Raw genomic sequence first — 62,384 nt, 5'->3', positions numbered from 1 at the left:
TGCACTTTTTTGCAGGTAAAAAACCATGCATTTGTTATTTATTTTATTGCAGAAGCCTGGAAAGCATTGCACCAGCGATAAGCAGATCACTGGTGCCATGCAGGACTCCTGCAGACCTGTCAATATATCCGCTTGCCCGTACTACATCCCGTACGAGCAAGGCAATACATTCTGACAGGAAGAATCAATGAACTACTACAGTGCTCACAGTAGTATGAGCACAGAGAACGACTTGAGCACTACAAGCCGACAGCCACAGAATACTGTGCGGGGCTCCGCTCACTTAGCCACCTTTATTAAAATTTTAACAGCTAGCGGGAGGAGAAGATCCCCCACTAGCTGTCAAAGGGGGGAGCGGGGGCGGGTCCTTTCATAACATGTAACGCCCTGAATATGGACTTATCCTTTAAAAGTTTTCTTTTCAGTTTGTGTTGCTGTTCTCTCAACTTCTTGTTGGGATGAGAACACACAATGACTTCCCAATGCCCTGCCCATGGGTCCAATGAGTACTTGCAACCCCCTTTTCTAATGCACATGCAGTGGTGTATCCACAGTATGGCACAAATGTACCCCACCTTCAAGTGGTGCAGCCACCCATACCATACCATGGAAACAGATGACACCGATCCAGGGTGGGCAGCATCCAGAGCCACCTCCAGCATTGATAAGAGAATGTAAGGCACCCTGCTTCTGCCCAGCTCTGCTGCACCTCCATTCAGCAGTTTCACTGCATGCAGGAGGGGCCCAGGCCCAAGGGTACCCAGTCAGGGTGAGACCATACACACAGTCCTTGATGTTGTAATTTATCTTCTATATTGTATATATGTTAGCAGTATTGGATAAAGACAGTTTCTATAATCACTGGTATTAGGCAGTAGAGCAGTTGATATTTGTACAATGTCACCAGGCTTGGCCCTTTATTACTGGAGGATGGCTTCTGCTGGAGGCTCATAGGTTTGCAGTGTGCTGGGTCAATACTCTGTTGCTGCTGAGAAGAGCCACACTTTACTGATTCAGATGCTGGAATGTCTCCTCTGCACAGGCGTCCCTGAGTTGACCCAACTTACCTGGAACCTCTCTTATTTATTATTTATTTTAGGTACTTATATAGTGCCGTCAATTTACGCAGCACTTTACGTATATATATATTGTACATTCACATCAGTCCCTAACCCTCAAGGGGTGTACAATCTAAGGTCCCTAACTTACATTCATACATACACATACTAGGGACAATTTAGACAGAATCCAATGAACCTACCAGCATATCTGTGGAGTGTGGGAGGAAACTGGAGTACCCAGGGGAAACCCACGCAGGCACAGGGAGAACATGCAAACTCCAGGCAGGTGGAGCCGTGGCTGGGATTCGAATCAGCGACCCTAGTACTGCCAGGCAGAAGTGCTAACCATTTAGCCACTGTGCTGCCCTTTGTGTTATTCACTTTCACTAACAAGCAGGTTCTCTGTCCATGACCTACCACTCACTCCAGGCACACCAAATTGCTGCTATTTTATAAGGTCCCACACCAAGATGGCCACTGAAGGTCACCAGAGGTTGCCGTGTCCAATCAGATACTGGTTCCTCCGAGACACTGACCGAGTCCACGAGGGCACGTTTCCCCTAACAGACTCCACTGCATCTATAAAATGCCAGAATGCCACCTACTGGACGGAGGAAAACCTGCACCTGCCTACACACTCTAGAGTGAAGTTTCCAAAGTGGGACTCTGATGGAAGTGGAACCTAACTGTAACAGGGGAATCTGATGGAAGAAGAACTTTGATGTAAAAGAGGACTTTGATAGAAAAGAGAAGTTGTATTGTATCAGTGGATTGGTGGATGGCACCACCATACAATCATTGTAAAATATGGATCTTCACTAGCACACCTTGGTGTAACGATTATGCACAATAGAAACATGGAAGCTGTACGCAACATACATCTTGTTAAGGTCTCAGCCATTTTGTTTTTCATAAACAATCATCTTTCACCCCTCCTCCCTCCTAGAATTTGTAGCTGTAAGTTGTAATGGACTTCAAAAGAGCCTCTTAAATAAAACACAAATAGAGGCCAGCTCCAGAGCTGTAACCCTCTAATTAGTCTTGGCAGGATGTCTATTTTGCAAAGACACTATCCTCTGCCCTATCGTAAAACAATAACTCAGTCAGCCGTCACACATGACCTGTTAGGCCATTAGAGCTCTAGCAATGCAGAGCGTGCTATAAAATGTCTCTATTCCACATGTAACAATTAATAAAATTCAACAGGAACTGGGCGCATTAATATTAGGTATATATTTGGATAGATCATTTCATGCTGAGCCAAACAAGGTCATACATGACTACGTTAACACATAGGAAAGGGGAGAAAGCAGTCTTTTCCCTCCTGGGTGACAAAGGTACACTGTGTTTGGTATCCCTGGGTTTGAAATAGAATTCTGAATATTAATCTGCCAGTTACTAGAATACCACCTGCACATACTGGAAGTTATTAATATTAGTATGAAATTGTAGTTGGGACTCGGTCATAAATTTGGTGACCTTCTAGAACCCATCCCCTAAACTGGATGTTTGGTCATTTGTTCTCAGGAAAAACCCCTTTAATATCATAAAAAAGGACTGACAGGCCTGGAGAAGGGAGCTCTCATTTAACATCAATCAAGAAACATCTAACAGACTTGAGAGCCAAGGCAACATTTTTTCTCGGACAATTGGACTGCTAAACCAGGACTTTGCAATTATTCTCCCTTCTTAACTCCTTTCTTTTATTTCTCTGTTGCTTTATTGTTCTCTTTATATCTTTGTAACATCTTTTTCTGTATATATTTTAATTGCACCCTTTTGACCTTTTTAGTAATAAACCCTTTTTTTGAAAAGTGTTAAAACTGTTTCTAAAGCTTTTAATACAAACTAAAGAATCCCGGTCTCTTGAAGAGTGCTACTCTATGTAATAATCCTCTGAATATCCCTGTTTGTGGTGACAGTGTGTGTTGCAGATGATTATGCTAATATCATAGTGTTATTGCTAGGATTTGTGAGTTTCCTCCTTCTCTGTAAAAAGGTGGTGGTGGCAGTATGAAGGGTTAACTGCGTAAATAACCTAACCCAGTAACAATCGCTCTCAGGCTGCTGGCAAATAGACTGTGGTCCCGCAAGCTGGAAAATCTGTGTGCAGGGTGCAGCTTAGAGTTGCATTGTTATGCAAGTGACAGCGCAGTGTGAGATTGGCTAGTCCTTTGTCACGAGTTGGTGAGAAAGACAGGGGTCGGGCACTGCGTTCCGTCACACTTGGTATAGTGATAATCTTGTCTTTTATTCTCATAAAGTAACAGGCATCACAAGCTGATGTTTCAGGATCTCACTGGATTCCTTTTTCAAGGGACTCTGATGCAAAGGGGCACTCTGATGGAAAGAGGCACTGCTGTAAAAGGGGGCTCTAGCAGAAGGGGATCTCTAATGTAAAGGGGATCTCTGATAGAAGTAGGAAACTCATGGAGGGGACTCTGATGTAAAGGGGGGCTCTAGTCATAATGTGTGTGAGTCTGGGTGTTCCAGCGACCCTAGTGTGTGTGTGTCAGTAGGCTGGAGGCTTGTACATGAATATGAGCCATTATTTGTTATTTACGTTTCACTTGCACTTTTGATTATGTAAAATATGGGTATTAGATATTTGGACATGGGAGCAGTGCCTTTCATAGATGATTACACATCTGTGCACATGCACTCATTATATTCATTGAGTTTCTGCTGGTCTCTCCTCTTTCATATAACCTTATTAGAGAGCCAGCAGAAAAGTGAATGAAATATGTTTTTGTTTGATTTTGTACTGTTACTACAACATTTAGAAAAAAAAAACAAAAAAACAACACTTTATTGTATTTGTCAAATACATGTAGGTGGGGAGGTGGGCAGATCTTAAATGCATCTCTGGCCACTCTGTGCCATCCGTGTATGTTGGCACACAGAATGGCTTCACATTGCTGTGTAGTCCCATTGGAGAAGCACACACAGTGAGGTGGCTCCATAGAGAGTGAGATCTTAAAGGGAGTCACCACAGAAATAGATGTAATCATAAGGAAAATAAATAAAGAATCTAATACCAAAAGTAAGACAGTGGGGGAAAGGCTCTGTGATATGCACTTTAGTGAAAATAGATTAATAACACTTTAAATAGTACAGGAGATGTTCTGTTCTGAAGTGCTTCTTTGCTCAGCCTCCAGGCAATGGACATTCAAGTTTTTACATATTCTTAGCTAACAGTAAATGAGCTTTAAAGAAACATTATTACTTGCCCATGCAAACAGTGTATTTGCAAGGCCACTTCCCCTACACACATGCTCATTTTGACAGTGCTTCCCTGCCAGTTCATCCGGGTATGGGAGAGCATATGACCATCACCCTTGTGCAATAGTGGTCAAGCTTAACAGCCAATCAAAAGGCCAAAACAATGTCACATGTCTGAAGTGTTCAATGCTTCATTGTGCAGTTAGTTCCATTGTTGTCATTTGGGACACCACTACCTATCTGACATTCTTGTGGATGCTGTGCTCACAGATGTCATGTTGGGAGCAGCGGTTGTGTCCATACAGCCACTGCATCCCAATTGACAGCAATAGGGACACCCTCACAGGGATGCACAGGACACCTGTGTATCCCCATGCATGTGAATATGGCCCTCACACAGGACATGGATGCATTTGCCCCGTGTGAACAAGGCCTAAAAGTTGGTAAGCCTTCTGAGTTTAATACTGCTTTATTCTTCGGTCACAGCAAACCTGACTTTCAAATCAATGCGATTGCATGATTTCAAAGTTAGATGTCAGTGCAACTTGGAAGACATCTGTGCAACTTCATGCACAGATATTTATGCAAGTTGCACCTGAACTTGTAAAAATTAGTGCGTGAAATACTTTCAAAATCAGTGCAACTCTGACGGAGTTGGAATTGCACCGATATGATTCAATAAATGTGATTCTTGTGAGATACTATGGTGTATGGATATGCAGCACTAGCGTGATTGTAATATCACCCCGTGGAAATTTACTAGGACTGTCATTTGTTTGTAATATATTTTATTAATTCATTTATGTTCATTCATTATACTGATAGTGGACCGTGACACCACAGTGTTTTTTTTTTTTTTGCACCAATATGATTGCTTCCATTGTGGACAATAGGGTGCAAATTGTCATGCGGTTTGAAACGATCAAATCGCATGAGAAGTTGCACCAGTGTGACCAGGGGCTTAAAGTTTATAACATTTATAGGTAGTTGAAGATAATAGTATCTACTGAGTTGTTGCCATGAACCATTTATTGTTTTTTTTTTTATGTACTTTATATTTAGTGGTAGATATATTATAAGTACCTGAAATAAATAAAATAATTATATTTTGTATTGAACATGTGTATTTGTATGATTAAATTAGATTTGCTGTATAGGGATTGTTATAGATTTTTTGGGTACACTATATGCATGGTATTAAACCCTGGAATATGCTCCAAGCACTCTGCAACTATACCCTTCATTTCAGTGCAGCATGCTTTGTTCGCCTATGTTAGTCCCTCCCGTACCCCGTCCCCAATCCCAGGCTCATCAACTTTTAGATGTTTCCACGTATGCCTATTACACATGCGCCCTGCTTTTGAATTGCCTCTGGCTGGTCCGGTGCTATTTACCCACACAGGCCGGGTTTTGACACTTGTGTCTGGATTTCTGTCCACCTGAAATCTGGACACTACATACGTCCAGTCAAAACCGCCAGGTAAAGCTGTCCATGGTATGGAGCCAGTGCGGGAACCCAGTGGGGTAGATGCACAAACCAAGTGAGGATTTATTCCTGTCGGCTACGCCTGCCTATGCTGTTGGGGAGCGGACAGCGCCAGCAGGAGATGCCAAAAGAGGAGGTTCAAGGCCACCCTGTGCAAAACATTTGCTCAGAGCAGGTAAGTGTGAAATGTTTGTTATTTAAAAAGAAAAAAACATTTAAGCATTACAATTACTCTAAGAGAAGTAGGAGTTTTCGTTACACCTTTTGTAAGCATTTTGGAAAAATACAGTCAAAACAGTGCAATAAGTGAAGTCATTAAATGGTTAGCACTTACGCCTGGTAGAAGGGTCGATGTTTCAAATCCCAACTATGGCACCACCTGCCTAGACTTTGCATGTTCTGCCTGTGCCTGCGTGGGTTTCCTCCGGGTACTCCGGTTTCCTCCCACACTCCAAAGACATGCTGGTAGGTTAGTTGGCTCCTGTCTAAATTGGCCCTAGTATGTGTATGTATGAATGTGAGTTAGGGACCTTAGATTGTACACCCCTTGAGGGTTAGGTACTGATGTGAATGTACAATATATATGTAAAGCTCTGCGGAAATTAACGGCTCTACACAAGTACCTGAAATAAATAAATAAAATAAATTAAGCTATTGCAGAGCATTCTAAGTTTTTTCTATTCCTACCAATTCATGACGACCTCCCCAAAATCTTCACCTCTGTTCACTGAGAAGAAAGCTGACCCAGGAAGCAGAAAAGCTAAATCAAAAATTAACAGTGACGGTACCGAATAATACAAGTCTATTACAATAGTGGCTGGCTAAAATGACAGTCTTTGGCAGGTAAACCAAATACATTGATACTTACACTGTGTGATTAGCCATTTGACCACAGTTCCACTTTAATTATATACATACATTTGTGTGTTCAGCCATCCCTGACCTGATCAATCACTATTTTTGGTAGAAATGATATTTCTCCATGGCAAATAATTTACTAGCAGGTGTAGTAGAGTAATAGAAATCCAACAGACGCAACAGTCATGACATGCCTGCTGCTGATTCTGTGCAATTGAATCACTAATTGAAAGGGGCATGTTCAAAATAATAGCAGTGTGGAGTTTTATTAGTGAGATCATTCATTCTTTGAAAAACAAGTGGCAATTATTGCCCTTATTTAAGGAAGGAAGGTAGCAAATGTTGTACATGCTGGTTACAGTGCATTTCGCTCTGAAATTCTGAGGAAAATGGGTCATTCCAGACATTGGTCAGAAGAACAGCGTACCTTGATCAAAAAGTTGATTGGAGAGGTGAAAACATAAAAAACTGCAGAAATGGCAACCAAAACCAGAAAGACGTGGAAGAAAGCAAAAAATTACCATTCGAATGGATAAAAGAATAGCCAAAATGGCAAGGACCAACAATCAGCTCCAGGAAGATCAAAGAAGGTCTAAAGTTACCTGTGAGTACTGTTACAATTAGAAGACGCCTATGTGAAGCCAAGCTATCTGTAAGAAGCCCCCGCAAAGTCCCACTGTTGAAAAAAGACGTGCTGAAGAGGTTACAATTTGCCAAAGAGCACATTGACTGGCCTAAAGAGAAACGGTGCAACATTTTGTGGACTGATGAAAGTAAGATTGTTCTTTTTGGGTCTAGTGGCCGGAGACAGTTTGTCAGACGACCCCCAAACACTGAATTCAAGCCACAGTACACTGTGAAGACAGTGAAGCATGGTTGCACAAGCATCATGATATGGGGATGTTTCTCATACTACGGTGTTGGGCCTATTTATCGCATACCAGGGATCATGGATCAGTTTGAATACATCAGAATACTTGAAGAGGTCATGCTGCCTTATGCTGAAGAGGAAATGCCCTTGAACTGGGTGTGTGTTCCAACAAAATGACGACCCCAAACACACCAGTAAACATGCAACATCTTGGTTCCAGACCAACAAGATTGACGTTATGGAGTGGCCAGCCCAATGCCCAGATCTTAATCCAATAGAAAACTTGTGGGGTGACATAAAAAATGCAGTTTCTGAGGCAAAACCAAGAAATAGAGAAGAACTGTGGAATGTAGTCCAATCATCCTGGGCTGGAATACCTGTTCACAGGTGCCAGAAGTTGGTTGACTCCATGCAACACAGATGTACAGCAGTTCTCAGAAACAGTGCTTATACAACTAAATATTAAGTGATTCAAAGGAAAGCAAAATCTTCAAACATTTTTCAGTTTATATAGTGAACGTTTGAGTTTGTAAAGAAGGATACTAACACTGCTATTTTTTTGAACAGTCTAATATTCATTTTTCTTCAAATTTTTTTAGAGGAACAACACAAATTTGATCTATTTTTCTTCATGTTTTGATTTGGAATAGAATGTGTAGTGTTCCCAATGCATTTCTGTGTATGGAAATAAAAGCTATTAGAAGGATTTTGAGCTTTATTCACTTTTTTCAACACACTGCTATTATTTTGAACACAACTGTATATAAATGAGCCATACTGTATGTGTTTATTAAAGCCTGCAGAGCTGCTCGAGCGGGAAAAATCCAACAAGCTGGCTGTACAGTCAATCAGTATATGGACTTCTTTACAACCAACCCATACATGAATCAAAATTTGGCCAGTCTCTGCTAAACCAGCCAAATTTCGATCCATGTTTGGCTGGCTTAAGCAAAAGCAAACACTGACACACAGCAGCTCAATGAGTGTAGTGTGCAGCAGCAACTCTGGTAGCCAATGTACAATGGTGGAGAGAAGTGCAGTGGTTGTGCAAGATTATTGCTGCTCAAGTCTGTCTGATATGGGCCTATATAGGTAGAGTTGGGGACTGGAAGAACCCCAACTCCAAAAGTGTCAGAATTCTATGCCTTTTTTTTAAAGCTTACCGCTAAACAATGAAAAAGCATTGGCCAAATAGAAATTTTAAAAAAAGCGTATATCCAACCTGACTGTTAATACCAAGCAGCTGGCACAAATAAGTAGTATACAACCTAATATGTGAGAGTGAAAATGCAGTGCTAGGCAAATATGAAACTAAAAGGATAGTAATAATAATATACAGTGTTCAAAAATAAAAGTCCATCAAACCAAATAAAAAAAAATGTATTATAAATGTCCATCCACCAACATATAGAGGTGCTCTTGATTGTAGAAAAAACTATTTTGATTAAATGTGCCACCACCATCTCCCAGTGAAATTCAAACTCACCAGAGATGTTGGCTGCCACTACAGGAGCATGAAATATACAAATTTGGTGCTAGGGCGGCAGCAGGCAACTATGTAAAAGTCCATGCAGTCCATTAAACGTCCATGTGGGAGAGCATTAGCATTCACAATAGAAGTACAAGAGCAAGAAGCGGCATTAGCGGCAGCACCCTTAGAGCAAAGCTGGACTTTGTATGTAAAAGAGGAAGACAATTTATTGGCAAAACAGACAATTGGCAACTCACAGGAAGGAAGACTAAAAAAAGCATGTCACGGACGTGGTCCCGACCCCCAGGAGGCAGCAGAGGGCAAGCGATCTCCACGTATCCAAGATAGGCAGGAAGGATATCCTGGAGAAGCCGGCCTACGCAGGAATCCAGCGTGGACTGTAATATGGCACGGAGGCGGACGTGACATCAGCAAAGGAGTGTGATGTCGTAGGTGGGCAGTAATGCGTTTTGAAGCACAGCTTCTTCCTCAGACCTGATTGGCCAGAGAAGGTAGCCATCTAAATAGGGCATAAAGGGGCGAGAACAGAAGCAGAGGACATGGCTACGCTAAAAGGGGACACACTTTAAAGGAACTAATAGAGGCCATAATACAAATGATCGCTGCTGGCACATAGAAACAATGGAAAATAGATAAGTTAAAATATCAAGGATGCAAAAATACAAAATAAACAAGTCACAGAGCAGAATAATAAAATAGAAGACATAATTATATGAATAAACAGTGGTGTATCAGGCTTATGTAATCGATATTTCCAGGATATGATAAGTCTGAATGCATATAAACAGTAGATGTAATTGATCACATATAGAGAATTGTGTAATAGGATTAAAAAGATGTACACATATGCCAACATTATATATAAATAACATAAAAAATTATATAAAAAAACCTGTACTTATACATACATAAACAAGTGTGAGACTCTCGGATACATGAAGATTGCTAGCCCTCTGTTGCCTCCCGGGAGTCCGGACCACGTTCGTGACATGCTTTTTTTAATCTTCCTTCCTGTGAGTTGCCAATTGTCTGTTTTGCCAATAAATTGTCATTTTAATGCCGCACTTAGTCCAGCGCCCCTCTTCCTCTTTCACTAAAGGAGCATACACGCTCTTATAATCATGCAGAAACGCAAGTATCTTGTCATAGATAGATGAATATATTCCATTTCTTCTGCCCGGACACTGGTCAAAAATAAAGCTCACTAGGAGTGAAAAGTGTACTTCCAATAGTGTAGTATTTATTGTATAATGGGTAAATGCATAAAATCAAATGACCAATGAATGGAATGGTCATTTGATTTGATGCATTTATTTACCCATTATACAATAAATATTACACTATTGGAAGTACACTTTTCGCTCCTAGTGAGCTTTATTTTTTACCAGTGTCTGGGCAGAAAAATGGCATATATTCATTGATATCCATGACAAGATACATGCGTTTCTGCTCGATTATAAGAGCGTGTATGTGCCTATAGTTGCAGCCAGCATCTCTGGCGAGTTTGAATTTCACTGGGAGACGGTGGTGGCACATTTAATCAAAATAGTTTTTTCTACAATCAAGAGCACCTGTATATGTTGGTGGATGGATATTTATAGAACACTTTTTTCCCATTTGGTTTGATGGACTTTTATTTTTGAACATTGTATATCATTACTATCATATTAGTTTCATATTTGTCAAGCACTGCACTTTTCACTCTTCATGAAAAAGCATTACTGAAGAAATGGGAAACATGAATCTTGCTGTATTGCTACAAGATATCACATTTTGAACCTGAATGGTCTTAAAAAAAAAAAAAAAAAAAAATGCATAAAATATATATATACCCACACTTCCCTAGATTCCTGCTTGGTACTAATCTTAGAAACATGCAATTACAAATGACAAAGCTTTAACACAAGAATATGTAGATTTATTTTCGTCACGTGGCTGCAATTTTCAAATTTGATAGGGCTCAACTGAAAATAACTATCATTGAAAAGAAGTATCCATTTCCTAGTGTGGTATATTTGGGAGCCTGGTCTCTGGGTGGGTTTTGCATTTTCATATATTGAATGTGAAATCCATCTCACACAATCAAAAAGCTGTTAACATAGGCCCTAGAGGCTCATTCACAGTAGCTTTGCTTTCTAAAGAGCAATCCGCATTTATTGCACTTGGTTGTGGGACACTTGCAGAATGGCCCCATCCACTTGAAATACAGGGGGTAAAATTCCTGTTGCAGCATGTGTACACCCCCTGGCTGATACCTCTGAAGTTAGAGGGGGTAGCAGTTGAGGGGTGGTACAAGCGAGGCTCGACCGTGGGGTTTTACTGCCCTCCCGCCGCTAGTGTAAACAAGCACTACATTTTTTTCTAGCAGTAATTTAGTATGAATACAGATTCCACTGTATGAAATACAGATGGCCAATAGGGCAGCACTAACAAATCTGTAGAAAAAAATAACTTGAAAATTAAATGTATGTAAGCATTACAATAATTAATCAGCACTCACTGAATATAAATGATTGTATCAATTTAATTATTTTGAAAAATAACCAATTTGCTTGAATCAGTTTTTACAAAAGAAAATTTACAGGATACAATTTGTTAACCCTAATAATAAACTGTTTTCCTTTTTTGGTCTGTTTAATGTACTATTTGAATAATTTTGTTATAACTATTGGATACATGCAAACATTCCTGTTGAGCTCGTCAGAAACTCAGAGCTGTCCTGTGTCCTCTCCACACTCCCCATGTTATTTCAAAGAGGCATAGGGGTTGATTTACTAAAGGCAAATAGTCTGTGTGCTTGCTCTAGATCTGAGGGAAAGCTCTAAAATTAGGGGAAACTCTGCTGATTTCTATCCTCCAATCATGTGAAAGCAAAAATGCTGTTTTTTTTTTTTTTATTTCCTTGCGTGTGATAGGGTACTCTTTGCAAAGTGAAGCTTTACCTCAGGAGTCTCCATTCTAAACATAGGGCCAGTTTACTTTCCATCAGACTTTCGGGGGGGCTGGACTGTGGCCATTGGGAGCAGAAATTGTCCCGGCATCAGTGGGAATGAACAACGCATCTTTGGTAGAGGGGGAGGAATAGTGCCCCTTCATTGGTGTAAGTGGGAGGAATAGTGCTCAGTTGTGTCAGTGGGAGGAATAGTGCCCCACCATTGGTGTCAATTTGAGGAATAGTGTCTTATTGTTGGTGTCATTGGGGGGAAATAGTGCCCCATCATTGGTGTCAGTGGGTGGAATAGTGTCCTATTGTTGGTGTCAGTTTGAGGAAGAGTGCCCTACTGTTGGTGTCATTGAGGGGGGAAATAGTGCCCAATTGTTGGTGGCAGAAATAGTGCCCCATATTTGGTGTCAGTGAGAGGAATAGTGTCCTATTGTTGGTGTCAGTGGGGGAAAATGGTGCCCCATCAACGGTGTCAGTGGGAGGAATAGTGCCCCATTGTGTGTGTCAATGGGAGAAATAGTGCCTCATTGTTGACGTCAGTAGCAGTAATTATGTCCCATTGTTGTTGGGAGGAAAGGAAGTGTCTTGTATCAGTAGGAGGAAAAGTGCGAGGGCTGGATAAAGGCAAGCAAAGGGCCACATTTGGCCCCGGGGCCACAGTTGAAAACACTGCTTTACCACATTTACTAAGCTCTGGAGCACATGCACGTGCAGTGCAAAGTAGATTTGTCTTTAGCCAATCAACCCCTATGTATGTTGTAGATATCGGAATGGTTGAACAGTTTGGCAAAACTGGGCAGGATTGACACTATTCAGTCCACAGCAAGACTAATTAGCTGAGGGCATTCCTGGCACATCAGCAGGTATTTTTCAGTAGGTGCAGAGTCTATAAAGAGACAAAACAAGTGGAAATGTTTATGGATTGCAGAGAAGTATTGCATGGTTTTTATTTTTGCCTCAATATTCAGTTTAAGGATTACTTGGGGACTGCAATCAAGAAAAAAAGCGCTAAGACTTTCTGAAGGCTCATGATGACAGAAAATGTCATTTGGCTTAATGAACAATCAACTAATTTTAAAAGGATATTGGATTTTGTAAACGTGGATATAAATGGATGCTGAGAGCGTGAACCATTCACAAACTTCTCAAATCACCAGGCAGCTCTCAGTAAAAGCTCTGCATTGGTTCTCAGCTCCTCCCACCTCCCTGCTGCTTCTGGATTCTCTGGTTCATTTCATATTAAAAGACAATAGACAATTCACAAAGTTAACATACGAGGACAAGGATCCTTGATTTTAAAGAATTATACATTTTTAACTAGTTACTTTAGTCCAGCTTGGACCCGTGTAACCTTGTATGAACCATACCTGGCCAATGTCCCTGAAAGCTGGAAATCACTGAAGCAGACACCACCACTGCAGGGATCTCTACTTGCATTATGATGCTGTGCTGAGCAGCCAGCCTGATGCAATGTGAAGACAGGAGGTCAGCCGCTCCACACGGCACTATTCAGAGAATGCTTTGACCGCCACTCGATCTCATATTATCAAATTACATAGTGACAACAGAGATGTGATCGAGAACTGATGATTGAACCTTACAACTATCAAGCAAAATCGTCTTCCTTGCATGTAGGCATATTGATCAAATGGTTTATCCACTATAGATCAATTATTCCTAATAGGAGAGGGTGATGGGAAAATAAATCAATCATTTATCGAAGTGTATATGGGCCACCATGAAGTAAAGATCCTTGTCTTTGTGTTAAAGCTGTATGAATGGAGCCTGTAAAGGGAGAAATTAGCCTTTTTTGGCTTCATGAATAGATACTTCATCCTCTTTTAGCACTTTGTTTTAAAACGTTGTGAATTGAACCTATAGTCACCAAAGATAAGGATCTTAATTTGGGCAATGTGGCTGTACACTTCAAATCTTATTGGATTTAGCGAAAAATAACCCACTTTTTAAAAATAAAGATCCTTATATCCTAGTATTGTGAATTGATACAATACAGGTTCAATTTACAAAGCTAACACATAAAAAGGTAAGGATCTTTATTTATTTTTTTTAGTCCAATAGGATGTGAACATTACAGTTCCATGGCTCAAATAAGGACCCTGGATGCTTGTGTTAAAGTGATAGGGGTCAACAAAACCAAAGAACTACCCTGCAAAGAAACAACTTTAAAAATACCAGTTCATCTGCCCATCTTGTACAGCATGAAGATTTACCACAAGGGACCACCGATAGATATGCATAATTGGTTTCCTCCAAAGATTTGTTCTTTGGTGATTTTGCTGACCCCCTGACAGTCATTTTTCTTTGCGTGAATGGTCTTCTGCAGGCTCCAATCTGCAGCTTTCTAGCTTCCCCAAACAGGCAGCCACTAGATCATTCTGCTGGTCTTCTATGGGACATCCCTGACACTCAGGTAAAGGGAACTAGAGGATGATGAGACCAGAAAGTGCTATACAAGGGAGAGCAGCTGTCGATGTAGACGTCATAAGTGAATGTATAAAATATCATGTCATTTGCACTCTTTATTTTTCCCTGTGAGATGCAGCAGTACTCACATTGCTGCTGACAATCTACAGATCAAGTAAAGTGTCAAAATATAGCTGGGGAGGGACTCAACACTGCATAGGTTTGAGCAGTGTCCATGTGGTAGGTTATCCAGGATCCTCAGGAAGGAAGGCCTGCCTTATATAATGTGCTGTATTTAAGAAACCTCCATGGAATATTTTTTTTTTGTCCACAATGGTGCACCCAGAAAACAAAGTGGCCTGTGGCTAGCATTCTATAGAATTTTCTGTTTTATTTTCAACAGTCCAAGTCACACAAAATGTAATCAAATGCTGTTTCCCAATCTGCCACTTCTCTGTTCTACAGCTGGATGAGTGTTTGTGCAGCTACCATTAGTCAGATCTGACCTTGCAGTGCTGCAATTCTGTTCTTAAAGCTGAGTTCTGGGCACAAATACTTCTATTTAAAAAACAAAGTCCAGGTTTCTGTTACTATAGTTTGTCTGGGGCAGCTTAGCCCAAACAGACTATTTCCATTACCAAGTTATTCAGAATACCCACTCCTTTCAAACAGACATTTAATCACAGCTTGCATCAGGGCTTAGGGCTTTTGAGAGGAGTACTGAGGCAAGGTGCTTTCATGTTTTCAGAAACTGTGTACAGAAAGTAGCCTTTGTCCCCTTTCACAAGCTATGATCTGCCTGAATTGCACAGACACACTGGGGTTTATTTACTAAAGCTGGAGAGTGCAAAATCAGACTCCCTTCTGCATAGAAACCAATCAGCTTCCAGGTTTCATTGCCAAAGCTTCATTGAACAAGCTGAGGTTAGAAGCTAATTGGTTTCTATGCAGAAGGGAGTCTGATTTTGGACTCTCCAGCTTTAGTAAATAAACCCCACTACGTCTTCTGGACTATGTCTCATAGGCTAGGCCTTTTGGCCAAGAGTTGGGGCAATTTTTATTACCAGGCCGCAAGGTCTAGCCATTGCAATGCACTGGCACTTATTTAGCATATTTTTATTTTCTCTCAACATGTGTCACCTGCACTTCTGTCTGCAGTCCTTTATTCACTCAGGATGGAGGGTGTGGGTCCTTGGGCATTCCCCTGAAGTCTAGTGGTCATCAGGTTGCTGCCTCTCCTGCCTTCAGGGGGCCTCTCTTTAGGAGAGCCCCTTGCCTAGTACTCAGTGATTGGCTTCAGCTGACCATGAGGAGAGGGATCTGCTAGGGCTTTTGGCTAGGTGGACCTGAATGTACTTTACCGCCGTCAGGAGCCTTGTGCCCCAGAGGGTCAGGGAGGGGTCCTACTTCTTTGGGATGTAGACCAGATACACACCCTAAATGCAATTTTTGCATGTGTTCATGTGAACTGCCTTGGTTTACTTACTGGCGTTTCATTTTTGCACACCCAATTTTAAGAAAAAATGTCATAACCATGCTGATTCGGGGAGGAAAGGATTTACCAAAGGTGGCAAAATATAAGCAGATTAAACTTCAGTGTTAAAGCAAACTTGCACAAAGCAAAATGCTTGTTTAACTTCCTATATATCCAGCATATTCTTTCCTTTGGTCCACTGCTGCTCTATTCATAATCCAGTACTCTCAGGTATGGAGGAAGAAGCGACTAATTCCATGTGACAAATGCCTTCATGTGCCCTCAGCCAGTCAGCAATGCCACTTGAGTAGCCCACAACCCATGTAAGCGACAAAGCAACTCGTAGCTTTCGCAGGGCTTTCCTTCTCTCCTGAGAGCTGAAGTGAACAGAGTGGAAGCAAAAGGAAGGCCAGTGTATACTGCTGGGAAGGTCTGCATTAAAAAGTGAACCTGTTTGGCTCTGCATTCCAAATAAAAAAAAAATTAATATATTGCAGCTCACAGGCCCTTAAGTGGAAGCTGCATTTGTTTTTCAGGCTTCTTTTCTTCATAATTTTCACCTGGCGATCCTGGGCTGACACTTCCTGCCCCTCCGTGACTACATTTACTCACGCCACTGTAACTAATGTGAGAGACATGGCGGCCATCCAGGCCAAACGTCATACAGATCTGACTTTGTCCATCACTATTTATGGGAACAGAAAGTTTAGTATTTAAACAGAAGAAACACAGTATATTGTTTTATGCTTCCAGTTCAACTTACAGGACGGGACATGGAAAATGCATTTCCTACAAGATCAGGAGGAATTTCTGCACTTGCCAAAAATGCACTCAGCCTGGAAAAAACAAAAGCAATGCAGTTGCCATATCGATGGACAGTTATGCTGCAGTATAATAAATTGATTTTCTTGGATTTAGTTATCCTTAAAGTCTCTGACGAATGGGACATGCAGGTAAATACCATTCAAATATTCAGTTTCCTACGTTCAATCTCACTGACTGAACCTTTTTAATATCCACTTCTAAACGGGATATAAATCAAGTGATACAATCATTCCATAGTTGATTTTAAAATTTCACCTCACTGTCAGAGCTAAAACTTACACACTAAAACAGGAAAAAAAATAAAAAAACAGGACATGAAAATTTCAACATTAAACTTTCAGACTTTATCACTGGATAGCTGATGTACAAAACTGGGCCAATCTTTTTGGAACCTGTATGCTGGAATTGAACAGACTGTATACAGCAGATGACAGGCCCACATCTCATCACAGATCCAGTACAGAGAACATAGCTCTTTCCCTGACAGCCTTTAAAGAGGAGCTTGAGGAAATTCATTGGATTAAAGCAGATGTTGGAAATGAAGACGCCCGGCTGATTCAAGCACCAGAGGCTGCAGTGAACATAGTACAGGGTCTCTTTTTAGTTTGCTGTCATGGAAAATACACAACCACTCATCTCATGTTCTAAAAAAAAAAAGAAAAAAAAAAAAAAAGAAAAAGAAAAAAAATATATATATATAATAATAAACCCATGAGCCAACTGATATATCACTTTGCACAACTGTAGCACAAATAGAAATGACCCGAGCGTGGTGCTGAGCGAGTCTGTCTCCTCCTAGCAGTTCATTTGCTCTTTCCCGACTATTGCTAGTTTGGTCTCAGATTCTTCTTCTTGATGCCTCTAGTGAATCTCATCATTCCTGGGCTATGCTTCTCAGTACATACTTGACTGTGTAGGCGAAGGCTGCAAATCCCACTATGACAAAGACATTGGCCAGGGCGCCCCCTAAAAGTCCATGGTTACGATTTGGCTGTTGTAGACCAGGGTGATTTGCTGCTGCCAAGGGGGCATGGCCGTTCAAGAGTGGAGCTCCGTTCTGACCAAAGTGGGCTTCTGTGTCTGGCACTACATCTGGGAGCGGAAGGGACTGTGGCCGGTTGGTTAGTTCTTCTTGTGCCCGCTGCTTCTTCTTTATTTCCTAACAAAGCACGAAAAACTGTCACACAGGCAAAACAAAATGGAGAAATAACCACACAATGCAAGAAAAGCTGTTATGGCCAGTACCCAGAGCATTTATTTTTTAAACCAAAGAATTGGCATAGTTTTTTTTTTTTTGGTGCACAACTGTTGGTTTTTTGATGTCGGGGCTCAAGAAACAGATGAATATGCTGTATAGGTTAGTTTAGTGTTAAAGATTAGATAGGTTAATATTAGGGTCAAGAGCTTAAGGTTAAATGTTATATTTAAAGTTACTGCAAATGCAAGTTAGTCTGTGTTCATAGATAAAAAGGTTTTGTATATGGTAATAATTTTTTTTGAAGTCACTATGTTGCATTGCACAAAAAAGTATCAGTTTTAGGTATTGGAGCATTTGCAAGAGTACAAGTACTGCACAAATGTTTAGTATTGGCACCGATTCCAGTATCAGTACCATGCAATCCTAGAAAAGCACACAGGAAAAACACGGATGGCAGCTCTAATTCCTCCAACTGTATCGAAAACAGTATTCCTGAAGTTCCACTTTAAGTGTTAGTGGGATTGAGGCATTAAAAGGATCTCTAAACTCAAGAACAAACACTAAATAAATTGCACATTACAAGTCCTTATCCAGTTATGATCATTGGGCTTACTACACATACCCAAAAAAAAAAAAATAATAAGTACACAGGGTGTATATAAACGTATTACTTATTGCCCTGAAAACCCTCACATTTGCCAGCAATTCCACACTGTTATAATAGGGAGTTGCTCTGTAGCCGAGAAGCAGCTACTGTCAAAAACCAAAAATAAACAGCCTGACACTGTTAAGACATGAGATACAGCAATACAAAGATCTGAAGTAACATTGTTCTGTTAGTATTTACCCTGTTTCATTCATCTGCAGTACAGGCTTCAATCTGAATATGAATATTTATTTATTTTTTTATTTAAAAAAAAGCTTGTTTCTATTTACCTTCTTATTAACCCTGAGTTTATCCTAATCATCCCTATTTAACTCTTTCCTCTCCTGCAAGTTTAAGTAGGAAAGGCTAACAAGTATGGTTTAAAATGCTGCCCTTTATTAGGTCTTCGATTTCCAGCAGATACCAGGACGCTGGGTACAAATTATTGACCATGTGGTACAAAGTTCCAGCTCTCTTGTATAAAATGTCCTTCCCAGTTACCTCTACGTGTTAGAGATGTAATCAGGTTGAGTGGCATACTACTTCACATTTTCTGGGAATGTCTGTTGTTACAACCCTACTGGGAAGGCCCAATAAAACTGACAGCCAGTCTCACGGGCATCTCTTTGAGAGACAACCCCACAGCTTTTCTTTTACATTTCTATTTGCTTCCCAAAACACAACACTACCTCCTAATCATTCTGGTAAATGCAGCAAGAGCATCAAGAGCATGTATACCTCTGAAATGAAAAAGTCAACAGACCCTTTCACCGCTGACCAGCAAATCTATGTGGTTAATGAAAATAAACACATGGAAGCCCTTCCAGCTTCACTAATTTTTTTAAAAAGCAATTCCATAACACCTGGTTTTATTAAAATGGCTTTTCATTTTCTCAGTGCAGCTCTCATCTCTTCAATGAGTTCAGACTGCTCTTGTCCTTTTTCAAGGCCTCTGCAGAAAGAAGACTTCCACCTTGCTGCCCAAGCCCCTGAACCCCCCAGTGGAGTGGGGGCGGGGTTACCCCTTCCTTTCCACTTCGCTCTTCTGCTCCCGTTTATAGTCTATAGCAGTGGTCTTCTGTGTCCGTGTGGCCAAAAGTGGCCCTTTGCTTGCCTTTATCTGGCCATTGAGGCATTCCTGCCATTGACACAAACAATGGGGCATAATTCCTGCCAATGACAACAATGGGGCATTTTACTTTCCACTGACAGCAACAATGGGGAAAAATTCCTTCCACTGACACCAATGCTCCCACTGGTACCAACTATTTCTCCCCCTAATACCAAAGATCAAGCATTGTTTAGTCCCACTGAGCACAGCTGCCCGCCCCCCACCTAATGTCTGAAGGACGGTAAACTGGTCCTTTCTTTGGAAAGTTTGGAGACCCCTGGTCTACAGGATACCCCTTCCCGAGAGTTATAGTAATTGCAAAAACAAAAGGTGGTCCCCATGTAACACAAATTTGAAATGCCTACAATTCAAGCAGATACCAGGATAACAAAGATAACTACTACATACATACTGTATATTTAGAGGTTTTAAATAGAGCTCCTTTGCTAAAGCCTATAAAGGCTGTTTAGACAAGAATAGTTCTTTAAGGCTCACAGATCAAATCTGAAACCATCCTAACAGCCAAGCCAGATGTTTACCATCTACTTACAAGGAGTCTTAGGATGTTTGATGTGAGTATGATAAAGTATCAGGTCACTGATCCAACATGTTACTTACCTCAACTACTTCTGGAAACAGCTCACAAAAAACTTTATCCTTTAAGTTAAACGCTAAACTTTGTGCTGCAAGTTGTCGTTTCTGTGAAGACAAAGATAAAAAATTTATCTTGCAAATCTAAGCATTTTCTGTGCCCAATTTTATCTATTGTTAAAAATTCATTCAAGATGGTTCATACAAAGATTTGTAAAGTAGTTCCCAAAAGAGTAGTCCATTACCAAAAAAGAGTAGTGGATGCATGGAATAGACTTCCAAAAGAGGTAGTGAGTCTCTCAACAGTAAGTGGATTCAATCAAGCTTGGGACAAACATAGGTCTAAAAATAATTAAAAAAAAAAAAAAAAAAAAGAAGGACGACACACACTTTATTTACATAGAAAACTAATGGCAGAAAAAAAAACCAAAGTGGTCCAGGGAGTCTGCCCATTTGTTCAGTTTTTTTTTTGTTTTTTTTTAAATACATGTGAGCCAATCATACAAACAGGAAATTACATTTCTAGGGATGTTCTGTATTCAAAGAGAGCATGTAATGCCTCCAGGTTGCCATAATGCTTTAAAATTTACAGAAAATTAGAGGCTGCAGACTGAAAAAGGAAAAGTCATTTTTAATAACAGTAAAAATACAACATGGCTTGTGTAGCAATTCATAAAGTAGGTCAGCTTGGAGGAGAACCTTCTTCCCTCAGCCAGAACACCGAAGATGGGTTGTGTATGGGTCTTCCAGCATTACAATGACCCAAAAAACATACACGGGCAAGGCAACAAAGGAGTGGCTCAAAGGGAAGCACATTAAAAAGTCATGGAGTAGCCTAGCCAGTCTCCAGACCTTAATCCTATAGAAAATTTATGGAGGGAGTTGAAGCTCGAGTTGCCAAGCGACAGCCAAGAAACCTTAAGGATTTGGAGAAGATCTGTAAAATAGAGTGGGTCCCTCCTGAGATATATGCAAACCTGGTAACCAACTACAAGAAACGTCTTACCTCTGTGCTTGCCATCAAGGGATTCTGCACCAAAGTACTAAGTCATGTTTTGCTAGGGGATCAATGCTTATTTTACTCACTGAACTGCAACTCAACTTACGACATTTTCTATCGTCTGTTTTGTCTGGATTTTTGGTTGATATTCTGACTCTTATTTAAAATACACTTATGATAAAAATGATAGACTCTTCATTTCTTTGAAGCGTGCAAGTTTACAAAGGCTGCAGGGGATCAAATTATTTTCCCCACTGTATATCAGGGACTTGCGTATAAAAAAAAAATCAGTACTAAAGCTGGCTCTCTGTTACCACCTGATTGTACAATTTCCTTTCCCAACAACTGTTTAGAGATAGGGCCTTGCATAGTACAAAACTAAAATTAAATATCCCCACAGCCAAGCTTTCAAACTCCTTCTGTACTTTACTATAAACACAAGAATACAGCTATTTGTTACAGGGAAAAAACAGTTCTCAATACTGACCTATTGATAGGACTGTAAATGGGCTCTTGAAACCACCTTAAAAGCACAGTCTGATTAGAAGCCAAAAGCAACCCTCCTACCAGTTGCTTTCTGAGGATTCGCCAAGCCCATGGAGCAGCATTCATAATGTGTAAAAGCACCATGGACATTATTTCAGCAGAACATAGCTATACAGTTAGTATTGTCGGAAAAAAAAAAAAAAAAAAAAGGACTCATGTCAGTCAAGTTCAAACTTAGAGTTTGGGTCTTTAGGAGGGCAAAAGAACCCCCTACACACAGCAAATGCTGCCAAATTTTGCCATACAGAAGCAGAAACAAAAATTGCTTTCTAATCCCTTCTAGGGACAGTCAGATTTCCATTATCCATATATTCTTAGATTATTCCATATTAATGATAACTCTGGATACTATTATACGTACAATATTTTATTTCAAACTTCAATATTGATTTTGCCATTACAACCACATGTGGCAAACCATCTTACAAGTTAAAGCTAAACTACAGGCCAGAATAAAATACACACCCACACAAAAAAATGAAATAAAAAAATCAGCAATTCATGCATTAATACATCAATAAAACATTTTGTTCCACATGCAAGCAGTAAAAGCATGTGATTTAGTATCAGCATTGTACAGCCCCTGTAAAGCAGAGCTCAAAGAGAGAGAGAGAAGCAGCACAAGGAGTCGATCAGCTATGCTGCAGTGCAAGAAAATGCTATTCAGAACAGAAAGCATGTTGACAAAGAGAGGAGCTCTTCCGTGTGCAGTTTCTCCTTTCACTGTCTAGTCACAGGCTGGGGGAGGGACAAACACCTGTAAGTTTCACTTCGCTGCAGCAGTGAAAAATAAGGTCTCCTTACCTGCCAAGCAGGAATTTAGTCATCAAGAAGTCTGACAACCAGCAGAAACAACCTGCTCTTTAGGATGACTTTGCAGTCCTACGAAGCAAGCCTTTTCAGGTAGTAGTGGGTCTTTACCCTGCCTAGCTTCTACAAGTGTCACTGCAAGCAACTGGTGGAATGACCGTCATGCTTCAAGGGGTGTTCCAGAAAAGCAAATTACACTTCTCCAACCTAAGAACTACAATTCCGTTTCTTGGAGTAGAGATTCTCTTTATTTTAACTCTGTAATCACACACACTTACAGTAAAGTCTGAGGTCTCTATGCTGCCCAGGGTGGGTCCTTTCTCCACCATGAAGCTGAGTAGACCTGTGAGGATTGTTGATACTGACCACGCTGGATTCCATGTGTCTGGGTGGAAGTCTGTGATCGAAAGGCAGAGTCTGCAGAAGGCAAGAGAAAAAAAAAAAAAAAAAACATCAGGATGCCGACATGACAATTAAATGTTAATGCTAAAACTATTGTGATTTTTGCACTCTAAAACAGGGAAAACATTGTATTTATTTTGGTTTGGCCTGGAACAGAAATGCGAACTAGATTTGACTATTGAATAATGATACAACTGAGCAATTTCCTCAGATCCTAATGCTTTCCAGAGCACCACTAACTTTTTTTTTTTTAATTTAATAACCATACAGTAACATGTGGAAAAGGTACAATCCAATTTAAAAAAAAAAATTGTGATGCTGTGTAAAATCTACATAAAAATATAAATAGAAAACATCAAATATCTAAAACTAAGATACTGTACCATTTTAAGAAAAAAAAAAAGAATTTGGAAATTGGCAGAAACATCTCAAAAAAGTTGGAACAGGGTAACAAAAAGCTGGTAAAGCAAGTGGTACTGACAAGGAAACGCTGAGTATAAAAAGAGAGTCTTAGAGACTCAGAGCTCCTTGGACGTAAAGGTGGGCATAGGTTTACCAATCAGTTTGACAATTCTTAGATGCAGTTTTTCACAAACAATTTCAGAATAAAGCTTTTCAACGTAAAACTGCAAAGACTTAAAATATATTATCTACAGTACATAATATCAAAAGATTCAGAGAAATGTCTGTGCACAAGGCAAAAGGCCTTGTGGGTCCTCAGATGACACTGCAATAAAAGCAGGCATGATTCTGTGATGAACATCACTGCTTGGTGCTCAGGAATACTTCCAAAAATCACTGCCACCAAACCCAGTTTGCTGTCCCATCCAAAAATGCAAGATAAAGCATTGTCATACAAAGAAGAAGCCATATCTGAACATGATCCAAAAATGCTGCCATCTTCTCTGGACCAAAGCTTATTTAAAATGGTCTGCTGCAAAGTAGAAAACTGTATCAGGACAAACTAAAATATGAAATTTTTTGGCAACAATTGGCATTGTACCCTCCAGACTAAAGAGAAAAAGGGACCTTCCGGCTTGTTATGAGCACTCAGTTCAAAAGTCTGCATCTCTGATGGTATGGGGGTGCATTAGTGGGTATGAAATGGGCAGCTTGCACATCTGAAGAAACACCATCAATGCTGAAAGATATCTAGGTTTTAGAGCAGCATACTCTCCATCCACACATCTTTTTCAGGGAAGGCCTTGCATAATTCAGAAGCCCAATGCTAAACAGCGTACTGCATCTATGACAACAGCATGGCTTTGTAGTAGAGGAGTCCAGGTGCTTAACTGGCCTGCCTGTGTCCAGACCTTTCACTAACTGAAAATATTTGGTACATCTTGAAATGAAAAATACAACAAAGAGGACCCAAAACTGCTGAGCAGTCCTATATCAGGCAAGAATGGGACAACATATCTCCAAAACTCCAGCAACTGGTCTCCTCAGTACCCACACATTTACAGAGTGTTGTTAATAGAAGAGGGGATGCTACATTGTGATAAATATGACCCTGTTCCAACCTTTGTGTTGCAGCCAATTTCAAAATGTCCTTAATTTTTTCTTAAAATGGAACATTTTCTGAGTTTAAATATTTAGACATTTATTTTCTATTGTGAATAAAATAATGAGTTTGAGATTTGCAAATCATTGCACTCTGCTTTTATGTAGCTCAGCAATTTTCAACGGGGTGCCACGGCACCATGACATAAAACTGCCTCCAACCTGTAACAGTCTGATCAGGGAGCGATCCAGTGTTAACAGAAGAAGGACAGAAAGGCGCTTCTAAGTGCAGGATGCCAGTAGTTTATTAGAAGTAGTATGTGATAAGGAGAAAGTGGGAACTGTCTGCAGCGAATCCATCACCCCTTGCAGGGTGAGCTAGTGAATACCAGAGGATTCATAAAAGTCTACACCTCTACTACTCTTGAAGGCTGCTTGGTGGCTCTACAATACCAAAAATGCATTTATTTAAAATTGACCTTAATGTCACAGGCTCCTGTTTGGCGACCAGTGTGGAATATAAAGGCATTCCTAGTGCTGATATTAAGAATGTGTCATAGTCCTACCAATCACGCCAACCACAGTTGAGTGCACCGATCACCCAGTCATACACGTATACCTGCCTCCCATGGCCAGGCAAGCCATGTGACTCTTTAATTCAATATTATGTGACATATCCCTATCCATTCAGACATTTGAACTGCAATAGTAGAATGCTCTCAGTTGGGCACACGGTCTCCTGACATCAAGCAGCAGGGGATTTTAGAACACAACATTCTCCTCGACAAGCAGGCAGCCTGTATTAGTATGTCATTTATTATCATATCTTTTCTACAGCGTAATGCTTAGTAGAGACATTGGTTCTTCATAAATGGTTATATTTAGGGTTTTCCACAATCCTTTAAATTGCACTGTAAAAAACACTAAGTTTTGAATAGAGAACAGCAGGGATAAAACATTTGCCAGTTTAGTTTTTGCTGTGTCCCATTTGTGAGGTTTGACTTCACTTCCTGTATCAGAGATGCAACAGGGAGTGAGAGAAAAGCTTTATAAACTGAGTAATCTCCCTCCTAAACAGCTGGCATATGCAAGACTTTCCCCTCACCTCTTTTTCTGGCAACAGCTGTAATTTGTTTTGATTCTCACTTTCTGTCCCAGTGACAGAGGTCAATGGACAATCAGAAAGGAGAATCTGTACAGTGGAGTCACAGATAGAAATTAAAATCTGATAGGTTTGCAATTTCAATCCTTCTCTACTCCAAAAAAATTAAAAAAAATTAAAAAAAAAAAAAAAAGGAGCTTTGGCAATACATACATTTTAATATCCTATTTTATATTGAGCTCTTCTATGACCGAGTTTATCTGAACTCATCCCCTAATGATATGATGTTGAAAAAGGATTCCTACCGTGTGTTACATTTAAACCGTCCATTAGGAGTGATCATATAAATACTAGGTGGTTTGAAGGGGAATTCTCTTGGAAATATTAGCTTCCCATGATAGTAACCACCTGTGAAAGAGAGAATATGTACTATAAATAGAAAATAACATCTTGGCTGCGCAATGGAAGAAACGCTCTGAAAAAGACAAAGAGATCAAAAAGGACATTAAAGAGCACTTATCCTAGACCAAATCAGAGAACAAAAATTAATCGCTTCCACATCTGCCCTGACCAAGAATTCTTTCTGCAACTGACAGTTAATTCATTGTATTCCAGATTTATTTAGACGCATAGTCCACCTTTAGGAAAAATGTAACAAATGAACCATTATTTTTTTTTTTTCGCATTTAGACCTGCAGAGAATTGCTACTACAATCAGTGTGATTTGAGTACAATGCACAGGCTCTTGCATTGTTCACCCACAGCTCTGTACAGCAAATTGCCATTACCACCTTGCTGCTGGAATTGTCTGCTGAGCCCTTGTGCTGCGGTTGTAGATAGTATTGTAGTATTTTCATTGGCAATCCCTGTGTATGGATGTCATAGCTGTGTGGGAAGAATGAAGAAACAAAAGCACGGAAATTCTGGTAGGGATGAATGGCATTGTGATTCTGGGTATGGTATATGCTACCAAGCTTCATATTACACTTTTATTATGAGTATAATATGAAATATTGTGATATGACTAATGTAAATGTACAATATATATGTAAAGTGCTGCGTAAATTGACGGCACTATACAAGCAATAACAATAATAAATAATATGGTCCTAAAGGTTGACTTTAATTCAGATCCTGCTCCAACAGTAATTCAAGGAAAGTTGTTATAAGAGAATATGACTTGCTGTCGCTATGCCATCAGTACGCTAAGACAATGCACCAAAACAGGAGATAAAGTCTGACTTTTCATTTGAATTTGCTGCATGCTTGTGTTCTAGATCTCTGAATAAAAAGTATTCCAGACAAAATACAGCCAGACAACTAGAATTTTCAAAAGGAGGCCAGAAATTACCAATTTCCCCCTCATGAAAGATGTGCTTTGTCTTCCTCTCCTGCAAACCCCTAATCTGTATAAGGCACATATAGAAGAGTCAGTATTTTTCATTGAACCAGCAGCTTGAAAAAAAAAAAAAAAAGAAAAAAAAAAAAACTAACTCAATTCCCCAAACCACACACTATGTCGATGGGGAAGTTCTCCCCACTGAGCTATTGTATTCTGACAGTGGATGCCTTCCCCACTGTCAGAATACATGGATCAACAGGGAGGATTTCCCTGAAGCGCTGATTGAGCAGGGAGAATCCAACAGGGTAATTGCACAGAAATCAATTGGTAAATCGACGCCTAACATAGCTAGGATAAGGTTAAGATACCCACCTGCAGTTGTTGCTGTTTTTTTCCCCTATTTTTATGGGGTTTTTTTACTTTGTAAGATGTCAATTGTTACTGCATTGGTTATCCCCAGCAATGGGCTCTCATATGTGTGATCTGACTGTTCTTTTATATGAGATGTATGACACTACATGTATTCCTCCGAATGTTTGGATTTAAAAAAAAAAACAAACAAAAAAAAAAAAAAAACACCACAACATCTATAAGCCTCCCTGCCCCTAAATGGATCAAAGCTTGGATGGTTCCTGCTGAACAAGCCACATTTTAATATATATATGGCCAACTTTAAACACGCCAACCCAACTTATTGTTTGGAGCACTCTCCTAATCCCAGGAGAGAGGGGGACTAGATCTGACCAAGGCAGATAAGAGCTGAATAGTAATTTTTACTATGATGATGCAGAATGAAAGCCAACAAATGCCCATCAACCACTATAGTGGTATACTTCACATTATGGCTTTGCAACAAATATAAAACATTACAATCTTCATCTCACCTTCATAAGGGGTCATCTCGGGTCCTCGAACCACATAGTGCCTGAAAAAATAAATAGAAATATTGAAACCAAGGGCTTACTTTTGTCAATTCTTTATCTTATACATTTGTTGTTCTAGTACAGTTAAGATGTTTAATGGAATTTTCTGTTATAGAGTAATGTGAACATAACAATATAGACTCTTCAACCTAACCATCTTTTGCCTTAACACAATGGATACAGTCTTCCACTCACTCTGATGGGAATACATTAGACCTTGTATTCTCCCATCTTTGCACTCCCTACAACCTCACAAACACCCCCTTTCCTCTCTGAAGACGAGGACTCTGTGAAGGTGATGAGATTGTGATCAAAACACTTTTCCCTCCAAGCAGCACTTACCCGCAGAAACCTTCACAACTTAAATCCTTCTCTTTTCCACTTTGCAACTGACCGCCTCTATGACAGAATCTCTCCCCTGTCCTGCCCTGACCTGGCCACTGCTGTCTACAACAGTTTGCTTTCATCCACATTAGACTCACTTGCTCCTCTAACTACACGAAGTATCATGTCCGACTATTACAACCAGGGCAGACTGACCACACTAGAAATCTTAAGCGACAGTCATGCGCTGGAGCGATTGTGGCGTAAAACCAAACCTCAGTAAGCATTCACCCTATAAAAATCTGCTTTCTTAACATACAAACTCCTCCCTCCATGCTGCTAAACAAGCTTACTTTGTCACTCTTATGAATACCTCGTCATCCTGCCCTTGTCATCTCTTCTCTACTTTCTCCACCCAGTAACTCACTCACTGCATCAATTGTTTTGAAATTATTTACAATCTCGTAAGCAATTCGTAGGGTCATCTCCACTACACAGACATCTATCCCACTTAGCATACCTTGTACTAAACCTCCCTCAACACTTGCCTCTTTTGACCTTGCTACTACTGAAGAGATCACTAAAGTTTCCTCAGAAGCCCGCCTCACCACATGCCCCCTGGATCCTGTCCCCTCTTAACTACTACAGTCACCCTCTTCTTCTGTCCTATGCTCCCTCACATCTTCAATCTCTCCCTCTCCAATGGTGCTTTCCCCTTCCCTCTAAAGCATGCACAGATCACTCCCGTACTTAAGTTGTTCAGGTTGGTGGGGTCCAGGGAGAGCTTTTTAAGACCCATCTCCCTGCTCCCGTTAACCTCTAAACTCTTAGAACGCTTAGTCTACAATTGCCTGAGCTCCTACTTTGCTGACAACCTTCACCCTTTACAGTCTGGCTTTTGCTCGCTACACTCCACTGAAACTGCCCTACTAAAACTCACTAATGATTTACTAACTGCTAAAACCAATGGCCACTACTCCATACGTTTACTACTTGACCTCTCTGCAGCTTTTGATACTGTTGACCATCCCCTCCTCCTCAAAAAAAAAACTCCACTCTTGGCCTCCAAGACTCTGCTCTCTCCTGGTTCTCCTCCTACCTATTGCAGGGCTCCTTCAGCGTTACCTATAACTCTGTCTCCTCCTCTCCACTTCCTCTTTCTGAAGGTGTCCCTCAAGGTTCTGTGCTTGGACCCCTTCTCTTCTCCATCTACATCTCCTCTCTTGGTCACTTGATAAACTCCCATGGCTTAAAGTACCATCTCTATGCTGATGACACACAAATCCATCTTTCTACCCCTCACTTTGCCCCTTCAGTCTGCTCTCGCATTACTAACCTACTAAGTGACATATCAGCAAGGATGTCACTCCACTTCCTCAAACTCAATCTTTTCAATACTATTCCCTCCAGCCCGTGCCCCTCCTGACTTCTCCATCAAGATCAATACAACCATCAGTCCCTCCCCTCATGCCAAGGTACTAGGTGTAATCCCTAGACTCCCATCTGTCCTTACAGCCCCAAATCCAATCACTGTCCAAATCTTGTAGACTTCACCTCCACAACACCTCCAAGATATGCCCATTCTTAACCTTCAAAACCACTAAGCAATTTACTCACTCCCTGGTTATTCCTCGCCTTGGACTACTGTAACTTTTCTCATTGGCCTACCTAATCTCAGGCTATCCCCTCTTCAGTCTATCATGAATGCTGCTGCCAAACTCATCCACCTTACTAACCGTTCCATATCTGCCATCCCTCTCTGCCAATCCCTCCACTGGCTTCCCATTGCCCAACGAATAAAATTCAAAAAACATTAACAATAACATATAAAGCCATTTATAACTCTGCCCCAAATTACATCACCAATCTGGTCTCCAAATATCACCCAAACCGTCCTCTACACTCCTAGCACGACCTTCTGCTCTCTAGCTCCCTTGTCTCCTCCTCCCATTCTAGTCTCCAGGACATCTCCAGAGCCTCCCCCATCCTCTGGAACGCTCTACCCCAATCTATCAGAATGTTGCCTACTCTGCCCATTTTTAGGCGATCTCTGAAAACCTCTCTTCAGGGAAGCCTATCCCGCCTTCAGCTAATAACGGATATTACCTTTTGTACCACCAGCCCCTCCTTCTAAGATTGTAAGTTACAAGGAGCAGGGCCCTCTTGTATTGAACTGTATCGTTGCTGTATTGTATCCCTTTATATTGTAAAGCACTGATCAAACTGTTGGCGCTATATAAATCAATAATAATAATAGATACAGTGCCTTGAAAAAGTATTCATACCCCATGAAATTTTCCACATTGTCATGTTTTTAATGTACAGCACGGAGCAAACCGTTGGCGCTATATAAAATACTGTATTATAATAATAATAATAATAATGTTACAACCAAAAACGTAAATGGATTTTAGGTGATAGACCAACACAAAGTGGCACATAATTGTGAAGTGGAAGGAAAATGATAAATGGTTTTCAGATATTTGTTTGTAAACATTTTTTATAAAAGTGTATTCAGCCCCCCGGAGTCAATACTTTTTAGAACCACCTTTCACTGCAATTACAGCTGCAAGTCTTTTTTTGGGATGTCTCTACCAGCTTTGCACATCTGGAGAGTGAAATCTTTGCCCATTCTTCTTTGCAAAATAGCTCAAGCTCTGTTAGATTGGATGGAGAGTGTCTGTACAGCAATTTTCAAGTCTTGCCACAGATTCTCAAATTGATTTAGGTCTGGACTTTGACTGGGCAATTCTAAAAACACATTTTCAAGGCACTGTACAGAACTTCTATTTTCAGACCATCATCCTATTGTACCTGGATTTTGTGTACATATTCTCCTTGACTGAAACTGTGCTTGTTCTCATGTATGTTTGCACACCTTTGAATAAACATTTATTAACACTGAAAAACGACAAGTCATAGTTAAAACACCACTAATATCCCATATGGAAGAAAAATATATTTGAAATATATTTTAAAAATATTCTTCACAAATATATTGACATATTTGAAATGCTACAATGGATATATATAGATATATATATATATATATATATATATATATATATACACACACACACACACACACACCATGTTGAACTGAGTTTTTAATACAAAATATATGTAAAATATTTTTACAAATACATTTCAAATATACTGTATAATCTACATTTTTGGAATGCATTTACAAATATACGTTAAAACAAACAAATCTGAAGAACATATTTAAAAACAATTTTTTTTTTTTTAAATAATTTTGTAATTTATAAAATCTCTCATATATATATATATATATATTTTTTTAAATTTAGAAATATATTGAATATGGCCAAAATTGTAGCATTTCAAATATATGTCAATATATTTGTAAATAATATTTTTAAAGTGCATTTCAAATATATTTTTCTTCCATGTGGGATAAAACTAACAAAAAATTGAGAAAAAGCTGCAGATAACATTCAAAACTATATATAAGCACTAAAAAATTAAGGGGAAGTCACAACAGAACGCAGACTGCAGTAAAAACCTGACAGGAGGTACAAAGTAATGGATTTGCAGACAAGCACAGCCACTTGCAGGCACCAAGATCTGCACTTTAACAGTGATTTGGTTATAAATCTCTTTGTAAAAAAAAGAGGATTGAGCAATTTGAAACCTGAACCTCCTAGTCAGCAAGAATCACATGACCAAACATCATGGCTCCTGGATTTGTGAGTAGCACAAAAGAAAGCAAAGAAAAGAAAACACAACCAAATACAGAAGTAATCAGACAGGAGAATAAAATACCTGTAACCAGCTGACCAGACAAGAAGCTGCCACGCAATAAATAGAGCGGTCAGACAAGCCAACAGCCACAACTGTTTGTGCCAGGTAAACAAACCTTACACACATGGCCTTTGGGATTGTTTGTGCCACGTGTGAGTATATGTGTATGCAACTGTCTCTGGCCTTCATACAGCCAGAAGACAACTGACACGCTGCATAACAAACCACTCTGTGTGATGTAATCCAGCAGGCCCTCTTCTGCCATGTTAATGCACAACATTTAACCACTTCATTACCTGGCATCTTTAAAGCTCAATTCCAGAACATTTTTTTTTTGGGTGCTAGTCACATAAGTTCCCTCTAATGAAGTTTATTCTATGTTCTGCTGATTACTTTAACCTCCCTAGCGGTCTGATTATGTCAGTATTTCTGTGCTCAAAGCAGTACAGTTTTTTGCATGGAAATATATCTTTTTTTATTGTAGGCCTGTAATTTTTAGGAATAACTCACTGAAATCTGTCCGAACAAGAGTCTAGTAAACATCCCGGGTATGATAAAATTTGAAACATGAAATCATAAATTATAATAAAAAAAAATATAATAATAAATTTAATTCAATAATATAATCAAACCAAAAACACTGAAATTTTAAATAGAGCACCAAGTTCGCACATCACTCAGCTCAGTCGCAAAATCGTTTTCAGTGTCTGATGAGGAATTTCCCCACGAATCATCACTCAATTCTGCAAGTAGTACTAAATTACTAGTTCTCTAGCTGGTCTAAAACCGCTTTTGAACTAAAGGGATGCTTTTTGGAAGCCATGGACGTTTCTCAGTTTCCAGGCAGAAAGAACAGTAAATATGCAGGCAGGGCACAGGACAAAGCACTCGGGACAAAATGTAGGTGAAATTCTTTGATACAGTAATGTTTTACTATGTGATTTTAGTGTATTTAGTGAATGTCACTTTTTCACATTTTTACATTTCCCACTGTTCCGTCCCTGTACTTCCTGACGTTGCAGGGAACGGAACCTGGAAGACAGATGCCGGCATCCGCCGGAGGACATTGCCGGGGACACTGCAGGGGGGACATCGTGGGAGCGCAGGACAAGGTAAAAGAAGAGATCCTGGAGCAGCGCTGCAAGGTATTCCCGAGTGTAGCTCGGGGTTAACGCTTGTGGTGCTGAAAGTTTACCCTGAGCTACTCTCGGCAATACCTCCAGGGAGGTTAAAAATGTTTCCTTCAGTGATGCCAGATACTCCTCACAGTGATTTTCTGGTGCAGTTGGATTTAAGAGCAGTGGTTGTAACTGTGAAAGACTCACACAATTCATCCTCCCCTGCCTGTCCCCTTGTCTATTCAAAAACATCCTAGTATTCTCCCAGACTGCACAGTGTTCTGTGAATGGAGGCCTGAATGAATAACAATCTCCCCTGTCCAGTCATTGACTCTATGACAGACTGCCATTCAGAAACTGTGGAGCTCTACAACAGACTGCACATGGGAACACTTGGCTTCTAAGTAGTAATCAAGGTAGAAAACACCCCATTACCTGTCCCTCAACACTTTCCTAGCTCCTGTCACCACTTCTCATGCTGTCTCTGCCTCCAGCCCCGCGCCCCACATTCCTGGTTTCACAGGACAAACTGAGGGAAGCCATAGGCTCCTGCAGCCATCAAACTCCTGCGAGGAGGGAGTGGGGTTGTGGCTTAATAGCACTGTGTGTGTCTATGAAAACACACAGCCCAGCACAGAAGCACACAAGCATGGGTGCCTCCTTAGCATCCGGCTTGCTAACGGGGGCACCTCCAGGAGGGAGGAGTGGGCAGTGTTGCTGGGGGATTGCCAAAAGAGGAGGTAAGGGACCTTTCTGTACAATATCGTTGCACAGCGCAAGTATTACCTCTTTTAATTTAAAAAATAAATATATTTTATCAAGAAAAAAAAAAAATTAACAAAATCAGTGATGTTTGTCAGAGAAGATTGTTCTCAGATGTTATTTTACAAGCACAAATCTCATTATTTTAAAGCTCAGCTTCATGCAAACAAATCTAAATTTCAACTGTGCATTGTAAATCAAGCATCTTTGTTATCTGTAGTTTTTCACAAACACCTCTATAAAACATACAGTAGTATACTCTTTGAAACGTATGATCTGAAACCCTTATTTCCTGCCTCGGGGCCAGCGACTTTTGTTAGCTTCAAGGGTACCAGTCCCCTTACTGCCCCCAAAGCCAACATAAATAAACCAGAATGAATCAGGTGTGGTAGTTTTATTCTAATGCCGCAAACAGGATACAATGGGCAGAAACATGGGACATGTAGTCCTAGAAACAATGCAGGAAATTTTGTCGCTGCACAGACCCTCCTCCTGGCATCCATGGATAGCTGAGAAACTGCTGGTTAGAGGACATCACAGGTACTAATATTTCTCATTTAAGATGTGGCGAAGTCAATTATTTGATTGGATTGATTGGATATGTGTATAGGCAGAAGTACATAAGCAGAGAAGAAGGCAGTTATCCCAGAATTGGCATTTAAGGCAGTTCACTGTATCTGAGAGACTTCTCCCACCTGATTACTTAGCATTACAAAGTGACAACACATCCTCTGGGCTTAGAGGCACCCAGCCTCTAAAACTGCCATGTTTGCCTGCACTTGGCATTCAATGCACAAAAGAGAAAAAAAAAAACAACCAACCACAACCTCTGCTTTAAAGTAGAACCAAAACTTTTTTTTTTGGATGGAGAATGAAAAAAGAGTTAGAATCTGTTTTTCACGGTTATGTGAGGAGATTTTACCTTACTTCCTGACAAATCAAAAAGGGCAGAAATCTCTCTAATGGCATAACAGAAAGCTAAGGCTGGCCATACACTATACAATTTTCTGTCCAATTGCCTTTACATTTACCTTCAACCTGTGGTGCAAGAGCCTGCCTAACTGGATAAAACAGAAAGTGTTGTTAGGTTTGACCTCCTATTATATGATTTTTGGTAAATCTAAACCAAAAATCTCAAGAAAATTGTATAATGTATGGCCAGCCTTTGTGAAGTCTAAAACCTGTATCCCCGCTGGGGGAGAGTTTCCCTAATTTTCTGCCCTGATGACAAGATGTGAGTGGAAAGGACACAGAGATAAAAACACATTTAACTCTATAAAGAAAAAAAAGGAGCACTAGATGAAGTTCCACTTTAAGGCCTAGAAAGAGGTCATTCACTTCTGTGAAGATACTATAGATACATAGGATACAATCATTGCATGCTATACAAAAACTAAGCAGCAAGTAATGCAGCTGTCCTCATAAAAAAAAAAAAGTAAAAAATGCAGCAAAATGGCATTTTTGAGCCAATTTTTTTAACGCTAAAAACCGCTAACGCAGAAAAACACGGCTGAATGAGGCAAGACGAGGCTAAATGCTAATGCACAAAAACTTGTGTTTTTAGTATGACTTTATACAGCTAACACTACACAATCACTGTGTGCTATCCAAACACTAAGCAGCAAGTAATACATCTGTCCTCATAAAATAATGGAATGATTACCACTTGTATGAGCCAATAACACTAGCAGCCCCACTTGTATTATTTATGTAGTGAAGGAGCCAACAAGAGAAACATTATACTTATTCATTAATGACAATACCTGCAAACACAAAGGCAGAACATAATCATATGTCAACATTATGTTGGCTCAACAATACTTAAAACTTTTGAAGGCCAATATATTAGTCTCCCGTAACCTTGTGTGTCAGACATTCCAGGATACAGATGTCGCTGCTGACCAGAAAGGTGAAGTAAGAAGTGGGTAACATGCCCTTTAGAAGTATACAAAAGGCAAGTGTTTTCTGCAGCGTTTTGCAGAAACGCACTACAGTCCATTTAAAATGATTTCCTATAGAACACGTTCACATCTCCGCGTTTTCACCCGGTACATTTTTTGGAAAAGGTCAGGGACTTTATTAAAAAAAAAAAAAAAAAAAAAAAAAAAAAAACAACGAGTTGCATTTTTGGTTCTATAGATTTCAATGGAAACTGCAGAAAAGCATGTAGTACGTTTTTTTTGCAGTGTTTTGCGGTTTAAATCTGCCTAGCAACAAGAAAAAAAAGACCACACAAAAACGCATCAAAACGCACACTGCATAGGTATGAACCTAGCCTTATGTTAATGAAAGTGGTGTATGTGTGCTGACTTAGGCCTGTGTGTGCCCAAACATATCCAAGTCACTCAAAATAGTTGGCACCTGACAGGAATTCCAAATATATAAATCCTTTATTAATACATAGGGTTAAAATCCATATTGACACCTCTACTTACACGTTTCAGCTTGCACAGCCTTAAATCATAGCTAGAGAGCAGATTTTTTGATATGCTGAGAATAAATATTTTGCAAATCAGTCCCTGCTTATGGAGCTGCAGAGGTATACATGAATAAAGGACATGCAGCCACAGACTTCTATGAACATGGCATATTCAGTAAAGGGGCAAAGAAAGGATCTAAGATAAGCATTTCTATGGGGCTTTTAAACTCATTTTAAATGGACACTTTTCATTAAAAAAATCAAAAAAAAAAAAAAAAAAAAAAAACACACTATCTGCTGACAGCACCTAGTAATTTCTCTCTTTTTGGCAAGCAACACTACATGTGCCTGGCCTCCTGACAAAAGCAGTACCTAGAAAGAGGTCTTGTGGCCAGTACTGTAACAGGTCTCTAGTGTTCCAACAATTAAAAAAGGGGTAAAAACAGTCAGTAAAGGAAGTCTAGAAAAGCAAACAAGCAAAGGCAAGCACAGGGGGTCTGGCAGAGGAGACAAAAGTCAAAAGCAAAGTAGTCACAGGACATTGAGAAAGACAGAGAGATTCCAACAAATCATGTCTCCAGCATGATGAGACACCGTGACCCTCTGAGCGTTTGTCCAGCACAGTGGTCAGGGTCAGGAACATCCACCCATTCCTAAAAGTTCAGCAAGTTATGAGGTTCTCACAATACCAGACTATTAGCAGCAAGGTGGTTTATGGAAGGAGGGTGACCTGGTGCACAATAGCAATACCTATGTAAGAAAAAGCACTAGGGATATAGGCTTTTTCGGCTGTATACATTTTTCTTTATTTTTAGTTTGGATTAGGGACGTACCTTTACCCAATAGCAAAAACAGCCAAACTAGGTTGTAAATGTCAACCATCTTGTAAAACTCACCATTCCAAAATATTTGAAGGGAGGGGTTCGGCACAGATATAAGGCACTGGGTCTTTTTTGATGCGCAGGTAGTCTTGCTTTAACCGTTGTGTTGCAGTTGTTGGTGCTCTTTTATTACTGTTGCTGCTCATCTGTTAAAAAAAAAAAAAAAAAAAAAGTCATTAAAAGTATACTTGAAAATATTTAAAGTAAATCATATGGTAACACAACAAATAGTTTGCTTTGTACCATAATTGCATTTTTTCTTTTTTTATGCCATTTTATTTTGCGTTCTGTGACTGCAATTTATTCTTTATTGTACTACTTCCTGACTGCGGTTACCTTTCCAATGACCTCTAATGGTTAGTGTCCTATGCCTGCAGTGCTGCTGGATACTGTACAAATGACAGTTTTATTTACGCCAGATATCACAGTCATTGTTCTTTTTCCAGAATCGTGGCTAAGAGTTATGGCTATACTACAGTAAAGGATCACTTCTCCCCTTTATACTCCCCCCTATCCATTCACAAAATGTGCATATTCTTTTTACTAACTACCCGGTGTTGTGAATGAACATGAAGTGATCCTGTCGCTTACCTGTCCCTTCTTTCTCTTTATCCATTCACAATTAGCTTGTATTCTGTAAAAAGAATAAGGCTTTTGTGAATGGCTGAGGGAAGAGTGAAAAACGCAGTCCCCATATTGTACTATACTCGAACTCTCTGAAAGTGAAGAGCTGTGTGTAATATCTGGTGTGAATGAAACTGTCCTTTGTACAGTAACCAGCAGTTCTCGGGGCATAGGATACTAATCATTAGCACCCTGGGCATTTGTCCAGCTGCTGTTTTTGGCTTCTGGTGTTTTTCTGCTACAACCAGTAAACTCCCCAGCATGTTATGTGTCCATGCACACATAGGCTTTAATCAGCATTTTTTGGCAGGGCCGTGTTCTGGCTGGAAAAAAAACAAACACAAAAACAAAAAACACAGAACTAGTGGGTGTCAAGATGAGTTTAATTTGCTGTAAAAACGCTCTAATTGTGGTAAACGCAGTAAAACGTGGCAAAACAGTATTTTTGAGCCAAAATATGTGTGTGCGCAAAAAAAGCCAACATGGAAAAACAGCTAAACGCTAATGCAAAAAATGCAGAAAAACGTGCGTTTTTTTAATGTGACTTTATACAGCTAACGCTACCAGCGCTTTTCAGAATGCCCAGTGTGCATGAGGCCTTAGCTGAAACTTGTGCTGGTCCCAGAAAAGCATTTGATTTTTCCCCAAGTTTCACTTTAAGAAGAAAAAAAAAATCTGCTTTGTGCTTTTTTTTTTTGGTCACTTGTAGGACAACTGGTCCTACCCATACAAATCTCATCTCACTTTATGTTCCCGCTTTTTAAAATGTGGAATATACACTAGTTTTTAAAAAAAATAAGCCATGTAGAATTTACATCATTACTCTTTTTTGTGATATTATTTTGCATTCTATTGATATGCTAATACCATCGCAGATGCTAAATTCAAATTTCACAGTAGTGACAAAAGCAGAATAAAGTGCAGGAAAAAGAGTAAACAGAAAGAAAAATGCTAAAACCAACTAAAAGGATCCAACAAGCATGTGAGATAATACATCACAAACGGTTGTGAAACTGGATCAAAAGTCAGGCCATCCCTAGACTGCAGCTGTGTACAGATTTGTCATTCACTATTTGTCTGACAAACGCACAATAAAGAGCTCAGATTTCTTTGGAAATTTTTGAACATTTGGGGAACGAATGTAAAAACCATGTACTTCCTTAAACTAGTTCTGTATTCCATTTTTCATTTTAAAGTAAACAAGTTAGGGAAGTACAGAAAAAAGGCAAACAGGTTAGGGAAGTACCGAAGCTGCCATTGCTGACCTTTCCCTTAAAACGCTTAAACGCCTGGCTACAACGTTGACTGAATGGCTTTCATTTTTTCTGAAACACAATGCTTATTTTGAGTCAGTGTTTCAAACAGTATGCAAGCCAGATACAGTCAGGCAACTAGCATTTTCAGGAGGGCAGTAATGACAGCTCCTCCACCTATTTGTTTCACTACAAATTTTCTTTAAGCCCCCGGACACATCAAAGCAGAATTTGAAATTGTGCGACTTACAGCGAAGTCGCACAATTTCAAAATCGGGTGACCTGCTGATATCAGTTGCGATTTGCAAGACATCTGACACAGATGTCTATGCAAATCGCAACAAAAGTAGTGCATGTACTACTTTAGAAATCGGTGTGGCTCCAACCAAGTTGGAACCGCACTGATATGACCGCTCTCATGTCGGACAATAGGGTGCGACTTGGCATACGATTTGAAAATCACATGCCAAGTCGCACCCGATGTGACTGGGGGGGTAAAATGCCATATCTAAGAACTGATACCAGAAGTAGCCTGCTTTTGCCAGCCAGAAGACTCTTTTGTGCCCCTCTCTGATTTAGTTTCACTTTGTAAAAAGTGGAGGATTATCTGGCTAATAAAGATAATAGCAAGCACTTTGTGGTGTCTGCTCTCTGGAGCATCTGTTTCTTAAGAAGTGTAAGGGCTCGATCACATTGAGACGGTTTTCTATGTGACCTGTTCATACCACAACACTGCAATTTCCCGCAGTACACTATTGCACCACGCTGCTGTACAGAGACATAACTGAAGGGTCATTGTGTGCACTTCAAAGTTTTTGAATAAAATGAAATAAAAAGCAATGGGATGAAACACGCATCACACTGTTCCCCCACCGCACCTGACTGCATGGAAATACCGATAGCTGCCCACACACTAAAAGAATTTGCATGCGGGCAGTGTGAACAACCTCCCAAAACTAAGTATAGGTTTACTTTAGGGATGCGCCGAAACATTTCAGTCGAAAACACCCCTTTCGGTCGTCAGGCAAAATGGAAAAAAAGCACCGATACAGGTGCAGTAAAAACCCTGCCCCTCGCTGCCGCCTGCCGTCCCTCGCTGCTGCCACCAGCCGCCGCTCGGTAGTTCTCAGCCTTATCTGAGAAAACCATCGAATGATCCCAGCGCTGGGCATAAAGATGAGTGAAGGAAAGATGGCCTCCACTCATCTCTATGCCCTTGGAGAACCAGAAAGACGCCACTTCCGGTTACAGCCATTTTTTTTTTAAAGCACTAGATCAATGCTTTACATTGCAGAGGAGAGATGTGGAGTCTTACTGACCCCACATCTCTCCATAAAGAGGACCTGTTACTAATTATTTCTTGCATGCATTTCTTGTGATAAGAATAAAAGTGATTCATTTTTTTTTAAAGGGACAGTGCAAAAAAACCCCAAAACATTAAAAAAAAAAAAAAAAGTTTAAAGTACCCCTGTCCTTGCACGTAGTGGTGAACACATACGTAGGCCATGCCCACATATGTAAATGGTGTTCAAACCATACACGTGAGGTATCACCGCGAACGTCAGAGCAAGAGCAATAATTCTCGCACTAGACATCCTCTGCTAACCTGTAGAAATGTTTAAAGCATCACTCATGGAGATTTTTAAGTACCGCAGTTTCATGCCATTCCATGAGCGTGCGCAATTTTAAAGCGTGACATGTTGGGTATCTACTTACTTGCCGTAACATCTGCTTTCATATTTTACAAAAAAATTGGGGTATATATATTTTTTTTGTTTTTTTAATCAAAGTGTATTTCTTTCCAAATAAATATATATTCATTTTTAAAAACTGCACATTTCAGTTTCGGTTTTCGGCCAAGTGCATTTTGAATTTTCGGTTTCGGCACCAGAATTTTCATTTCAGTGCACCACTAGTTTACTTTAAGGCCCAACTCCAGCCAAAATTTTTGCTGGTTTTAGGTAGACTGGAGGAGGTAGACTTCCTGTCAGGTATTTATTGTGCTCTGTGGCCACAGGAGAGGAATTGCTGGAGATCCTCTCCACTAAGTGCAACTTTTTTTATATTCATTTTTACAGCAAGGACAATGAAGGCCTCACTCACATGACTGATATCTTCAAGGGGAGACGTGACCATCAATAGACTGTAATCAGCAGCAGTGGCAAAGGATGACTTAAGGCAAGGACATTCTGCGCCTGCACTCCCGCCACTGCCTACACATTGCTGATGTTTACGTCGGCCCTGAATACACACAGCAGTGTCCCATAGGGCCCATTTAGGCTGTTTAAATATAAAAGATATCGTAAACGTTTACATACCCACAGCATAAAAATAGAGACAAAAATCGGATGGCAAACACAAATTTTCTAGTTTTGTTTTGCACAGCTAAATGCTAAATTATGGATCAGAATGCAGTTTATTGTATGTCCATGTGAATGCCTCCTAAAAGCAAATGAAAGCATCATATGAAAATAATAAACTAAATGATCCCAAAATCTAAAAATATCAGTCTGTGTGCCTTAAAGGATAAGTTCACCTTTGTGACAAAAATAATAAATGCACTTTTTTTGCAGTTAAAAAAAGCGTGTTTGTTATTTTTGTCTGCAGGAGCCTAGAAAGCATTGCACCAGTGATCAGTACATCGCTGATCCCATGCAGGTCTCCTGCAGGCCGGTCAGAATATCTGCTTGCCATACAGCATGTATTCTGACAGGAAGCTTCAATGAACTACCACGGCACTCCACAGCACTGTGGTAGTTCATTGAAAAGTACAAGCTGACAGCCACTAAGACTGCAGGGACTTGTAGGCACTCATTCACAGAACTCTGTGAATGAGTGACACGGCCCTGTGGACAGAGCATCACACGACCGCGCGGTTTTCAAATCTGACAGACAGTATGGGGAAACTTCTCCCCATATTACCTGTCAGAGGGAGGCGGGCGTGTCTACAGTAATGGGAACATGTTAGATAGTTAGTCTGGCTGAAAAAAGACAAAAGTCATCCAGTTCCATCTAAAATAATTGCATTTCCATTTTCTGTGTACTGTGGGAGATCAGATATAGTGAATGCAGGGTCCTGGGTTTAGTAACACTTCAATATCCACATGGAGTCTATAGGTTCTCACAGTGTCTGCATGGGCTTCCACTGGGAGGGGGGCTCAGTATCCTCCCAAAATCCAAACACGTAGGAAAGCTGGCTTCCTCCTAAAACACTGGCTCTACAGTGTGTAGGACCGCAGTAAAGACATTAGACTGTGATCTCCCTTGTGGGACTGATGTGAATGGTTCAATGTTCTCTGGAAGGAAAATAAGGAGTTATTATTAAAATACAGAATTTATATAGCACCAACAGTTTGCATAGTGCTTTACAATGTGAGGGCAGAAAGAACCAATTACAATACAATTCAATAAAGTAGGAAACAGAAGGCCCTGATCGTTAGAGCTTACAATCTAAAAGGGAGGGTCAACTGACATAAGGTAATAACTGTGGGGGATGAGCTGATGGAGAAAAAAAAAAAAAAAAAATACAGATATTAGGTGAGGGCAGGAAATGCTTGGCTGGAGAGATAGGTTTTCAGGGATCATCTAAATGTAGACTGAGTAGGAGACAGACAGATAGGGGTAGAGAATTCCATAGGATGGGAGGGACTCTGGAAAAGTCCTGGAGACGAGCATAGGAGGTGACAAGAGAGCTAGAGAGCAGGGAGGAATGAAGAGAACAACGTGGTTGGTATTTTGAGACTAGGATAGTGATATAGCTGGGGGCCGAGTTGTGAATAGCTTTGTAAACGGTTAGATTTTGAATCAAATTAATTCAAAAAAGTGGTAGCCAGTGGAGGGATTGGCAGGGAGGAGTAGCAGACGCTAAACGGATAGTAAGGTGTATGTGTCTGGCAGCAGCATTCATGATGGACTGGAGGAAGGATAGCCTTAGTAAAGGTAATGCAATCAGAAGGGAGTTGCAGTAGATAAGGCTAGAGATGACCAGGGAGTGAATTAGGAGCTTTGTTTTGCCATGGATTATGAAGGGGCGTATTTTGGTGATGTAGCGTAGGTTGAAGCAGCAAGCTTTGGACAGTGATTGGATGTGGGGCCAAAAGGATAGTTCAGAGTCCAGGATAACATGTAGCACCTTGGCATGCGGGGACGGGTTGACAGTTGTGCCTTCAATCTTGACAGAGAAGTCAAGTATGAGGTTTGGATAGACTGAGTTTGAGGAAGTGGTGCGACATCCAGGTTGATATGTCCGTTAGTATATTAGTGATGCGTGTGGAGACTAATGGAGTGTGCTGTGGTGTAGAGAGATAGATTTGAGTGTCGTCAGCATAGAAATGGTATTAGAAGCCAAGAGAGGCTATCAACTGACCCAGGGAAGGGGTGTAGATGGAGAATAGGAAAGGTCCAAGAAAAGTACCTTGGGGGACACTGGACGGAGAAAGAAAGAGAGGAGGAAGTGAGATTGTAACTGATGCTGAAGGTGTGGTGAGATGGGTAGGAAGAAAACCAGTGAAGAGCACAGAGTGAAGTTTTTTTTGAGGAGGAGGAGGGGGGTGAACTACTGTATCCAAGGCAGCAGAGAGGTCCAAGAGTAGGAGGACAGAATAGAGTCCATTGGTTTTAGCTGTTAGTAGATCGTTTGCAAGTTTTAGGAGAGCAGTTTCTACTGTGTTGAGAGCAAAATGCAGACTGAAGAGGATCAAAAAAGTTATTTTCAAAATTGCTTTATAAGACCGAAATACTTACTGTTCAGTGTCAAATATTCAATGTTACACATGTATAATATGCAGCCTGTTTTCTGGAAACCATAAATAGAAAATTCTAGTATGCAAGTAATGAAAACACAAGACACAAAAATAAGGGATGTAAATATGAGATAAATGCACCGAAAAGGTATGCGACAAACCCATAAACATGGACTTTAAAGTGGAAGGAAAAGCTACACAACAACATACCTGGTAAAAGGTGCTCTCCCATTGTTTGATACTCCCCGCAGACATTTTCTACTAAATCATCCTCCAAAAACATTTTCTATGTTTTTCCCTGCAGTTGTATAACCCCAAAGTTCCAGCACTATTCCCCCTTCTTGGAGGTTGTTGCAGCTGGTGGGCATCAACTCTGACATCTGGCAATGCCCTGGAGCAATGGATGGCGGCAGGTGATGTAACTTTGCAAAGGGATTTAGCAGCATTGTCGGCCCATGACCATGTGACTGCATAGAAAAACCTTTTTAGATAGCGATTTAGTATAAAATGTCTGTAGGGAGTATAAAAACAATAGGGAAACAACATTTAATAAGTGTGTTGTTGTTTAGCTTTTCTTTCCACTTTAAATTAGATGTGCACTATAACTGGATGACATATTTTGCTAAAGCACGTATATCAAACTGACATTTTTTTTTTTTGTCCCTAAAATGACCGGTTTCACCATTTCATCTTTTTTTGCACCATCAGTGCTGCTGATCTCCTCTGGCCTCATTCAACAACTTTATGTCTATATACACTGACTCCAGTGTCAGCTGCACATCATTACTCTGGACCGGATTCCTTATAGTAACAGTGGTGGACCATACCTGAACAATGTGCATCAGCATGGCCAATTGTAGTCTCCACCATGGGCATGTGCGACAGAACAACAACACAGGAGCACAACTGGAAGATAGCTGTCACCCCAACACAGGAAGAGCGTCAGCAAGGAACCAGCCATTTATAGTCTCAGCTGGAAGCACAGGTGACAACACAAAAGCACAACTGAGAGACAAAGCGTTGTCATCTTATAGCATGAAGTACCTGACAGTGGTTCTAAAGGCTGAAGGTTTTGTACCCACATTGAAGGGTAAAAAAACCTTCCGTGTGCAGTTCCCCCCTCAGCCCCCCCCCCCAATACGTAATTGAACCCCATCACGATCCAGCAATGTGCACGAGAGCAGTGGTTCTCCTGGGTCTCTCTCTCCACATTGGCTGCTGCTGTCAATTACAGGCAGTGAGGAGGGAGTGGGGGGCAGGGCCAAGATGCACTGTGTATGTCTTATAGACACACGTGGCTCGGGAGCAAGCACACACTAGTGCTCCCAGAGCAAGTCGCTTGCTCTGGGAACGCTCAGCATGGGTGAGGAGCCAGGAGAGCCAGCAGGGGACCCAAAAGGAGGAGGATCAGGGCTGCTCTGTGCAAAACTAATGCACAGAGCAGATAAGTATGACATGTTTGCCTCTAGTATCACTTGAATGAGGACCTTCATGACCAGATATTATTCAAAGTAATTCTAAAGCCAAAACCTTTTTACATTTTGTATAGAGTTGGACATGAATAAAGCCACTGTCATCTTTTAGCCCATTTGTGTTTTGTTAGGTTCATCTCTATTTACTTTCTGTCATGTAGACTCAACAGAAAGTGAGAGGGCATCTTCCCAATGTGAGGAAAATCCATGTTTAGAAAGTTGTCATTGGAACAAGTGTAACATAAAACAAATCACAAAACATCCTATCCTGAATAGTATAAACCCACAGTCACAGAGCATATGGATCTGAGTAGTGTACAACTGCAGTCACATCACACCTTGATCCTGAGGTGGTTTTATGCTCTTTAGAATCAATGTGTTCTGTGACTTTCATACCATCAAATACCCCTGAAGATTATGCGGTCTTAGGAGTCCCACCATCTTGTTACCAGAGCCCCGAGGAAGAGGGAGTTTAACTGACCCCAGAAATGTGTGGCATATTTTGAGTTTCCTGCTGTTTTTATCATTAAATGATTTTGGACTTTTGGTCATTTGTTTGGTGATCTCATTAGACTGTATACACATGGAGTCTTACCTCCAGGTTACAACCCTTTAAGGGTTGTCTCCATTTTTGGAAAGCTACCCAACCAGAGCCATTTGATCCAATGATACGTTTACCCAACTCCACAGATTTGTATCTGGAGCCTCACTGCCACCTTTCCTTAAGCTGGCTGTACACATATAAATGGCTCTCATTCACAGAAACCTGTATATGGACAAATCTCCTGTCAGCTATTGTATTCTGATAGCCAAGATCCACATAAGATTGGATGTCATCACTGTTTGGCCAACAATTTTCCATCTAGCTCCAACAAAAGTCAATCGAAAAGCTGACTTGTGGACTCAAGTGGTGCTAACAGGGGCACCCATGGATCAAATTTTGGACAATAGCTGCTGAATCGGCAGACTTCTGAACCTTTAGCTATAAAGAGCTGACAGGGGATCTAACCCCTCATAAATATAGTCACATTTAAAACAAAACTCAACACGCCTATCCTTTCCAGTCAAGGAACCTGCCATTTTAGACTCTGCTTGATCTACAGACACTATGGTACATGTGATTAGTTATGACACCAGACATTTGATGGCTTGACAGTATAGTTGAGAGTAAATGCAACTGTGACAGTTATTCATGGCAAGCCTTGAATATAGCTGTTTTTGGAAACCATTAAATTGATGGGTTTAGTCCCACATTAACCACTTGTTAACCGCGGTATAGCCGAATGATGCTATACAGCGCAGGTACCCAGTTCTGGGAGGGCGTCATGACGTCCTCCCAGAACGCGCCCCGAGATCTCTGTGATTGCTGTGTCCTACGGACACAGCTGATTGCGTGATGAGGTAAAAGGCCAATCACAGCGGCCTTTTACCACGTGATCAGCCATTTCCAATGACACAACAGATCACGGCGTAAATACACTTACCTGCGGCACTTTCCTCACGCTGTCACAGCGCGAGGAAAGTACTGCCAATAACCGGCAGCTGTCACAAAGGAGATCAGTGCCCTGCAGTGCCTCCCATCAGTGCCCCCCAGCAGTTGCGCCCATCATTGCTGCCTATCAGTGCAGCATCATCAGTGCTTCCTCATCAATGCCCACCAGTGCCGCCTCATCAGTGCATCCTATCAGTGAAGGAGAAAAAGTACACATTTGCTAACTTGTAGAAACAAAGAAAAAAACTTTTTTTTTTTCAAATGTTTTGCTAATTTTCTGTTTATAGTGCAAAAAATAAAACACCCAGTGGCGATTCAATACCACCAAAAGAAAGCTATTTGTGTGAAAGAAATAATAAAAAATTTCATATGGGTACAATGTTGCAGGACCACGCAATTGTCATTCAAAGTGCGACAGTGCTGAAAGCTGAAAATTGGCCAGGGCATGAAGGGGGTTACAAGTGCCCAGTAGGCAAGTAGTTAAAGAACAGAGTTTTGCCTGTAGATACATTTTAACCACTTGCCACCCTTAGGCCACACACACAATATATATATATACACACATACATACTATATTGCCAAAAGTAGTGGGACACCCCTCCAAATCATTGGATTCAGGTTTCAGATGTACCAATCACCTCCATGGTCACAGGTGTATAAAATCAAGCATCCAGGCATGCAGACTGCTTCTACAGACATTTGTAAAAGAACAGGTCCATAAAGACATGGATGAGCAAGTATGGGGTGGTCGAACTTGACTGGCCTATACAGAGTCCTGACCTCAACCCAATAGAACACATTTGGGATGAATTTGAGCAGAGAGTGCAAGCCAGGCCTTCTCGTCTGACATCAGTGCCTGACCTCACAAATGCGTTTCTGGAAGAATGGTCAAACATTCTCATAGACACACTCCTATACCTTGTGGACAGCCTTCCCAGAAGAGTTGAAGCTGTTATAGCTGCAAAGGGTGGGCCAACTCAATATTGAACCCTACGGACTAAGACTGGGATGCCATTAAAGTTCATGTGCGTGTAAAGGTAGGCATCCCAATTTATATTCACAGACTCGGTGGAGCAAGCAGTTATACCAGGATCTTAGCTGCAGTTATAACCCTGATATTGTTTTCTTTTAGAGGCAGCAATTGGCTTTCTTGTAAAAGTATTCCAAACTGATCTACAGCCAGTTTTACAGAACTTGGAAGGCTCCCCCCCTTCAGAAGCTGTTCTCTCATGCTCTCCTGTTCCACTGGGGAGCCCAGGATTGCTGTAAACGGTCTGGGTGGCTGCCCACAGAGGCGATGGGGGAACATCCAATCCCCACTCTGAAAAAGCTGGTAATGTAGAGGTTGTTGTCACATCCAGTTTCAGGCTGCATTTCCCTGACAGGTACAGCCAGGGAATTAGCCAAAACAGATCTCTGATAGTCAGCTCACACGCAAATGCAAAGCGCATGTAGGTCCAACCACACTATCTAAACAGGGATTGCTCCACACAGGAATTGCTGTGAACACTGGTGTGAGCAATAAATCGAGGGCTACAGCTCATGTTTAAAGGCTAAGTTCACCTTTTAAAAAAAAAAATTTAAAATAAAATGCACATTTTCACAGGTAAGATTGTGGCTGCAATGTCAGGCTCCTGCAGACTTTCAGTATAGCCGTCTGCATGTACCTCCCCATATGGGCAGACCATTACTAGAGAGCAGGAAGATCAATGAACTACAAGAGAGCTCACAAATGCCCTCCGAGTTCAGAGAACTACAAGTGGTTTGTGGTAGATGGTAGTTTTAGGTCATTCATTCACAGAACTGTGAATGAATGATACAGCTTTGTGGAGTCCCACACGACCACAATCTTTTTAAATTGTGACAGTGGGTGTGGGGAGAGGATCCTTCACCCTGTGTCACAACAGGGGACTGAAGGGATGCAGGCAGGTGCTATGCATCTTTTATATTCTACCAAAAAAAAAAAAAAAAAAAAAAAGCACGTTTGTGTGCGCTAAAAATTCATTTCACTGTATTTTTTCCTAAAAATGTGTCTTTCATAAACAGCTGCACAAATACTGTGCAATATACAAACATTACAACAGGGCCTCCGCTTTCAGAAAATATGTTTTGGGTTTCTAAGTACTTTTCCAGCAAGAAAAAAAAAATGCAGATTTTAATATACGAGCTGTGAAATAAAAAACTGCTCTGGACAGCAAATGGTTAATTAACCACTTGACGATCACCGACATACTCGTACATCGCTGCCCTTCAAGTGGTTATACCGGGATGATGCCTGGAGGTACCGTTTTTTTAGGGCGAACGGTCGGCTCTCTTGTAAAGGTAATCCAAGCTCCTAGCTAGCTGCTAGATTGCTATTACAAGCAGTGGGAAGGGACTCTATTGACCCCAGATCTCTCCATAAAGAGTACTTGTCACATACCTATTGCTGTCACAAAGGATGTTTTCATTCCTTTTGACAGCAAAGTGATTAAAAAAAACAAAAAGAAAAACATTTAAAGCAACAGTGTTAAAATAATAAATACAATTTTAAAGTGCCCCCCTCCTCACATGCTCGTACACAAAGGCGAACACATGTGTTGATCCCGCATGCACTCAAGCAGCGATCATCTCTCGCATGTGAGGTATCAACGCGAATGTCAGGTCATGAGCAATAATTCTAGCACCAGACCTTCTCTGTAAATATAAAGCAGTCACCTGTAAAGGCTTTTAAAATGTCACCTACAGATAGTAAAAATGTTTTTGTTTGTCACTGTTGCATGGACATACACAATTTTAACAGCTTGCCCACCGCCCTATAGTAGAACTACTGCTACAGGGTGGCAGGCCTGCGCAAAAGCACGTGTGTGTGTATATATACGTGACTTGAATTTCTGGGTAGGGGGCGCATGTGCACGCTGCCATTGGCAGCTAGGGATGTCAATCACTGGGTCCCGGCCAGAAATTCCCCACTGGCACCCAGCGACTGCCATGTAGAACTGACAGGAGAGAGACCTGTGTGTAAACACAGATCTCTCTCCTGCCAGCAAGAACATGCTGCTTTGTATTTCTCTGCACAACAGTAAATACAAAGCAGTATGTCTCTGTAGTAAAACATACACAGCACAGTTAACCCCTTCCTGCCCAATGTCATTAGTACAGTGTCAGTACTTTTTATTAGCACTGATTACTGTGTTAGTGTCACTGGGGATGTCAGTAGCAGTTAGTTCCCACTCAGTGTCAGAATGCACATCGCAGTCCCACTATAAGTCGCTGATCACCGCAATTACTAGTATAAAAATAAAAAAATTTCTGTATATATTACACCACGGAAACCAATTTACACGTACTGGGTTTTTTTTTTTTCTTAGAAAAGACATGTAGAAGAATACATTTTGGCTTAAATTTCTAATGAAATTTGATTTTGAAATTTTTATTGGATAAGGTTTATAGCAAAAAGTCAAATAGTTTTTTTTTCCCCTTCAAAATGGTCGGCGCAGCAAATAAACGCAGAGGCGATCAAATACCACCGATAGAAAGCTCTATTTATGGGGGGGGGGGGGGGAACAACACAATTTCATTTATGTACATCGTTGCATGACCGCACAATTATCAAAGTAAGAGTCGTATCGCAAAAAAATGGTCTGGTCAGGAAGGGGGGTAAATCTTCTGGAGGGCAAGTGGTTAAAGCATGATGCCTTTGGTATCCATTTACTCCGCATAACATTTTTATTTTACAAAAAATTTGGGTTATATATTGTGGGGTTTTTTTGCATTAAAATTCAAAAACGTGCATTTTGGAAAACAAAAACAATGGCAAAACACACCAGTTTATTCTTTAGGGCCTCTGCTTTAAAAATATATGTTTGGGGGTTGTAAGTAATTTTCTAGTGAAAACTATTGTTACATGTAAACAAAGTGCCAGAAAAGGCCTGGCCTTCAAGTAGTTAAAGAAAGGAGCAGATTTAGAAACAAAGGATCCAACTTGTGTATGAACAGGTTCTACACAGGAGTGATGGGGCAGCCATTCCATGCGTGTCCTGTGTACATGAGATAGAGGACTGTCTGTGGAAGCCATCATTGGAGAGAACACACAGACATGGGGGGTGTAATGAGGACATGAGGGGTCTCCATACCTCTGTGTTCTGGGAATGGCCTGAGATTTGGGATTTAGGCCACATAAGGACCAACCCTGAACAATAACATGGGGGGGAATGGGAGGACAGCAGTGGAAGTACCAGCATGGCTCAGCAGGCAGAGGGTGACTGGCCATGCTGGGTGTTGTGGTACCTCTGAGGCCCCAGGGGAGAGGAAGGTAGTCAGCAATGGATATCAGTGCCCACAAACACCACAGTCCCTCCCTTCCTGTTCCAGGGCCTGGGGAGACATGAGCCCAGCGGCCGCTCCGTCCAGCTCCTCACCCCCTGCCCTCCGCCACTAACCAACCCTCTCCCACCAACACACAGCCACACTACCCCCCTCACCTCTCTGCCCGGATCACCTAACCCCGTCTTCCCTTTTCTCCTCCTCGCTGTCCTGTTTCCTCCCCCGCTTCCAATATGGCCGAGACGGGCACTTCCACTTCCGCTTCCGATTACGTGATCCGAAAGGCGTCAGCTGGGAAGCTCCCGTGGCCATGGAAACGGACTACGTCGATCAGCTCAGTGCTTTCTGCTTGAGCTCCCTCTGCTGATCGTCCTCAGTCATGACAAGTCCTGCTTATGTAAGCTCAGCTTCCTTAGTTTAGCACGGGCAGGGTGACAACGGTGTCTGACCTGCATCCAGCTTGGACTTATGTTGCCACCTCATCCTTTTAAAACCAAGCACATATTAATGATAGGTTCTGTGGCTGATTAAGGTAGTAATTAAACTCATTTAATGCCTTATCTGCATTAAAGTAGCCTCAGAATCTGTGCCATTTAACATGTGTTCGGTTTTAAAGGGATGAGGTGGCAACCCTACTTGGACTGCTTTGAAAAGTTGCTTGCTTTGTTTTTATAGGCAAAAAAAATTACTTTTATTGCTGCAAATAGGATTTGCAAGAAAAGAGAAATATCCACATGTGATGTGCTGTGCTTCAATGGAGACATTGACGGCCCATCTACACCGTAGTGTTATGAGGCCTCATGCACACAGGACATATTAATATCTCCTCTGAATGCCTTTTACTCTTAGCAGGAAAAATCAGCTAGAAAAAAAAAACACCTAAAATCACATATTGCACGCATGTTTAGTGGTTGTAAAACCTGCAGCTCCTAAACTGACGTTCAAGAGTTGTTCAGCGGTTTTTTTCAGCAGCCCCTGAACTCTCCCTAATGTTTTCCTATGTGTCCAGGTACACTGTCATTTACAGGCAGTTGAGTTTACAGTCGCGTTTTTTTTTTTTTTTAACGCACCAAACTTGCACTCAGGAGTAGATTTTACCGGCATTTGAAATGCCAAACGCTTGTAAACAAAAAAAAACCAAAAACACACCTAAAGTCACATATTGCACGCATGTTTAGCAGTTGTAAACCCTCCCATAAACCCACTGAAGTGACTGGCCTCAGGTGATACACAGAGGAAAAAAACAAATCCTACGTAAATTGCACATGTTTATCTGCAGCTATATGTCCTGTACATCCATTTAAAGTGCAGAATTTACACAGGATCTCTCAGCTCTGAAAAGCAGGAGGTGGATAACTGATGTTACATCAGTGAGGAGAGCTCTGAGAGCTGATTGGAGGGAAGACACCCCCAGGGGCGGACTGACCATTTGGAAACTCGGGCACTGCCCAAGAGCCCGGGGTCAGTAGGGGGCCCCATGAGATGCCCCTGGTAACTTTTTCATACAGTTTTTTGAGTTTGGGCAAGGACACAGGGGCCCCATGATCCCCAAATACCCGGGGGCCCCATGAGTTGTCAGTCCGCCCCTGGACATCCCCCTTCGCACAGCACACAGGAACAGAGCTGAGGCTGTCAATCTGTGGAAGGTCCCCTCACCATTTTGTTTCTTAGTGTCCACTCTAACGTTGCACTAAACCCATCGATTTAAAGTGGAAATGTACTCATAACAATTGATAAAAAATAATATTCTTTAGCCAGGAACTTACATTCTACATTGATAATTATGCTACCAAAATGAGTGTGTGCTGTAGATTGTGTTGCACATACGGTAAATAAGTCAACTGTGCGAAGGATGGGTCGGGTGAAAGCAGAAGTGTTTTATTAGGAATGGCTGTAACAAACACAGAAAACCCTTAATTACATGTGACTGGATCTGTTCACTGTAATCACTGTCCTCTATACATTACTAAATATTTCCATATACATTAATAAGTATTTTCATATACATTAATAAACATCTTTAATTGCAATACTGAATATCTAGACCTCTGCAGATATGCTAGTGACCTATTCTGCATAACAATAGCGTATTACAATAGAGAAATCACATTCCCTGTATCTTAGCGCCAAATCACATAGCTGCAATATATATTCACATTTATGCTACAAGTAATCTGATTGCATAATAGTAACAGCGACATTTACTAACCACCAGGGCACATGTTAAGTCATTTTGTCCTATTTATCATGTTAAACAGCCTCCTGCTTACCTGTAACAAACACAGAAAACCCTTAATTACATGTGACTGGATCTGTTCACTGTAATCACTGTCCTGTAGGAAACAAAGTGTTAGCTTTTTAGTTCCTACTTCTGTGTCTTCCTATTATCACAGGAAGTAGTTCTGCCCTCTTGTGATGGTACAATAAAAATGCAATCACTAGTATCTTCTATTGACAAAGATAGATTACTGTTATATTAGGTATTAGGCTTTGGATTTAAATTTTATGGGGATGCCTATTTTCTACACCTCTTACACTCTCCCCCACAAATTTGTTTTGTCATCCCTGACATACGCAGAATTTTTTTAAGAAAACATTCTTTTACTTGTCTAGTAGTAACCATAGGAAGCCAATGGTAAGTAGTAACCAAGTTACTTGAGGAAACATCCTCCCTGTGACATCTACTCCCTATTACATCACAGTTTCCCACCAGGCCCACAGCGCTATAGTACCTGGCAAGATATAGTTGTGTGTAACCAACTATTTAGTAAAACCCCTTTCTATACATATTTGTATAGGTTACCAAGTTTAGACAAAGGTGATGAGAAACTAGGGAACATCCTATTACTTTTATACCTTTTTATCATAATGGCGGAATACCCATTGTACATCAACAATGCAGCATAACGTTGCCATCAACTGTTCTGTACTTTTATCGGCTGACTCTGTCTCTTTGTAACATCTAGTTCCCTCACCTAAAACTGTTTCTGCCTGAGCTACAATATCTGCAGTACAAATGCAATTACATTTTTCCTTACTTGAACCAACAGAAAAGCAACATATAATTATTCTGGTTTTGGTAATTAACTTTGGTATAGTGTCCCAAATAGTAAACAATGGTTAACATAATCACTTCTACCAACTTCTATAGTCTTCAGCAAAACATTCTGAACTGAAATACCAGCTAGAGTCAACAGGTAATGTAGGAATACTGTCTATAACCTGTATAGATGAAACTCTGGTAACACTACTGGGTTGACCTAAAGTGTCATATGTCAAAATCTTTGGTTGTCTCCTGTTCCTGTAGGGTTGTATTCTACATTGAGGAAGTGAATCTGAAAGGTCCTCATTCTCCTCTACATCATTTTCAACAAGTTGTTCTGTGTTCTCTGTTGCTGGGCATTCTTCTTCTATACCTCCAAATGCATACTCAGTTTGTTCAATTTGATCTATAGGCTCAGTCTCTCTGACTCCTTCTAAATCATACTCACTTCCAGCTGACGTGGGTAGAACTCAATAGCTTCTGGATTTAGCTCTATACTTTCCTCTGGGTGACTGGGATGAAAGATCTCCAGTGTCTTTGTTCGTGATCTGATTCATTTTCTGATTCTCCTTCAGATATCTGTGTAGGTTGTTGAGTTGTATTTCGATCCTTCACTTGCTTTCTTGCATTGGTTCTTTTGGGTATCTGTTGACCTTGGTCGCTAGGTAGATAATCACATGGCAATAGTAAGTTGCGATGTAAAATCCTTGTTCGGCCTTTTCCAGTTTCTGGTTTGATTTCATACACTGGACTGTCTGCACACTTCTTTTTAAGAACAACATGTATGGTATCTTCCCAAAATGATCTTAATTTTCCTGGACCTCCTCTTTCGGTAAGATTTCTGACTAGAACTTTGCTACCTGGTAGAAGTTCAGCTCCATGAATTTTCTTGTCATAATGTTCTTTTCCTCTCTGTGCAGCTTGAGTAGCTATTTTTGAAGCAACCTTATAGGCCTCAGACATTCTATCTGTCCATATGTTCACATATTCAGAGTAGGTCTTGTATTTTTCAGTTACTGGAGTGTCAAACATACTATCAATGTGTAGTCTTGGAGACCTTCCAAACAGTAGAAAGAATGGAGATTGTCCTGTAGCTTCACTTCGAGTACAATTATATGCATGGACTACCTTTGCTAGTGAATTTTTCCAGTCCTTTTTGGAATCTGGTGACAGGGTACGAAGCATTGATAGCAGGGTACGATTAAATATTTCAACTTGCCCATTACCTTCTGGGTGATATGGCGTTGTGTGAGAATTTTGGATGTGGCAGTGCTTCCCTAATGTCAAAAACAAGTGATTTTCAAACTCTCTACCCATATCATGGTGAATTCTGGTAGGAAATCCGAATTTCAAGACAAAATCATTGAATATTTTGTCAGCAACAGTTTTTGCGGACTTGTTCTTGGTTGCATATGCCTGAGCAAATCTTGTAAAATGATCTATTACCACTAAGATATACTCATATCCACCTTTACATTTCGAGATGAAGAAAGTCAATGGAGACCATCTCAAAAGGATAAGTTGTCACAATATTGTTCAACGGGGCTCGAACAAGCTTATTTGGCCGTTTGTCTTTCAAACAAGTACATTGACGTGTGATATAATGCTCAGTGTTCCTTTGCATATGTGGCCAAAAGAATCTTTCTCTGATTAAATTTACAGTCCTTTCTACTCCTAAGTGTCCCATCTCTTCATGTAACTCCTTCCATACTAAGTGATGGTACAACTTGGGCAACACTAGTTGAGAACCAGATGATGTTTTCCGTCTCAAAATTTTATTGTCGTCGAGGTAGAGTTTGGTCCATTGTTTCATAAGTATGAAAAGATCAACGGGTTCACCTTGTCGTTCCTGTTTGGATGGAAACTTGTTTTGGCTTTTATACTTCCATACTTTTCCAATCACAGAGTCTTCCTTCTGTGCGGTTCTTATTGTCTCTTTTGGTATTTGAGTTACCTTCTTTGGTGCTGCATCAGTTGTATTGGCAATCGTCATTGGACATAGCCAAGGTATCCTTTCTTTTTGATGTGCTTGAATTGCTTGAGTTATGCAAGTGATGACTTTGGGTCTACTGCTTGTGAACATTGTTGCATGTATTGTTCAGGACTCAATGGCATACGAGAAAGTACATCTGCATCAGCATTCCTTCTCTCAGGACGATATTTAATAGTGAAGTTGAAGTCAGCTAGTTCTGCAACCCATCAATGTCCTGTAGCATTCAATTTTGCTGTAGTGAGCACATAGGTTAGTGGATTGTTGTCAGTATATACAACAAATGATGGACAGTAATATAGGTAATCTTGGAATCTATCACATATTGCCCACTTCATTGCTAAAAACTCGAGCTTCCCTGAATGCATGTGGTAGTTTTTCTCAGCAGGTGTGAGAGTTCTAGACCCATAAGCAATCACCTTTAGTTTCTCCTCTTGGTCTTGGTATAATACGGCTCCTAGTCCTTCTTGTGAGGCATCACAGTGAAGAACAAAGGGTTTGGAATAATCGGGGTAACCCATAACTGGAGGATGAGTTAACACTTCAATGAGCTGGTTCAGTACTACCTGATGATGGTCAGTCCAGGCTATAGACTGATAGGATGGAAGTTGACCTTTTGACTTTGGGATTGGTTTCCTCCTCTTCTTTGTCTGGTTATCTGGTGTTGAGGTTGTGGTAGGTGTCAAACCTGCTGACAATAGTTCATAGAGAGGTTTGGCAATTCTGGAGAAGTTTTGAACATAAGGGCGATAGTAGGAAATAAATCCTAATAGTTTCCTGAGTTCTCCGACAGTCTTTGGTTGGTTGTTTCTTAAGGCAAGAACAGGTGCCGTGTCGGCTGGGTCCATAGAGTGGCCTTCTTTTGACACAATCTTGCCCAGGAATCTGACTTTATTTTGAAAAAGTTCACACTTTCTGGCTGTTAACTTGATTCCGTGTTGTTGGTAACGTTGAAGTACTGACTGGACATGCTCCACATGCTCCTGGAATGATTTACTATGGACAAGGTTGTCATCTAAGTATGGCAGGCAAATCTCATCTCTCAGTCCTATTAAACATGTCTCCATACTGCGTTGGAATTCGGCTGGTGCAGAGCTTAGACCAAAGGGTATTCGGATCCATTCATACAAACCCCAAGGTGTAATGAATGCAGTCAATGGTCGACTGGCTTCTTCCATAAATCCTTGATGGTATGCTTTCCCCTGGTCTAGCACAGAAAACCATGAACTTCCTCCTAGACTGTCCAGCATGTCTTGGATTCTAGGAATTGGATGACGGTCAGGAATGGACTTCTGGTTCAACTCTCTATAATCGCAACACAGTCTTAAACTGCCATCTTTCTTTCTTACGCACACAATGGGTGAGGAATATGATGATTTTGATTCTGCAATCCATCCTCGATTTATCAGATCCTGCAGATATTCCTTAACTTCTTGGTGCAGTGGTTTTGGCACAGACATGTAAGTTCTCGTGACTGGTGTACTGTCTTTGAGACGAATCTGTAACTGTAAAGAAGGAATACATCCTACATCAGAGTCATCTTTGGCAAAAGCATTGCATTCTTCCCTTAGCATTTCTTTGACGATTTGTTGATCTTCAGGAGGGAGGTGTTTCAAAGGCACTGGCGGGTCCCAGCACTCCTGATTGTCATCCCCCACCCGCGGATAAGTCTCATTTGGATTTCCAATTTTCCCTTTTGGTCCTACCTTGAGTGTCTGTGGTTCAGAGGTCACCAAATTAGTAAACACATTTGCTGATTGTTTCAATTGTACTTGAGCCGGATATGTTGTTTTTATGGGCTCTACACCTCCAATCTTTGTTTGACCTGGTAACACAATGTCCCGTTTAGTTGTATTCCAAACTGGAATGGTCACTTTGGAGAATTGTCCTCTTTGAAATGAGACTAGTGTCTCACCAATATGCAGTCCATCCGGCAGGTGATAAGCCTCACTCGGTGTAAACAAAACTGTCTGAGCCTGCAAGGACGGTTTGGTGTGAGCACTACACCGGATGTATGTTACAGTATTTGCAGGGATTCTTTGGTTCTTAGTACCAGTCTTTACGATAGCACCACTGGTTTCCCTACAGTTGGCTTGTAGTAAGCTTACAAGGACTTCTGCTTTGGGGGTTGGCAGTTCCAAAGCTGTTCTTAATATGTCCACAAAACCTGGGATAACTTTCTTCTCATCAGCAACTGTCTCTTTGAATGTTTCTTCAATTATATTATAGCCGATAATTGGCTTCTCAGCCACTTTCTCATCCTCAGAGACTACTAGTGGTACTAATAACTGTTTGGTAGTATTACTGCTCAATGTAAGCTGAAAGGTTACCTCAATCCAACCTGAGAACGGAATCTCTGTCTCATTTGCTGCTTTCCCTTGGAGTACCGCTGGTCCCAGCAGTTCTTCAAACGATCGGAGCACAGTGTGTGGCAGTACTCGCTGTCTCCAGCCCTCATTGATAATGCTAACCTGAGAGCCAGTATCCCATAAGGCCTGGACAGGAGTATTGTCTATTTCACAGTTCACAAGGCATCTCTTTCCAATAAGACCCAGTAGCTTGTTGTGCTTTTTCAAAGTGATGCCATTCACATTGGTTGGCAATTTTTCAGCTGTCGGGGAAAGTCTTTGAGCAGGGCAGGTTGGCGTTTTCCTCCTGTAGTCTGCGTTTAACTTTCCAGCCAGGGCTCTGATGGTAGGTTGGGGACTGGTTTCTTTACTACTGACATGATTTGCACTTTGGGACGCAGGTTTGGTTCTGGCACAGGTTACTGTCGGTCCCTTAACAGCAACCTTCTCCCGTTTAACTGATTTTGTTTGGCCGCTCTGCATTGTCTCGCCCTATGTCCAGCTCGACCACAGTTAAAGCAATGGTCACATGCAGTTCTCTGATCAGTCTTTTCACAAGATTGACAAGTCCCTGTCCTTCGTCCAACAGTTGTTCTAGGTCCTCCAAAGCCATGCTCTTGTCGAGTTCTTGAATCTTGGAGAAGTGTTTTCATATCGAATATTTCTTGTTGCAACTGTATTACTATCTTTTCAAGGTCAGAGTTACTCTTTGAAGGCTGTTGGATTGCCAGACTACTTGTTTGTGATGGAAGCAAAGGGAGGGTGCCTGGTACCTGAGAACAATGGAGGATGTTGGCCTGGCACTCTCTTCCCTTCGTCAGGTTACTGTGCTCAGATTTCTTTTGTTTCTGCTCCCTTTCCATCTCCATATTTGTAGCCTCATTCATCTTCTCTATGAGCAACTCATCTGAGACTGTAGGATCGTCCAAGTGTTGTTTTAGTTGGAACTTGATATGGTCACTTCTCAGTCCGGTGCCCACTGACCTTAAGAATTTCTTTTGTATAAATTCAGTGCCAAAGTGTTCATCTGAACCTTCCCCTTGTGAAACGAACAGCAAACGGTCCTTCAATGCAATGGCCCTAAATAGGAAGTTCTGGGGAGTCTCTTTACTATTCTGTGATATATTGATCAATTGTTGGTATAGTTCGGAAGCATTTTCCTCTTTATAATGGCTTTTTAGGATTCTCTTGAGTGGCACTAGGGTCAGTCCACTCTTCAGCTCTAGCATGCCTCTGAGACTTGACCCAGGACTAATGGCTTTCACCACAGCTTCCACAAGCTCTGACTCGGGATATCCCTTTTGCAGTCCCATGTCAATCTGGTGCATGAGGTTAGTATAGGACAGCTTATCTTTCTGTTCCTTTTCACCTATCTGACCAGCAATTTGAAAGTCCTTTCTGATTGTAACTTCTGGCAAGTTAGTATGGGAAAGTCTCTGAGCAACTAGATTAGGGTCTTGATTTGCAGGACTTTCTTTTGAGTCTTTGTCTTTAGTGCTAAGTTCTTTCATCTGTCCCTCTATCATCTTGGCCGTTTCTTGAAGTTTTTCCTGGATACTGTAGTATTGCTGTTTTAAATCCTTTAACTGTTGTTCTGCTTGAGGGTCTTTGCCACTATCGCTTGGTGCTTCAATGTTATCTCTCTTCTCTAACTCACCAATGAATTTCTTAGTTGCCTGCAGAAATTGTGTCACCACTTCTTCACTTTCAGTCTCTACCAGTTCATCTAACACCTCATTCACTATCCGCATGTAATGGCGCCGGGTTTTTCCTTTTGCCATACTTGCTTCGGAGGCCTTTATAAACTGGCAAGTCTCCATGAGATCATCGACTGTCATGTGAATCAGGTGTTCACTGATTTCGTCTTGCAACTTTTCGATATCCATACTCCTAATGTTTTTCTTTAACTTCACCACGGACAGTGTAGTAACTCCTTTTCACTTCCGGACCTTTTGGCATTCCTTTCACCTGGCCCCACGTTGGGCGCCAATTTTGTTGCACATACGGTAAATAATTCAACTGTGCAAAGGATGGGTCGGGTGAAACCAGAAGTGCTTTATTAGGAATGGCTGTAACAAACACAGAAAACCCTTAATTACATGTGACTGGATCTGTTCACTGTAATCACTGTCCTCTATACATTACTAAATATTTCCATATACATTAATAAGTATTTTCATATACATTAATAAACATCTTTAATTGCAATACTGAATATCTAGACCTCTGCAGATATGCTAGTGACCTATTCTGCATAACAATAGCGTATTACAATAGAGAAATCACATTCCCTGTATCTTAGCGCCAAATCACATAGCTGCAATATATATTCACATTTATGCTACAAGTAATCTGATTGCATAATAGTAACAGTGACATTTACTAACCACCAGGGCACATGTTAAGTCATTTTGTCCTATTTATCATGTTAAACAGCCTCCTGCTTACCTGTAACAAACACAGAAAACCCTTAATTACATGTGACTGGATCTGTTCACTGTAATCACTGTCCTGTAGGAAACAAAGTGTTAGCTTTTTAGTTCCTACTTCTGTGTCTTCCTATTATCACAGGAAGTAGTTCTGCCCTCTTGTGATGGTACAATAAAAATGCAATCACTAGTATCTTCTATTGACAAAGATAGATTACTGTTATATTAGGTATTAGGCTTTGGATTTAAATTTTATGGGGCTGCCTATTTTCTACACCTCTTACAATTGCCTCCAGCATTGTTCCTGCATCTTCTTGCTGGAGGCTGCCATTTTGTTGAAGCCCAGAGCCCTGAGCAGCAGTTAAAGTAGAACTGAACCCCCCTATCCTTTACAGCCAAGGAAGCTGCCATCTGCTTGATCTGCAACTGTCATGGTGCTGCACATGTGATCAGTTATGACGCCAGCTATTTGGTGGTTTGACAGTTTGGTGGAGGACACAAGTAAATGTGACAGCATTCCTGGCATGTGATGAGAATGTAACAATTTTTTTTAAACTGTTAAATCGATAGGTTTAGTTCCGCTTTAATCTTCAGACTCAGCAGATCAACCTCTGCAAATTAGGCACAGTGCCTTTAAATGCCTAAAAATGAAGAGGAACTGAGCATGTGCAGAGCAGGGTGAGACAGTGTATTACTGGATTTTAAAAACCGTACAGACACTTATTTTTAATGTTTTCCATAGCTATACCTGCAAAAGGGGCCAGTCTGAAGTGATCTAGCAAGACTCCATTTTATGGCTAAAGTTCCACATTAACAATTCCAAAAAACAGTTACATTCTTGGCATGTCTGGATTGCCAACTGTCACATTTGCTTTTGATCTCAACCAAACTGTCAAATGGGTTAAGTCATAACTGATCACATTTGAAACACCATGGCTGTTGCAGGTCAAACAGAGGCCAAGACAGCAGTTTATTTGGCTGAAAAGGATAGCAGGGTTTAGTTCCACTTTAACCATTTCAATACCGGGCAATTTTACACCTTCCTGCCCAGGCCATTTTTCACATTTCAGCGCTCACACTTTGAATGACAATTGCGTGGTCATACAACATTGTACCCAAACTAAAATTTTATCATTTTCTTCACACAACTAGAGCTTTTTTTTGGTGGTATTTAATCACTGCTGGGGTTTTTATTTTTTGCTAAATTAACAAAAAAAGACCAAAAATTTTGAAAAAAAAGACACGTTTTTCTTTGTTTCTGTTATAAAAGTTTACAAATAAATAATTGTTCTTCATAAATTTAGGCCGAGATGTATTCTGCTACATGTCTTTGGTGAAAATAACCCAAATTAGGATGTATTATTTAGTTTGTAGGAAAGTTAGAGTTCACAAACTATGGTATAGATCTGAAAATTGATCAATCCTGAAGTACTGACAGCCAATCTAATTTCTTGGGGTCCAAGAATGTCAGAACAGTACAGATATCCCCCAAATGACCCCTTTTTGCAGAGTAGACAGTCCGACGTACTTCATAAGAGGAATGGCAAGTTTTTTTTAAGTTGTTTTTTTTTTGTCATTTTTCGGAA

At 40.7% G+C, this 62,384-nt stretch overlaps 1 protein-coding gene across 1 annotated transcript; it reads right to left on the bottom strand.

Annotated features, from left to right (window-relative positions):
• Positions 1-11,494: 11,494 nt before the first annotated feature.
• UBE2J2 (ubiquitin conjugating enzyme E2 J2) lies at positions 11,495-51,176 on the bottom strand. Its single transcript, XM_089675962.1, has 7 exons — positions 51,147-51,176; positions 37,116-37,246; positions 27,793-27,833; positions 25,872-25,974; positions 22,838-22,976; positions 20,231-20,311; positions 11,495-17,816 (listed from the first exon to the last, which is right to left on the bottom strand). Exons 2-7 carry the CDS (start codon positions 37,244-37,246, stop codon positions 17,532-17,534), a joined length of 780 nt encoding a protein of 259 aa, XP_089532088.1. The 5' UTR covers positions 51,147-51,176; the 3' UTR covers positions 11,495-17,531.
• Positions 51,177-62,384: the final 11,208 nt, after the last annotated feature.

The sequence above is a fragment of the Staurois parvus genome, unplaced genomic scaffold, assembly GCF_062004578.1.
Source record: "Staurois parvus isolate SC_StPar_1 unplaced genomic scaffold, SC_StPar_1.0 ptg000160l, whole genome shotgun sequence".
In the NCBI taxonomy this organism is placed as follows: Eukaryota; Metazoa; Chordata; class Amphibia; order Anura; family Ranidae; genus Staurois; species Staurois parvus.
This window is presented reverse-complemented; position numbering and strand designations above follow the sequence as displayed.

Coding starts and splice junctions, on each gene's coding strand:
- UBE2J2 (XM_089675962.1), bottom strand. CDS start 37,246: ATGAGCAGCAACAGTAATAAAAGAGCACCAACAACTGCAACACAACGG. Junction 25,975..27,792: donor CGAGATGACCCCTTATGAAG/GTGAGATGAAGA, acceptor TCTCTTTCACAG/GTGGTTACTATCATGGGAAG. Junction 22,977..25,871: donor CGGTTTAAATGTAACACACG/GTAGGAATCCTT, acceptor TGCCTTCTGCAG/ACTCTGCCTTTCGATCACAG.